The 65,450-nt window shown below is 35.2% G+C and overlaps 4 protein-coding genes and 1 long non-coding RNA gene across 10 annotated transcripts; 2 read left to right on the forward strand and 3 right to left on the reverse strand.

Annotated features, from left to right (window-relative positions):
- Positions 1-3,677: 3,677 nt before the first annotated feature.
- On the reverse strand, positions 3,678-15,245 carry LOC133873129 (putative elongation factor TypA-like SVR3, chloroplastic). Its single transcript, XM_062310854.1, has 14 exons — positions 14,884-15,245; positions 12,078-12,187; positions 10,879-11,082; positions 9,804-9,980; positions 9,259-9,411; positions 8,217-8,306; positions 7,639-7,773; positions 7,396-7,512; positions 6,923-7,074; positions 6,767-6,851; positions 6,148-6,242; positions 5,133-5,298; positions 4,598-4,793; positions 3,678-4,086 (listed from the first exon to the last, which is right to left on the reverse strand). The coding sequence occupies exons 1-14, from the start codon at positions 15,122-15,124 to the stop codon at positions 3,953-3,955; spliced, it is 2,055 nt and encodes a 684-aa protein (XP_062166838.1). The 5' UTR covers positions 15,125-15,245; the 3' UTR covers positions 3,678-3,952.
- Positions 15,246-22,140: 6,895 nt separating this feature from the next.
- On the reverse strand, positions 22,141-24,079 carry LOC133874081 (remorin 4.1-like). Its single transcript, XM_062311912.1, has 2 exons — positions 23,268-24,079; positions 22,141-22,692 (listed from the first exon to the last, which is right to left on the reverse strand). The coding sequence occupies exons 1-2, from the start codon at positions 23,886-23,888 to the stop codon at positions 22,498-22,500; spliced, it is 816 nt and encodes a 271-aa protein (XP_062167896.1). The 5' UTR covers positions 23,889-24,079; the 3' UTR covers positions 22,141-22,497.
- Positions 24,080-29,269: 5,190 nt separating this feature from the next.
- LOC133872715 (uncharacterized) lies at positions 29,270-30,705 on the forward strand. Its single transcript, XR_009901068.1, has 3 exons — positions 29,270-29,337; positions 30,440-30,577; positions 30,653-30,705. It is a non-coding gene; the product is annotated as an uncharacterized LOC133872715 (long non-coding RNA).
- Positions 30,706-31,909: 1,204 nt separating this feature from the next.
- LOC133873836 (uncharacterized) lies at positions 31,910-41,229 on the reverse strand. 6 transcript variants are annotated; one of them, XM_062311612.1, is made up of 10 exons: positions 40,991-41,229; positions 39,748-40,022; positions 39,506-39,648; positions 39,313-39,408; positions 37,268-37,355; positions 34,288-34,372; positions 34,072-34,135; positions 33,884-33,973; positions 32,491-32,566; positions 31,910-32,232 (listed from the first exon to the last, which is right to left on the reverse strand). In XM_062311612.1, exons 3-9 carry the CDS (start codon positions 39,614-39,616, stop codon positions 32,495-32,497), a joined length of 606 nt encoding a protein of 201 aa, XP_062167596.1. In that variant the 5' UTR covers positions 39,617-39,648; positions 39,748-40,022; positions 40,991-41,229; the 3' UTR covers positions 31,910-32,232; positions 32,491-32,494. The 6 variants fall into 6 exon arrangements, with proteins under 6 accessions (XP_062167596.1, XP_062167598.1, XP_062167597.1 ...); XM_062311614.1 differs by lacking the exon at positions 31,910-32,232 and having other exon boundaries at positions 32,240-32,566; positions 39,748-39,838; positions 41,056-41,229; XM_062311613.1 differs by lacking the exon at positions 31,910-32,232 and having other exon boundaries at positions 32,240-32,566; positions 41,056-41,229.
- A 6,732-nt stretch (positions 41,230-47,961) lies between these two features.
- On the forward strand, positions 47,962-52,584 carry LOC133874050 (uncharacterized). Its single transcript, XM_062311883.1, has 3 exons — positions 47,962-48,802; positions 51,142-51,784; positions 52,140-52,584. Exons 1-3 carry the CDS (start codon positions 48,220-48,222, stop codon positions 52,357-52,359), a joined length of 1,446 nt encoding a protein of 481 aa, XP_062167867.1. The 5' UTR covers positions 47,962-48,219; the 3' UTR covers positions 52,360-52,584.
- The last annotated feature ends 12,866 nt before the right edge of the window (positions 52,585-65,450 follow it).

Consider the following 65,450-nt stretch of genomic DNA (forward strand, 5'->3'; position numbering starts at 1 on the left):
TCAAAATGCTCATGAACCTTCCACACTGCGGGTTGGATTCTTTATTTATTTCTTTTTTTTCTTTTCCTGATCAATTACAAAAGGAGGGAGAGGAATGAAAGAATTTTCCTGATCAATTACAAAAGGAGGGAGAGGAATGAAAGAATTACAACAAACAACACAACACTAAAGAAAGTGCAACTTAGATCTAAAGCTAATTACAAATGAGCCAATACATTTGCTTGACCCTTTTGAAGCTTGGCATCTCGGTCAATAACCAAGCAGTAAATCAAATGAAGATGTGCCTATTAAAACACCGATTAGAGCATTCCCATCGGCTTGTGTAAAATTTTATCTAAAATAGCTAATAAAAACTCACTTTTAATAATCAATTTTAAAAATAAATCTTCACAAAAAATACCAAACAAAACACATCATCACTGAAAACTTCTACACACCACTCTGACCCACGGACACTTCTACACACAACCATCACGGCATCACCATCGCACCTGACAACCGGCAACCATCACGGGATCACCACTGCACCAGACCACCAGAAAACTCTGGAAGATCGGCAACCCAAACCCATACGCCCAAACTCAGAAGCTTCCGGAAAATCGGCAACCCATACCCATCCTCCAAAATCCCAATCGGCAACCCTTACCCATCCTCCCAAATCCCAATTGGCCATAGGTTTCTTTGCTTGCTGGGCTTGTATCGTCGTTGCTGGTGGGGCTGGGTTGGGGAAGCGAGGCTTCGTTGAAGCCGAGTGATTCGACAGTGGTGGTCCTTTTGGCAAGCCGGCCTTTTCAACCGGAGACTTGATCGCCGCCGCCGCAAGTTTTGATTCTAGGACGAAAGGCACGTTGAGAGGGGTGGCCGGAGAAGACGCACTTTGAGAGAGAGAGAGGGGGAAGAAATTGTGAGAGAGTGAGAGAGAGAAAAAAACAATAAAATAACAATACATTTGTGCACAGTGTAACGCCCCATCTGGTGTTACATTGTGCACAAATGAAAGAGAAACCTAAACTAGCGTAAGAGTGGCGAAGCTGATGAAGGTGTGTTTTTGGTGTTTTCTTATCTATTATAGATTACAGTGGGTTTTACATAACCCACTGCGAATGCTCTTACAGCAGCGTTTGAGCGTTGAACCCACAGCGAAAGGGAGAGCATTGTAACCGATTGAATCTGGTTGCTTGAGCGGAGCACCACTACAGTACCTAGAAAAGGTGGTAATTGAATTTTCAAAATGCAAAATTACTGATTAAATTTTGCATTTAAGATTTGATTAGGGATGATGAAAAAAAATTAAAAAAAAAAAGTGAAAAAGAAATACAAAAAGAAAGGGGTACATGTGCTTTTGCTTGAAATCTTTTTTAAGGTTTTAAATATCGCTTGTTTACGTTGAACTGGTTAGTAATTAATTTATATAAATTAGTCTAATAAACTGTCAACTGTCCATTAACATGTGAAAAACATGTTAAATAGCCTCATATATATAAATGAGCTTTTACAACACAGGAGGCATATATATATATATAAAAGACAGTTGCCTAAATTACGTTTATTATTGGACAAATGATATTTGTATACATTTTGTACACACACTCACATTTGGTATGTGACCTATGCATATGAAACTTATCTCACAAGCATGTGAGTGTGTGTATGTATAAAATGTGTACAAATAACACATCTCATGCTATTGAACCGGCTCCAGCCATAAAAGTAAACAAGAGTATACAGAAAATTTAGAAAGAGAGCATAAAAAAGTCACAAATTTCCTATTTACTGTTTTAAAGAATATAAATTTTCTATCAACACTTATGTAATATTTACAAAAAGGTCATTTTCCATATTTTTTTAATAACATTCATGAATGCAAATATTTGGTCTATGGTAACTGTTGTTGACATAGCGGTGGCATTTTGTGACAACTGATTACAAATTTATGATTGATTACTTGCAAAAATGTCAAATTCAATAGGACAGCAACACAAATTCAATCAAACTGTATTTCAAAACGATCCATTCAATAATTAAGCACCAGTTTTTTTTTTTTTTTAAAAAAAAAAAATGCATTTTTTATATTTCTTTTTCAACATATAATAAAAGAGATGCATAAAGTCATAATCGAGATGAACAGGTAAAAATTTCTACAAACTTACTTTCTCAAAGAATCTTGGTGGGCATGAAGTCATGCACCATCCCCCCCTCCCTCTGCCAGTCCACAGCAAGTGTCATAAGTAGATACCAATAGATAATTCAATAGGGTTTGCTAAACTCATGCCATTTTATTTCATATTAATAATAAAAATTAATTAATTATTATTTTTTAATAATAAAAAAAAAGTAAAGAAAAAAAAACGAGTTCCTTGTTGAGCGCATGATTGCCAAGTCAAGAATGGCATGTGGAGAATTCGTCCTCCAAATTGTACACAGAATGCGTGGCGCAACTATTGACATGTTTCTCAAAGAGATATTGTGAAGAAATGCTCAAAAGTCAACGATATCCATTTCAATTTCCCCTCGAGGGTCAAAAGAAAAATAGAGGAGGAGAAGTCTATAAAAGAAGTTGGAATCTTTCATTCACCACCACATCCATTTGACTCGTTCTACCCCACCTGGCATCTAGATGTACACCCCCTCTCTTCCTATTTAGCCCTAACAATTTACACCATAATTGCGAGGAAAGTTATATGAAATTCATTTGTCCAACAAAATTTATTTCGACATATGGGTCTTATAATTGCTGTCTAAATTATTAGACCTCAATCATTTCTTAATTGCTTTCAAAACAAAGATCTCTTTTTTAGAGTTCATTTGGCCTAGCAACTTTGGCAGCCAAACATGCGTTTTTAAATAAAATTTCAAAAATGCATTAAAAAAATGACGGTATGAAAACGTGAAAAAAATAAAATTTATATTTTCAAATCACAAGGGTGTACCTTTTTATTTTTTTTTTTATTTTTTTTTTATTTTTTTTTTTAAAAAAAAAAGAAAAAACATATAATCTTCTATTAAACGCTTAACTGTATTTTTAAAAATTACGTTTTCATTAAATGTGTTCTAAAATCGATATGTACAAACAAAGCCGGACGTTACTTAGGCAATGCGACTGCACTTTTTCAACCAATGAAATAGCAGGTAATTCTTTAAAGTACGTGTCCAACACTTGATCCATGTTTTGGTCCAAATCGAGAGGCAATCTTCGACTCAAAAGAAAAAAGAAAAAAGAAAAATCGAGGGGCAATCCAACTTGCTTATGTTGGATCTTAATGAGCTTGGGGCTCTAAACGAGGTACATCTAGTGCTGGTTGAGAACTAGCGTACACGTTGGAACTGATGTCATTGTCTTGCCAATTGCCACCTTCAATTTTGGTAATCTAATCCTCAGACTTGGATTGATTTCCCACTATGAATTTGAGCTGCTTCTACAACTCAAAAGACTTGATGCTTGACCTTGGAATTCCTTCCACCCCCCCTCAAATTCATTAAAATGCCAAACACCCTCAAAGCATTACTTAATGCTTGGTCTTTTAATTCTTGCAAGCATTACTTAATGCTTGGTCTTTTAATTCTTGCAGCTAGCAACAAGAATGAATTAAGAAATGTAACCTCCATGTTCACAGCCAAAAAATATTTTTCTTGGTCCCATTTCCTAGCAGTATAATTCACTATTGAACATCCTCATCTGTCAAACAATTTTTAACGTATCACATCGTTCTATACAGCCATCATACTAGTAAGCAAAACTTCATGTACCTTTTTATCTCGACGATTCGAGTCAGTAACATTAATGTAAGACCGGATGAATTTGGGATGTGGAGAGAGAGAGAGAGAGAGAGAACTAAAAGTGGCACCAGATGGTGTGAAAGGAGATATCTAATTGCAAAAGTATGCGGCTTCGATGAAAAATTGTGATGAGTTTTCCAAGGATGCTGTTATGTATACGTCAACACTTTAATGCCTATCTTGTCTTCTTTGTGATCTTCGGGTTTTTGCACATTCGGATGCTCGATGGGGTGACCTCCACCAATTCATCCTCTTGAATGTACTCAATGCAGTCGTCCAGGCTATAATCCAATGGAGTATCAAGAACCACTGCATACGGAGAAAAACATGGAGTATTAAAATGCAATAAACCAAGCCTTGGTGCTGCAGATGTATGAACTTATTCATCTTAAGGTTTAATGAAAAGAACATTAAAGGAAAAGAAAAAACCACCACATTGTAAAACAATACCGACTTCAGTTGATTATTGAACTCAAGGCCATATACTGTAAGAGCAACTAGTCTTAAAACTAATCATTACACATCCTCTATAAACCCTTATTCATGGACTCTATGACAAAATGGTACTATTTTACTGGGAAATCAAATGATACAGTTTCTTAAAGCCAGGTTAAATATTTTGATTCATATGACATAGGCTCAATATGGCAATTAAAACAGCTATAGCGTGATCTCACATTTCGTTATCTGAAAACATAAATGACTTAAACTTCCCAGTAAAGATTAAATGTAAAACTTGATGGTGAAATAAAAGCAACCAAATTTCATTCTTTAGTGCAATAGAAGGGAGAAAATATAATGAACTACGTATGCTTCTGACCTGTTTGCTCCTTGTTGGAGCGTATATTTGTTGCAGCCTTTTTCTTGCACACATTAAGGGACAAGTCCCCAGGCCGCTGATGAATGCCGACTATTTGACCTTTGTAAACCTCTGACCCAGGACCAACAAACATCTGCCCCCTCTCCTGTGAACTAAAAAGGGCATAAGAAGTAGTTGTTCCACCCTCAAAGGCAACCTGAAAATCAATTTCATGTGATTCAGTTTCGTATTATTGACATCAAACTTCCTAAAATTCATGGGAAGTCCATTGCATCACTACAAATATAAACAGAAAAATACAAGGCATGATTACGGTTGTAATGGTCTTTATCTTTGGAGATTAATAATATCTCAACACAACTGTTTCTATCATTTCTCCTCAATGAAGTGGTAAGATATGACAAGCTAGTGCAATAAAGTAATGACTGATATCACTGCTGTAACTATAGCAACAGAAAGATAGCTGGAGGCTTTCACCTTTAAGACCCTTTCCATAGATGCAATATAGGAAACAATCTCAAAATTTTGAAATTACCAGCGAACCCTGATCCCTGGTACTAATGTCACCAGCCCAAGGTCCATAGCTGTCAAATATTGTGTTGAGAATTGCTGTCCCACGAGATGCTGTTAAAATTGCATTTCGAACTCCAAGAAGGCCACGTGTTGGAATTTTATATTTAAGTAGTGTTGTTCCTTCCGACCTAGTACACAATTTTGCAGATAATTAGATCATCGTCACAAATAATCAGTTGCAAATTCAAGGAAGAACTGCCATTATTCACCACTCTGGTGATACGAGTGAAATGGGCAGTAAACTAGTACACTGCAGACTGTTAAAGGGGAAAAACTCTGCACCATCAAATTTATGCTTGTATTAATGAACCATCAAAAGTTACAATCTAACATAGCAGTAACGAGTAATTGAATGCCATTAATTGTGTCCACAAATGAAGTGAGGATGCATGCCTTGTTTAATATAAATCTTGATAAGTGGATAAAAGTCCAAACTACTTCTATCAATACTCTCTCTATGGCACATTAGGAAAATATTGAAGCTGTTCCAAATAAAAGCTGCTAAGCAACAAAAAGATATCGATAGCAGGATCTTTTAGAGGAAGGACATAGATATTAATATCAGTAGGGTATGGTGCTAAAGGGATCTCGCTTAAGATTTACTTATTATGGGCTATTCTATCCCTTACCGGCAGAGGAAAAATATGAATTCATGCATACATACACCATGACTGTGACTGAGCATAGACGTGTACAATGTATATATGCCCAAGCATGCATATACGCAGTTATATATCAACAATCTATTCTGACTCTACAAATTATAAGCGTTCTTTCTTGCTTGGTTTCTTTCACCTCAACCCCCTTGCATAGGTACACTGGTAGTGTCTTAAAAGACAATCATGAATGCACCTTATTATTATCTTTGTTCCCTTACTACCATTTTATGCCATCGCATATAAAACTTATCCAAAAATTGCCAAAAGACAAAAAAGAAGAAAAAAAAAAAGAAAGAGGAAAAAGAGAATTTCACATACCCAACCCCTTCCATATCAAACATCTGCCCACGCCTTTTGCCGAGAAGTTCAACCACAGCCCCCATGTGTTCTTCTGGCACCTCCGCAGTGGCAATCTGCAAGCAATCCGCATGTTAGGAACGAACACTTTCAGAAGAGTGGACATGATCTTTTACTAATATAGATTGCAAAAGTGAAACACATTGCCTCATAAGTTACCAATTATCTATAACTGCTAGTACTGCATGCCTTTTTTCTGATTGCTGTTCTCTTAACCAGTGCGCAAAATGCACAAGAAGTAGCCACTGGTATCGAGGCCAATTTGACTCAAATTTTAATCTTGAGGAAAAAGAAAAAGAACAAAAAAGCCACTTCACTGTTTTCTAGCCAAGCCTTTGCATGTACCCAGTACCAAATTGTAGAATTTCCAGACCATTACATGAGTATCAATATTTTTAAATAATCTATGCACATCTCAATTATTTAAAGTGGATTACAAGAAAAAAAGCACAAGCATGTTGATAAAAGAAACATTGAAGTATGTTACACCTATGTCAACTATAAAGTATACACATCAATGTCCTTTTTTCCTTTTATCCCCTTAAACAGCAATAAAGGAAAACCTCTATTAGAAATTCACCTCATATGGTTCCAGCAGCTTGTCATCCACCTTTTTGTTAATAACTTTTGGGGGTCCCACCATGAATTCAAATCCTTCTCTTCGCCTGAAATGCATGAGCATTCATAAATATGCACACGGAAGAAATGCATGAACAACAAAATTGCCTATACTTACATGTTTTCTATCAGTATGGTGATATGTAAAGTACCACGACCACTAACAATGAATGTATCCGCCGTTTCTCCATCATCAACTCTCATAGCCAAATTACGCTCAAGTTCACGGGAGAGCCGATCGCGCAAGTTTCTACTAGTAACATACTTTCCCTGAAAAGGAACAAAGAAACTTTGAGTTATAAGGCCATCCCAACATAAAACTTTTCTAACATATGCTAAGCCAATCCACAAAACTAACTAGAAACAGATAAAATGCAAGATCTTTGCAAAGAGATATTTGATGCCTATCAAAGATCAAAATAGGATTACTTAAACCACTTATAAAGGCATGCATACTTAATACAGACAAGAGCTACTAAAAGCATGCATACTTAGCCTTGTCTTGCCTACAAGGATGCCTACATGCAAGGCTCATAAAAATGACGAGGCACTAGGAAAGAAAGCCATGTACAGTGTTTCATAGAGAAATACCTCACGCCCAACAAAAGGAGAAGTATTTATAGAGAAAGCCATTTTGACAGTCGGTTCTTCCACCTTAATTGCAGGTAAAGGCTTTCCAGATATTTTATCAGCAATCGTCTCGCCAATCTGAGTAAAGAAATGAGATCAGTCAATTCTTACCTAGAATACAACTCAGGTATCTGATATTCTTAATGAAAAAAGAAGTAAGATCAAACTTAGGATGTCAGTTGATCCAAGCAAAACAATATCCACCTGTATATCGCTAATCCCACAGACAGCACAAATGTCACCAGCTTCCACAATCTCTGCAGGAACCCTACTGAATTTTTCGTACACAAAAAGCTCACTAATTTTTGCATATCTACAGGAATCTTCTGAGGTGCATACCTAATAAAATAAAAATTAAACCGTTAAGTGGCAAAAAATGTCTTGATAAATTTCCTGTAAAAGTATCCAATGAATACGTGCAAAAGCAATTCACTTCATAGTTGTAAATATTTTTTCAGAAAATTGGAGTCACGTCTGCTGACATGGAATTAGCTATAAAATATATATGCAATTTAGCAATCTTTGGAGAAAAATTAAAGACATTTCCCCCACCCTTCCCCCCAACCCACCCCCACCCCAATAGGTGGAGTCAATATAAATCTAGTTCAGCAATCTTTAGAGAAAAATACTGGAGTCCAAATATTTTTACACTTTCAAATCAAAACATGTGGCCAACGTTGATTAAATGAGCATTCATATCAATGACGATGTTTCAATCACTACTCCAAGTGATTAGAATGGACAACAGCATGGACCATGTTCCTGTTTCAAAGCAAACTCACCTTCACATCCATTCCTCTGCGCAGAACTCCAGCATGCAAGCGTCCAATGGCTATTCGTCCTTTATGTTCATCATACTCGATATTTGTAGCCTAAATATTTGCTTGACAGTGTAAATAAGTTGTTGATGTTGAAAATAAGAAAACATAAAAGAAAACAAATTGAGCAAATATAAAACAAATAGAAAGCTGAACTTCTTGAATTTCTTTATTGCTCATATTAGAGAGCTAACATATCAAGCAATAATATAAGAATCTAATCATCTGTAATCTCTCCCTGGTTTAGCAGGGTTGTTTAAGACATATCAACATTATTCAATTATTTTAATCATCTGCACAAGGAATTCAATTACTTCAATTATCTGTACTTGGGTCAAGAGATTAATTTTGTTTGCTTGAACATAGTTTTTCATGGATGCAGAGATGATGAGGCAAGCTTGGAAGTAAGTTTTGCTATCCATCAGCAAGAATTATGATTGACGGAGAGGCTGAAATGGCCAGAGTATATTTGAAAGAGTTTATAAAAGGATTCCAAACTTTCTATGCCATTATCAGATAATGTTTTGAACTTAAGGGCTTTATTATTTCCCTATGATAGATAGTTCTGTTCTTTCGTTCTTTTTTCCTTTGTCATTTGACCCAAGTATACAGAGGCGGGTAAACACCTTGTACATATGCTCATTCTTCCTTTTGTTAATTAAATTCATTCCACAAGCCACTACTCCAATGACTTAAGTAAGATAGACAGTGCAGATAAAATGTATGGAACAACAGAGGTAGAAATTGCTTAGCTCACTCTCAACTTGATCCCTGTTAAAAATAATAAAGACTGCAATCTCTTTGACTAGTCTTTTTCCATACTGAAATAGAGGTCTAGTATACAGCATGAAGCAAAAATAAGCCTGTAGTCTCATAATAATGTTCAGAGTTAATCCAACAATTAGCTGTTATGTAGTTTTGAAGCATTATAAGGTGCCATGTCAAATCCAAACAGACAACATCAGAGAAAACTAAATAAAAAGCAATAGAAAGGACAACCACTAACAAGCATTTGCAGTGCACCATCTTTCTCAATACGTGGTCCAGGTATGCATCTGATTATAGTCTCAAAAAGTGGGCCAAGATCTTCTGCCAAATTTTCAGGTGACAATCCTGCCTTTCCCTTAATACCACTTGCATATATTGCTTGGAAATCACACTGCAACCAAATGAAAGTTGAAATTTCATTAAACCTTAGATGCTGTTCAATGAGAACATGGGAGCAACTATGAGCTTTACTGACAAAAGATATAACTTATGAAGAGACATTGTCTAGAACCACAGTTTTTCGGATTTCCTATTCACCTCCAGATTCCAACTGGGCAAGAAAAGACTTTCTACATCCCTCATCATCCACAATAACTACCCAATAATTCCTACTACAAAGATGGACCATGTGGCTGAAAGACCATTTTGATGCCCCAAATTTATCCATGCAGGCATAGATGGCACCAAAGTATGGCTTCAGGTTTGAATAACAAAAAAATTTGAACTCAATAGCAAATACAAATCGCATATTTCACACTCTTCACAATATAATAAAAGATTTACCTGTTCATCCGTCGCATTTAATTCAATAAAGAGTTCAAAAGTTGAATTGATGACATAATCAGGACGAGCAGAAGGTCTGTCAATCTTATTGACCACAACAATGACAGCATGGCCAAATTCTAGGGCCTTCTTTAGAACAAATCTTGTTTGAGGCATTGGACCCTCAACAGAATCTACCTACAAAAAGGGACAAGAGAAGATAACCCGGTAAGATTATCTAAAAAAAAAAAGTAACAAGGCAAGCCGATAAAAAAAGTAACAGGCATGGAGAAAATCTATTTTGGTGTGATCATCAGTATCCGTCAGTTTGAGAATCGAGCACTTTTATTCTTGTAAAGGGAAGAAAAGCATGCTTCTCAAAAGAGATGTTCAATTTCCTATGACGAAAAACCGTAATCCAAACAAAAATAACTCTTATGATGTATATTCCACAAAACTATCCCTTACAAACCCCATCTTGAAGCATTGACTAATTCCTAGATTCCAGCACTTCAATGCAATGGGTAGAAAGGAACTATTTAAAAAATATAACATGGTATAAGCACTAATCTCAGAGTCCTATTTTACGAGACTGAAGTAATTTCTGTGAGGATTTATATGCCCTTGTCTATCACCATAATTTACACAATGACTTCAGGACTGAAAACCGAAAAAATTAAAAATGAAGAATACCTTTTAAACCAGTAAATCTTTCTAGAGTATTGGGATATTTATAAAAAAAACAAACTGAAGGAAGAAATAAAAGGCCCCCTGAAGTGGACATCCAGCATAGCACATAAGTTTTTTTTTTTTTTTTTTTTTTCAACTCCTTGTTATGAATTACTTCTCATCAAATTGTTGGTGAGAAATGGCCAAAGGTGCAGATGAGTGGAAGAAAAAATTGCAAATTCCAAAACATAAACAGCACAACAAGATCCATCCGGAAAGCATTAAGTTTCTCCTAACAAAATTGATATTTGCTTTTGGACTGCTTTTACGATAGAAATTGAGAACAACATTGGCAGCTGAAGTCCTAAGGAGAGAGGGTATGGGCACTGTAGTATTACTCCAAAAAATACAACGTCCAAAGAAGTACCACTAGAAGAACCCCTTCCACCATATTGAGGATGCGTTCCACTTCCCCTCCAAAGTCAGAGTGCCCTGGAGTATCTATTATATTGATCTTTGTATCTTTATAAGTGATAGACGTATTTTTGCTTAGTATTGTAATTCCTCTTTCACGCTCTAGATCATTTGAGTCCATTATCCTTTCCTGTACAAATTGGTTGTCACGGAAAACCTGCACAGAAGAATTAGAAATGTATTTTAGTGAGATTCATCATTTTCTCCTTAGTATCTGGGAAGGGGGGAGGGGGAAGTTTGATGCTCCACTTCACAATTATAAGTTACAAGTGGCTAATAACTACAACAGTCTTTACGCAACACCATCCTATTTAGGCTAATGATAAATCCATATGATTCTACTTATGTCATTCTCTATGGTAATACCAAAATAATTTCAAGTGATGGATTCATGCATCTTTCTGCTCTCTATGCAGACTTCATTATTTCTCATTTATATGCCAGCAAAATCAGCACCTCAGAAGCTAACTAGTTGGTTCCAAGCATGATATCAGAAACCGAAGTCAATGGGTACATTTATTAACAATTTTTTTGAAACATATATCACATGCATGATCTTACCCTGGACCATTATATATGGTTATTCAATATGTCACAAGGATTGGTGACCGAATCTTGCTTCGCACATTAAGATTAAAATTTAAAGCCAGTCTATTGATGTAAAATGAAAGTCTGAATCTGCAATGCTGGCCCCATATGTCATAACCAACCATTTGGGGCTTGCAAGATGAATCGTGTGCCAACATTCTAACATGTCAAAAATCACGCTATCATGTAAACTACTCCTATTAAATCCAACACAACCCTCCTCTCTACATACATAAGTTTTAACTCGCATCTACTTCCAAAAAGGTTATACAATTCAGTACTCGCATCAACTTGAGTTGCTTAAATAATGTATATACTGGATACTAGGACTTGAGCACCAAGAAGCATACGTGTTTACAAAAAGGGGCATGGAAAAAAAAAAAAAAAAAAAAAAAAAAAAAAAAAAAAAAAAAACGAGATTACAACTACAATCAGCCAGGTTTTGTTTGACATGTCAACTTTAATTGACTCAGAGGCTAGAAACTTAATTTGAGAAGGCAGCTTGTGGCATTCTTCATTTACACAGGAAAATTATTAAGGCATAGATTCTTTGCTAGGGATTACCTTTGCTTGCCTCAACATAGAATCAACCAAAGTTGTCTTTCCATGATCTACATGAGCAACAATTGCTATATTCCTTACGTCACCTCTCCTCATCAATTGGCTCTTCTTCTCTAAGGAAGCACAAGAGAATGAGATATAAGATATAAGATATTTTCAAAATACACAAAGCTACAACATATGCATGAACACGTGACATGACACATAATTCAAAATTGTTTCATATACTTGCATGCTTGGAACATACAAACATACTAAATGAAAAACTACAACCTAAGCAAGGCCACCCAGTATCCTCTGAAGGTATACTTAATGAACACTCATGACAAAATTAAACGGGACTTCCTGGTGTACCTGATATTGTGGTCAGGTGGATTACTGAGTGCATTTCCTCCACTAGGTTCCGTATTAGTATCAACCAGGCTGAATGGATTTTTTTCAGAAGGTAGTGGTTTGAGTAACGGGGACCCAATGTCTCCTTATCTATCTGTACTAGTGATGGAAGCTTTCCCGGGGTTATTGAACAACATGGTGGCTGAGGAGAAGTTCAAGTTCCGTTGAAGATGTAGGAACGAGGAATATCCTACCTGTGCTTTGCTAATGACCTTTTTATCTTCTCTAAATGTGAAGCTAACTTCGTTTCCTAAGTTGCACAGTGTCTTAATGTGTTTGGAGACCTCTTAGACCTCTCTCATTATCTGGAAAAGAGCAATGTTTTCATGTGTGGCCTAGCTGGAGCGGAGCAAATTTTGAACATCCTCGGTTACAGTGAGTGTTCTATCCTAGATAGATACCTAGGAGATCCAATAATCTCTTCCCAACTTTGAGGCTCAGATTGTAGAGTTTTGGGGGAGAGAATTATCGCTAGAAGTAAGAGTTGGACATGTAGACTCCTCTCCTATGCTGGTAGATTACAGCTAGCAAGAGAGTATCCTCTTCGCCATATAGGCTTATTGGTCTTCTCTATTTATGCTTCCTAATGATGTAATAAAGCAAGTTGAGCAAACTCTCAGAGTATTCCTTTAGAAGGACAGTGATTCAAGTGCAAACGGACTGAAGTGGCATGAGCATAGGTTTGTCTTCCTAAGAACAAGGGGGGCCTGAGTATTAGAAGCCTATAGCAATGGCATAATATGGCTATGATGAAACATCTCTAGCACATCTACTCAGATAGGAACCAATCAATGTGGTCGGGTTGGGTTCGTACCCACCTGATCAGATCCAATAACTTCTGGGAGATCAAAGCCCCAAGTGAATTCTCTAGGGTTAGAACGAAGATTCGAAATTTGAGAACCATTGCCCACGATAATTTCAGATACAAGATAGGTAATGGTACATCCATCTCTGTGTTTGATAATTAACACCCTCCTAGCCCTCTAGTTGACGGATGTGGTGAATGGATCATTTTTTACTCGGGGTTAGGAAGGTACACAAGGTTGGAGCAATCAATGATGGTGTTGAGTGGTGTTGGCCTTCTAATAGGCTAGTTGCTTATTCCATAGAGTGGATGGATATCAAAAGTATTATTCCTGAGGATTTTAAGCAAAATCCTATGAGAAATAATCAAGTGCAGTAGGTGGAGAATCCAATGGGTAGCACAAAAAAAAAACGATCCCTTGCCAAACAATGATTATAAGGCTAGCAATCCGTGACATATTGAATACCCAAGTCAAGCTGCATGCTTAGGATATCATCCATAATGTTAGATGTAACATTTGTGGCCAATGGTAGACGACCTGGACCATTTTTTCTTCTCTTGCTCATTTTCCAAGTACATTTGGTGTATGCTTTGTGAAAAGTGTAACCTCCTATGAATCCGTAGAAGCTGAGAGGAAACAATCACTTAGATGGTCCAAAACCGCAAAGGCAAGACCCTTATGTGCACAATATATAAGCTCATGCAGTATGCAATTTGGAAAACAAAGAAGAAAAAGGAAAACAAAAACCTTTTAGGAAAGGACTCGAAAGGTATTCAATGTTCATCATGATAATTTATTTTGGTTCGGGCCTAAATGTAATACATTTCATAGTCTCACACCATCTCAAGAAAATCAATGGGTGCAATTATGCAAAGATCATAGGGTCTTTCAGATGATAACTTTAGGCCTGTTAGTCTTTCTCGTACTTTTTCATTTCAATTTGAAAAACACAACTCAAAAGTTACCTACTGATATGATCGCAAGTGTTCCACACCGCTTAATTGCAATCTTGCATGTGTATATAAACTCGTGCACACGCTTCCCTTGAAATCCGGTTTTCAAATGTGGATTCTATCTGAAGTTGGTATCATTTGGTATTAGAGTCAGGTTCCACATTGAGTATGAGATAGGATGTAGCTCATTGAGTATGAGATCGAATGAGTTGTACCTTTGTGGTCGAGTTACGGAGGGGGCGACTTATAGGCTAAATTAAAATGTCTTGGTATTATGTATGGGTATAGTGTTAAGTAATTGAATATAGATAAGGTGGATTCGCAAAAAGAGAAAAGACTACCATTCGGTAGAGTGGGCCGCAAGTGGACGTTAGCTTCGGAGTGAGGTAGAATGTTACAATCTTAAGTATCCTATATGATTTAACTATGATCTTAACTTAACCCAGTGTATATAGACTTTTAGACGCCCTCCCCTTCAAACAAATTTTCAAGGGTGAGTTTCTACTTTGTATCACTAACAAATTAATGAATTATGATTACGTAACAAACAATATCACCATTGCAAGACCAAAAACAAACTTCAAAAACATTCCAAATATCGAGATAAGAAATAGCCAATACAACAATTAAGCGAAAATGGAAGGGCAAGTGAAGTACCGGAGGAGGTGGTTTCAGGAGCTTGAGAAACGGAGCATTTGATAGGTCCTTGACAGGGAATTTTGGAACGGAAATTGAGGGCTGGTTTGGAGGTTGGAGAAGAAGATAGGCCGTGGCCGAGGCCGAAGAATTGGTTAGAGAGTGAAGAAGCAAAAGCGGTTCTTCTAGGACTAGGACTAGGAAGGTTAGGGCTCATCGTTGAGAAGGTCGAGCCGTGGAAGAAGCTGAGCGTCATCTCCATCACACTCTCTCTCTCTCTCTCTCGGAGGTCGAAGCTGCTGAAAGAGAGGGAGAGAGAGGGAAGGGATTTGGGAAGTGAGGCTGGTATTGTAGTTGGAATTGTAACTTCCGAAGAAACGATTATTGTGGCTGCTCTTTTATTAATTCCTCAAATATTTTCATTTACCGGAACTGGAAGGCCCGCTTTACTCCACGTCGTCTACAGAGGGCCTACAATTACAATTTGATGGGTCCATGGAACTTGACACATGTTTAAAAGTACGTTTCGTTTGCTTTCAAAAAAGAAAAATACGTTTCGTTTTACACAAAAAAAGGGAAGAAGAAAAAAAACATTCAATTTCTCATTTTGGTTTTGGGAAGGAATTCATGCATAACTCATATTATACAACTACTTCACAATAAAGACATATAAGGTGAGATTCATGCATATAGGTGTTACCTAATATGTCTTGAGATTGTGGGATAGTTGTGTAAGAATTTTAATTTTAATTTTATCATTTCTCTTTGGTTTAAGCATTGTGATATTTGGAGAACTTGAATTTCACAAAGATCAATATGTGAGAACAATTTTGTACAGAACATAGGTGATATTAGGGCTGATCATTAGGTCGGCCCAAACCGACCGAGTTTTGTGGTAATGGAACCAACCAGCTAAAAGCATTAAAGCTGCAAAAACTAATGATATAATAGAGTTATAATTCACTAGTCATTCCAGTTGCTCGTCAAATCTAGGGAAAAAAATAACAACAACAACAAATCACCATTCAATATTTTTTGGCTCACTACTGGTCAAACTATTTGGGCACTAGGTTCAATGTAAGTGAGTTCCCTTAACCATGCTTCAGCATCGTAACGTTTGTTACTCGAAGTATTTTCTTTATCTCTTCTTACCCTGAAAAAGTAGGGTACCTGGCATCCTTGAATCGATAACCATCTTTTGACTAACTTAACCCTTGTCGTTCATTCCAATGATTTTGACCTGAAAACTATAACCCTAACAGATCTTTATTTTCTTCCTACTATCTATATTCTATGCCACCTCCACAGTTCGGTTTCTCTCCCAACTCTCTCAACTCTCGGCTCTCACTTGTCTCCTCTCTCTTTGTCCAACCACTATTTACTTGAAGAGATATCAAAGAAAGTGGGTTTGTGCTTTGATTTGTGTCTACTCTCAGTTCACATATGTTCTCGATTTGCTATGTCAATGAACCGATCAAAGGGGGTCGATTTGATTCGATGACCAACCCTGCTTGGTCGGTGCTCAGCCCTAGGTGAAAGTGAAACAATTACGCTAATATTTGGCACTCTTTTATTTTATAATTTTCAAAGGTTTATTTTATTTTAGTGTATAACATTTTTATGGTTAAAAAAATATGCCAAAGATCTTTAGGGTGTGTTTACAAATTGCAGACAATTGAGTGTTTTTTTGAAAATGCACAATTTTAAAAACTAAACTACGATTTTAAAAGCCAAATTACGATTTTGCTAAACATTTAACTGTTTTTAAAAATCACATTTTAAGATCACAAATCCAAACTTACCTTAATCTACTAAAGGAACCGATAAAAGGGCTCATTACCCGCTAAACTGGATCCCAATTAGGGGTGTAAAGCTGGCTAACTGGCAATCGATTAACCGGCCAACTGGTTTGGTACCCGATTGAAAATAACTGGTAACCGGCTTTGTTGGAGCGGTTACTAGTTTTAGAAAATATTGAAATCGGTTATAACTGTAACCGGGTATAGATAAAAAATATATATATTTAAATGTATTTATTTATTTAAAAATTTAAAATAATAAAATTTAGAATTTTACATTAGGCTAATATATTGAGTCAAAAAATGTTAAAATGTTTTTTTTAAGGGCTAAAATGTTTAAATTAAGCCCAAAAGACCAAATTTTTTTAAATTTTTGTTACCGGCCCGGATAAGCGGGTACCAACCTGTAATCGTCAGCCCACTTATTAAATAACCGGTTAACCAACTACTCGATTACTGAAACTGATTTTGACGGTTTTGGCCAACCGAATTTTCTCCCCTAATCTCAATACGTAAAAATGGTTGTTGCCAGTGTTATTTTCTCTTGCTACGCCTTCTGGTGAAACAAGCAGTGGGCCACCCCACTGTGAATCGAATACCTGGGCTTTCTTATGGCGTTCTACAACTATGGGCCCTGAGTTTGGCTGGACTCTCAATGGTGTGGGTGTCAACTGTCAACGGTGAATTAGTTGAGTGCATACAGTTTACAACGTGCTGTTTGAAAAGAGAAAGAGATTTCAAAACATAGTTAATCAAAATATGATTTTTAAAAATATAGTTAAATATCTAAGAAAATTTCAATTCCGCTTTTAAAATAATATGTTTCTAAAAATGCATTTCATTGCCTACTATTTGATTTAAACCGGCCATGATTTTGTTTAAAATATACTTAAATCAATCATATATATATATTAGAAAAACAAAATCAATGAGGATATGACAACTATTGTAATAATTTTTTTTTTTTTTTTTACCATTAAAAAGAAGTCAGAAAACAATGAGTGAAAAGAAGCTAGTGTACCTAAATCATTGTTATAGTTGCTGATGAAATTTATGGCACTCATAAATATAGCTCTTCATGTCCGATTTGCCGTCAAAGGAATATGATATTCTCCGTTTCATATGATATGAATAATATTTATTTTATGTTCATTATTTAAAGTTGTTTGTTTTTAATAGTATATATAAATTTAATATTGTCACGTCTTTTAAAAAAATTTAAATTATGTAAAATTATGTACATTAAATACACAAATTTTAAATTCTGATCATAAAATAAATATTATTCATTTAACTTGAAATGGAGAAGATCTTTGTCCCCGTCCAAGAGCATTTGAGAACCATAAGTTTTGTGCCAAACTCTGGTTTTTCACACTGAAATTAATATGAACAATTGATTTAATTTTCTCGTCAAAAGAAATGTAGAAAACTATTTTCTTTTTTTAATGAGTAGACAGTTCTGCTTCCTTAATACGTGCATGACAAAATTTTGATATGGAGAAGAAATTTTAAGCGGACCTTTTTCTTTTTCTTTTTTCTTTTTTTTTTTTATTTTTTATTTGTGTGATAAAACAATTAATTTTGGATGTCTACCATATAAAAAATGTAGATACTAAGGAAATTTTTAAAATTTTGGGGCGTAAACTTCTCAAGCCAATATTTGGGTCCGCTCTTAATGACATGTAACAAACGTTTTGAAGTTTAGTTTGGGTCTAGTTTCAGTTAAAACTATTAGAATTTGATAAAGTCTATTAAATCTTACTTTTCCATAAAAGACACCTTAAGGGAAGAGGTTTGCTTAAAGCTTATAAAGCCAATAACCCAAATATACCTTGGCAATGGAAAACTCTTAACACACATCCTCACATGTGGCACTATTGTCCCAACACGTGTACAACGGGAGGGAAGGCTCAATATTGTCAAAGTTCTAATATCATGATAAAGTCTATTGAACCTTACTTTTCCATAAAATGCACCTTATGCTCCGTTTATTTCGGCGTAAAATAATTTTGGCATTTTTCGGTGTTTGATAGGGACGAAAAAAATAGACAACCGAAAAATTATTTCTGTTTGACCAAAAATGCTTAGTAAATTAAAAGCGTAAATCATTTTCCGAAGACGCCAGACGCATTCGACCCCTATTAAACGACACAGTCAACCTTCACTTCAAGCAGTCAACCATCGTCGAAATCTTGCTAGTACCGAAATCTGACAACATTCGGTCAATATCGCCGGAATCCGGCAACGGAATCCGGCCATCGTTGCCGGAATCCAGTAATCCTAGATTCTAGCAACCGTATTCCGGCCATCTGGCCAAAAAATTCTGGCCTACTAGCTGGATTCTAGCGGTTCTGGCATATTCCGGCCAGTATGCCGGAATCCGGCCAACGCAGATTCCAACGAAACTGTTCGGATTCCGACCTTTATCTTGAATTATGGTTATAGTAGCTGGAATGGCGGAATCCGATCCAGGCTTATAAAGTCCATGATTCAGGCATACCTTGACAATACAGAACTCTTAACAGGATTGAGACATGTGTTCCATATTAGAACATAAAGGACATGTGACCCACTTTTAATGCATCTAATTTCAATTAGAACTACACCCAAATTGAATCCAAAAGTTTTGATCTTCCATGTAAAAGTGATAAACTCATCAAGCAAATTAAATGACCGATTAAAGTAAAGTTCGGTGGGAGTTAAAAAGAAAAAAAAAATGGAAAAGAAAAAGAAAAACAAAGACAGAGACAAAAACAAGAGAGAGAGAGAGAGAAAAGAAAAAAAAAAATCGATGATTTGCTATGTTAAAAGAATTGCAGGCCTAGAAGCAAGAGATCTTTGAATATCTTGTTTTTCGGCCTTACCTTTCACTACTAGACAACGGTATGTGCCCCATTTCAGGCTCCACTCCTTTATCTTAATTAATTATTAATCATGGGAGATTGCCAACACTACTAGTGAATCACGGTCCAACTTCTTTGTAAAAAAGTGAAAAATTAATAAACATGCATTTTACTATTTGTTTCCTCTTTTTTTTTTTTTTTTTTTTTTTACCCTTTACTTTCTTCTTCTTCTTCTTATTTTTTTTTTTGGTCAAATGTAACATAAAATGCTTATAATCTAGTAATATCATTTACATCCCGTTAGTCAAATATTGTTTTTGGCTAGTCAAAATGTCAAAATGAGAGTAAAAGGAATTGGATACGGCTCAGCACTTTGGAAGAAAAAAATTGATCAGCTATATATATATATATATACTAATCTCAAACATTCTCTTTCCTCTCACTAAAAATAAAAAAATAAAAAAATAAAAAGAAAAGAGAGATAATATTTAAATAGAATAGTAAAAGTAGATAGTTAAAATATAACAAAAATATTGATTTTTTAGTTAAAATAGAAAGAAAATTTGATTAGCCACATGTAAATGCTCTAATCTGCTAGCTGAACTATTAATTCCCGATGCTGATTTCATTTGATTTCTGTTTGGATTTTTTGTTTGTTTTTCTGTTCACAGTCTGCCTTTGTAATGCTCAATTGTTACTGGACTATTTGTTGGCATAGTAGCTACATTAACCATCTTTTTTATTTGTTTAGATTGTGCTTAAATGTAGAGAGTAGCTCAAACGTTGTTCATGTAATGTTTGTGTGTTGTTTATATAGCTGTTTTAAGTCAGATTTTTTTGGCTTAGGGTGTATGAGGTCTTGTACCTTTATTTTTTGTAATAACCTTCGAGAGTTCTTCAGTAATATATGGTGACTCATGTTGTTTGTTAAAAAAAAAAAAATGATGGTGGGCTATGTAAGCCACTTTTTATGGCTTTCGGTGACTCAATTTGTCTGTAATGAAGCTTTATGGATCTCTTTCTTTGCCATTAACATAATGAATTCAAGAACACAATCCCTAGAATTATATATTAAATTAAGGATAAAGTTCTGAAAATCTAAATTATTTGGGTTCATTAAAAGCAAGATTTTGATGCCGCCGTTATTTACGGATGCAATTAAGCAATATTAATCCGGATTAATCTCCACTAAAATGATAGATTCGTACTAGGTGAACAAGTTCCCACCTTTATCACTAAGCATGCATGGCATGCTTTGATCAGTTTCAGATAAGTTGAATATTAAGATAAAATGGTCCCCGGGTCGGAGATCATTCTCACCGGATAAATGTTAAAGAGAAATGCTAGAATATTTTCTGATGTTCTCCTAGTATTCTCCTGCAATGGCATAGATGTAATTAAAAAATTACATCTATATCCTTTTGGATGGCATAGATGTAATTTTTTAATAAAAAAAATTACATCTATGCCATTTCAGAAGAACACAAAAAAATGCTCTAGCATTCCTCAATGTTAAATACTACACTCCAATTTTACTTGGTTGATAGTTGATAGTTGATAGTGTCCACCTGACCTAACCATTTTTTTTTTTTTAACAATTAATGGCTAATCCAATGGCGCTGTCATATCAGCCCAATAAGACATGAGTGATATAAATGTATAGTATGTAGCATTGCAAGCTAAATTCCAAAGACGGATTGACACTACGTCATCAACAGAGTGAGATAAAAGTATGGTTTATGATCATTACTTCTTCCGAGCTCACTCATATTTATTATGGAATTTTTTCTGCAGTACTAAATTAATTACTGCTCCGTTTATTTGAGCGTAAAATATTTTCTGAAAAATATTTTTTTTATATTTTTCGGTGTTTGGTGCAACCGAAAATAATGGTCAACGGAAATCATTTTCAGTTTGACCGTAAAAGTCTATTTCATTTTTGGAAAACAATTTACGATTTTGAAAACTATATATTGTTTTCTGAATTTAAACTATTCATTCTTGCACGCACGTTTGTGGGAATCCGTTATCGTCAGGCATTGAAGTTTGTTGGTAACCCGAATCAACCGCCAAAGGTCCTCGAATTTTGGTATCCAATTGTTGGAATCCGACGACACTAGCTGGATTCCGACAACCATCGCTAGAATCTAGCAATCGCCGTCGAAATCTTACCGGCTAGTGATAGAATCTTGTGGCCGATGGTTTTTTGCTGTTGATGATTTTTTTGTAAGAGCTAAACGCTGAAAAATATTTTCAAGAAAATTATTTTTGTTGAAAATATTTTATGGCAAAAAACATTTTATGTCAAAATAAACGGAACATATATGTCAAATCTGATTCATTTATTTCTCCAAACAAGTTTGAGCCTGTTAAAAAGTTACATAGTTAATTTTTTCTTTCTTCTTATAAAGTAAATATCATCATTGAAACTTAATTCTTTCTTCCTATAAAGTAAATATCATCATTGGAACTTTATTCCTTTTCGTAAATCTTTGTCAATCAGATAAACTAATTTCTATTTATGAACTTATAAAAATTAAATTCACAAATCATAAATTTGTAACAAATCATTCCGGAGGGCGTAATTGAAGCAATGTATAGGGTCCATGTTTCAGGAAAAATATAGGCACAAAATATATAGCAAAATATCATTCAATCTATAGCAGATAGATGTAAAACAGAGTTTAGACAAGCAAATGGCGTGCAATTAATTAAGCTAAGCACCAACTACCTATAGCTGCCAAGAAAAAGAAGCAAAATTACTGTACAAGACCCTCCACCATCATTAACAAGTCCCTCTCAAAATTCTAAGCACACTTCAAACACTCAAAAAGGAAAACACCCAATGGGGCCACAATAACTGCCCCCTTCTCATACAGGGTACCATGTGAAAGAGCCCTAATAAATTTGGGCCATTTATTGTGCATATAAATTTCTTTTTTTTTTTTGGGTAAAAGGAATTAAGGGAAATGTAGCTAATAGAGTAATAAGGCTCAGCTGAAGAAGGAGCGTTTGACAGGAGCTCTTCCAACAGCTCTCATCAAGTTGGCTACTTCGAGAACCCCGGCCACTTTTGTTCCTCTCCTACCCTCAGCCGATGCCCTCCTCTCTTCTGCTTTTCTGCGCGCTTTCGCCACATCATTCTGCATCTTTTCCAGAGCTCTTGCCCTTTTCTCCTCTAGTTTCCTCTACACAATGTCATAGTTATCAGTTACGGTGAAGAATATATCTTTTATATATATATATATATATAAGTGCTTAAAGAAAGAAAAGTTGAACTATCAATTCATGGTTCCAGCAGTTCAAAACTTTCCCAAAAATTTGGGGATGCAAGTGTTAAATATTTACCCCTTTTTTAAAAAGTTTAATCAAATAAAAAAAAATTAATTATTTAATCAATATTTTAACAGCCTTTCACGTGTGAGTTAAAACTTATTTTTAATCAATAAGACTCTACATATAAAATATTTAATTAAAATAATAGGTAAATGAAGGAGAGAGATTAATTCGAGTTCAGATACTATGTTAAATTACTATTTATTCTAACATCTTAATCTAGTAAAAAGAGATAAATCATTTAATGGCAAGAAGAGGAGACAACCTTTTCATGTGGTCTTAGGATGCATCATGATCGGAAAAGTAATTGTGTGAAAACAAACCAGTTTGATCGACGAACAAAACTTTCCCTTTTTCTTTTTCTATATATAGAAAATGTTTGGCTGATCAGATTATTAGTGACAAGATCGAGTGGAAATTTACGTACCTCAACTTTCTTCATCCACGATGTTGCCTTTTGAACCTGCTCACTCTCCCATCCGTTAATAATCGCGTCCTCCCTCTTAAACCGATTGTTGATCTTCGCAACCTTCGCGTTCTGCCATGCCGATATCTTCGATTCCACTTCCTCTTTCTTCACTAAGTGCACTGAAATCTCACTTTGAGAACCACTTCTTGTTGGAGCCCCGGGTCGAGGAGACGGAACCGGGTCAAACGGGTAATGATTATCCGGCACAATAGCCAACGGGTTCATCTCCTCCTCCGGCATCTCGTGATCTTCTCCAATCCTTGCCAAGTTGTTGTTTCCATTGCTTGCGCCTTCATTACCGTTAGAATTATTACTACTGTCTATAACCGACCCTGCAACCACCAAGGCGCTGAACTCCCTACTCATGCTTGTGAAGTTTTGATCACTTAAAGCACCTTCGCTAGCCATGGACACGGACGATGATCTATGGCTGCTCGTTTCCCAAACTTCCCTTCGACGGCCACGATTCACCGGTGGTGGGTGAGGTGGGGTCAGAGCGTGGATGTCCCGGATTTCTTCGTCTTCCTGATTGTCTTCTCCGTGGCTAGTGCTAGCGTATACTCTCTGATCATTCAACATGGCAAGATATGGCGAGGATCAAGCAGAAGCTGATGATCGACTGATGGAAGAGAAGTAAAAGTAAAGAGTGTAAGCATAGTCTACGGCTTTTGGTGTCAAGAATGTGAGAGAGAAATATGAGCCACACACATGCACATATAGAATTAAGGAGAATTCAAGAAGGGTTGAAGTGAAGTCCTAAAACGTAAGGCAAATGGGTAATGTTATAAATGCAATCATTGCAATGAGATCAAAATAAACTTTAGATTTTGAATATATTTCTAGCACTATTTTTTTAAAGCCCCTGTCTCTTTTGCTTTTTTCTTCTAGTACCCCACTTTATGTAGAACCTCTTTATCTACACCCTTGGCAATATAGTTGGCATTGGCATAATCAGCATTTAGCTTGCTTTTTTTTTTTTTTCTTTCTTTTTTTCAAATGGTTTATCTATAACCAAAGTGTAATAAATAAATCACATTTTTATTTTATAATTATCTCACAATGTTGACATTAATTTTTTTTTTTTTTTTAAAAAGAAAAAAGCAGTGATTGATCTATATGGTTGGTTAGTACTGCTATGTCAATATTGTAGGATATTTATGAAATAAAAATATGATTTCTAACAACTCTTACTCATAGAGTATAATGCTAGGTACCACATTTTTATTTTACAACTATTTTACAACCATGACATGATAGGCCCAACCAACTTTCAATTTTTTTTTTTTAACAAAGACCGGTCAAAGAATTGATTGATTCTGCTACATTAACATTATAAAATAATTATAGAATAAAAGTGTGATTTGCTATGTTACTCTTACCCATAACATAATCAATAACAACTAATATTAGGCCTCGTTTAGTTCATGTAATAGACTACTTGAATAGAATGACTATGGAATAGTCATTACTTTGTTTGGTAAGGATCTATTCTTTGGAATAGTTATTCTCATTTGAATAACTATTCCCTTACGAAGATGAATACTTATTCCTAAACCCCAAGGGGATGGCCTAGTGGTTAAGGCTTGAGGCTTCTAGAGATATTATCCCTTGAGATCTCGAGTTCGAGACTCACTGGATGCTACCTCCTCTTTAGGGTCAGCCACCCAGGCATAGCCCGCGTTTCAAGGCTCCATTCCTAAAGTGGCGTTGGGGATAGGGCCAAGGATTAGTCTGCGGATCTTGGCTGGGCCTTTACGCTCGGTTATTGCCTAGTCGTCGGGTAGCCCAATGTACTGTTCGACTATAAGTGAACCAGGATACACTGGTAAAATAAATAAATAAATAAAAAAGAAGAATACCTATTTCTCTAAAAAAAAAAAAATGAGAAGAATAGCTATTTCTAAAGGAATAGACTACATTTTCTTTTTAAAAAAAAACACTTATTATTTTCTATTTTCTCTCAATTTTTTTTTTTTTAAAAATAAAAAAAGGAAAAAAAAAACTTTTACAGTGGTTCGTGGTCGGCCAGGCACATACGGATTTGGAAGTAGTCACACCACTCGTGGAGCATTTAGGAGTGGTACAGGCCACCCTCAATGAGTATTTGGGGTGGCTAGGCCACCCACCAAAGAGCTAGGGGCCGGTGGCCGTGGCCAACCCCGGCTTTTTGGTGTTTCAAAAAAAACAATTTTTTTTTTAATTTTTTTTTTTAAAAATAATGTGGGTTTTCTTTTTAGTAATTTTTTAATTGGATTTCAATTAAAATATATGAGTTATTACCAAATTAAAGAGTAGAAATAACCATTCTATTTTATTAATAATAATAACTATTTCATTTCTTAATAAAATACTTATTTTGCGAACTAAACGAAACCTCAGTATTGAAGCATAGGATGGTGTTGACACAAGAACCTAGGTTCAAGAAGTAAGATACGTAAGAATAGGATGCCAACCACTTATGGATCCATGGGTGGTCACACCATTTTTGGAGCATTTATTGGTGGTACAGGCCACCCTCAATGAGCACCCTCAGCTTTTTTGTTGTTTCAAAAAAAAAAAAAAAAAAAAAAATTAATTTGAGTTTCTTTTTAATTTTTTTTTAAAAATAATGTGAAATTTCTTTTAGTAATTTTAATTGAATTTCAATTAAAATATATGAGTTATTACCAAACTAAATAGTAAAAATATTCATATATATATATATTTTTTTAATAATAACTATTTATTTTTCAATAAATTACTGATTTCGAGTACCAAACCAAACTTTAGTATCGAAGATGGGATGCTGTTCACACGAGATCCAAGGATAAAGAATTAAGATGCGTAAGAATCGGATAAATAAATAAAAACAAAACATGCTCTTAAATTTCCCACCAATAAACAAAAGGACGTTTTAACCATCCAACGTACCATCCTATTTATTGTGCTAGCGGAGGTTTCAATTAACTCTTATCAAAGGGTACCGTGAACGAAGAGGGTGTTTAATAAACAAAAAAAATAAATAAAAAAATATACATTTCACACTAGTCCTTTGAGGTCACCTCAACTGAGTATACTCTACTCCCTGTATTGTTGGTCGGGATTTGTAACTCCTATTTAAGTTTCAGAACAATTATGACCTCATCAATTGCTAAGTCTACATTTTTTTACGTAAGCATATGCTCTATATTCTCATTTCTCGAGTGGAGATGGATCGGGAGTGGCCTCGGTTTGCAACTTGTTGGATTGCAATTGTGGGAAATGAAACTCGTATGTCTAAATGAGTAATTTTATAAGTCTGTTGTGTGTTAATTTTGTGTCCCTTTAAAAATGATGTGGTTTTTAAAATTATTATTTGATCAAAATTCAATAGTGATCAATTACAAACTCAATAGTAATTTTAAAAGGCACATCGAGTGACACAAGAGAGACCTCTAGCATTACTCATGTATAAATAATAAATAGGCACTCCAGACAAGTTTGGACATCGGGGCTTCAATTGTACTGTAATAGGCCGAAGAGACGACTAATGCTAGAAGTCACTCTTGTATCCATCAAAAAATAAGATGACTTTTAAAATCACCATTGAGTTTGTAATTGATTGCTATTGAATTTTGATCAAATAATGATTTTAAAAGCCATATCATTTTTAGAGGGACACAAGAGTGACATATGAGAGACTCTTGGAATTACTCAGGAAGAGACAACTACAAAAAAAAAATCCCAACATTTGAGTACTTTCCAAATTGATGTGAACTTTAAGATTAATGCTGAATCAAAATTCAAAGTAAGAACAACTTTACTTATACCCCTCGAAGTATAAGTGATTTTCAATCGTAACCTTAAAATTTAAAAATTTATGATGATGAAATTTCAGGTTTCAGTCTATTTAAAGTTCACTTTTTTTTTCTTTGGTTAAAATGCCCAAAATGCCCCCTTAAGAAATGTTAGAATTCAAAAAGAAAATTAAAAAATGCCTTGTTTGTAGTGGCTGTGGGTCTCGTGAGTGACTAGACTTTTGAATTTTCTTTTTTTTAAAAAAAAAAGAAAAGAAAAGAAAACAACAGTGAAATTATTAAATTAAAAGGAATTGATGCATGAAATATTGACATTATAAATTTTTAAACTACAAAGTTATAATTGCAAAATTACTTATATTTCATAAGGGTGTAAATGAAGTTATTCCAAAAGTAAATATAAAAAAGGAATGTTACAAATACAAACTCTATCCAGCATAAAGAGCATAAGGATTGAAAAAGTAAATAGTTTATACCAGAAAAAAAAAAAAAAAAAAAAAAAAAAAAAACTAATTAAATAGAAAAAAGGTATTTAGTAAACTTGTTATATAATTGGTATGACGCGACAGTGAAAATTAGTCATTAATTTCTTTTTTTTTTTATTATACAAGTCATTATTGATTCAAATGTTAATTTTAACTGTCCCGCCATTTCAATTATATAACAATCATAGAGCAATTAATTAAATAACATTAGTGATCAAATAAGATGGGTGTGAGGGAATCTGAAAGTATTGGGCATGTGTTTAAATAAAGAACGTTTTGGGCTGAAAAGTTGAAATAGTTAAGATTGAGAAGCAGCAATGCAAAAAATGTTCGATTTTATTTTATTTTAATTCCTAAAATAATTTATCAGGTGTCGGCCAAGGGATTTCCGCTGGAGCCCACCAACATTTAGGTAGTGCGGGTGGACCAGTCACTTCACTGCACACGCGTCGCAACATAGCATGCCAGTTCCTGTCGATGGACAACACGTGGCAAGAGCACCACTGTGATGGCCCGCCATCGGGGAAGCTACGTATGTTCCCTCCATGCAAGTGCTGACGAAATACCATTAGCTTGAGGCCACGTGTACGGTGCCACCAGGACTTTTCAATTAGGTTTTCAAGATGCCCACGCCTCAAGGGAAAAAAAAAAAGGATGTCCACGTCTCACGTGATGAATTCATATAATTTGCCCCTAATAATTTACAATTATCTTTCTTAATATGCTTTACTTTAGTGTTTTATGGTATTTAATATTCGGATATTTTATCTTATTTTTTTGATAGGATTTTGCAGTCCAATCAAACATTGGCATTTGGACTATTATTATTGCCTATTTGGAGGTATGTTGTGATGTAATGGAAGTATAGTATAAGAAAGTGGAATGTGTAAGTGGCACCAAACATTAAGTGACACTTAATTGTAACTTGGGTTTGTGAGAATGACCTATTGATGGAGATGATCATAGATAAAAACATAGCACCGACTATGACTAGGTCATAGTAAACAACAAGAAAGATTAAAGAATTAGTCTGCCCAAATCTCAATTTTAAGTTGAGCCCTTAACTTTTACGGGAGAGAAATTAATAGTGCAGAACGAAAAAAGAATATTAGTTTTAGTTTCATTTATACGGCAAACGTTGTAAACATTTGACACCCCCTTCCCTCTCCTCCCCCTTAATATGTCTTCACCTGTAAAACTTGAGCAGATCAAAGTTCAACGTTTTGCCAAAAGCATAAATGTCAAGGACAAGCTTATCTTTGAGTCTTTTATTTATAAAGCCTTATTAATTAGGGGTCATTCTCTTCTATAAATTGATGTTATTTATAGAAGAGAAACAAAACAAATATCCTAGGTAACATAAACTTATACAAAAACTAGATAAGATAAGAGTACTCAAGTCACATGTATACGCTAGATAAGATAATTATATAGCAGTAACTAGAAGAGATTAGTTGGAAATCTACTTTTTTCTGGAGAATGACTCCAATGAAGAAATGAAAACAGAAATAATTGTGTTATTTAAGTTGACTATTCTTTTTATTTTGTTCTTCTAGCACCAAGTCAATTTAAGTTTCTGCTCTTTGGTAGGAAACAGGTAATATATGATTATCGCTTGGGACAAATTAGTTTGTTTAATTTTATTCAGAGATAGAATCATAGAAGCCAATGATGGTTTTGACAGCAATCATCCAGCCAACAATGGGTGTACGTGAAGACAAGCAGCCAATCAATGATGGGTGCGATCGCAAGCAGCCAATGAAACCAGTATGCCTCTAATCTGTTTTCAGGATAGTACTTATTTATTTTAAGTTTTTTTTTTGGATGAATAAGTAGAACCATAATATAGACACAAAGAATCAAATTGTACATACAAAGACCTCCAAATTAAACCACTAGAACAAGCTAGAAAACAGAACACTGAAGCACAAAGAACTAAACCCAACTAAACATCAAACTAGAATAGCAGTATCAATATTCCATCTAGCTATGACATGGGCTAATATTCTCTTTGGTCTTCTTGAACTTTCCTTTTCCTGCAACCCGGGATCTAACCTCCCAGAAAATGAGCTTCAAGATTTGCTCTTCTGTACACTAATATTATTTATTTAAGTTTAATGGACACTAATTAAGTAATTATAATCCCCTTCTATCAACTTGCATGTATTGAATAAACAAAGATTCTAACATATGTTTTGCATTTGCTTTAGAGGTACAACATAGAGTATGACTATAGTAGTATCTCCATAGCCCACAACACGGTGTTTATAATGGTGTTTATATCACCTCCACCATCAATAAGTTTGATCTTACTTCTTTTATTTTTCATTAAGAATATCAGATACCTGATTTCTAATCTTGGTAAGAATTTTATGACTCATCTCAATTCTTTACTCGGATTGGCGAGACGATTGCTGATAAAATATCTGGGAAGCCTTTACCTACAATTAAGGTGCAGGGAAGAACCGACTGTCAAATGGCTTTCTCTATAAATACTTCTCCTTTTGTTGGGCGTGAGGTATTTCCCTATGAAACACTGTACATGGCTTTCTTTCCTTCCTCCTAGTGCCTCACCATTTTTATGAGCCTTGCATGAAGGCATCCTTGTAGGCAAGACAAGGCTAAGTATGCATGCTTTTAGTAACTCGATCTTGTCTGCATCAAGTATGCATGCCTTTATAATTAAGTGGTTTAAGTAATCCTGTTTTGATCTTTGATAAGCATCAATTATCTCTTTGCAAAGATCGATCTTGCATTTTATCTGTTTCTAGTCAGTGTTGTGGATTGGCTTAGCATATGTAACTAGAAAAGTTTTATGCTGGCCGGGATGGCCTTATAACTCAAACTTAATTTCTTTGTTCCTTTTCAGGAAAACTTGCGCGATCGGCTCTCCCGTGAGCTTGAGCGTAATTTGGCTATGAGAGTTGATGATGGAGAAACAGCGTATACATTCGTTGTTAGTGGTCGTGGTACTTTACATATCACCATGCATACTGATAGAAAACATGTAAGCATAGGCAATTTTGTTGCTCATGCATTTCTTCTGTGTACGTGCATATTTATGAATGATCATGCATTTCAGGCGAGTTATTAACAAAAAGGTGGATGACAAGCTGCTGGAACCGTATGATCGAGGTGAATTTCTAATAGAGGTTTTCCTTTATTGCTTGTTTAAGGGGTTAAAAGGAAAAGAGGACAATATTGATGTGTATATATACTTTGTAGTTGACATATATAGGTGTAACATACTTCAATGTTTCTTAATTTTATCGACATGCTTGTGCTTTCTTTCTTGTAATCCAGTTTAAATAATTGAGATGTGCATAGATAGATTATTTAAAAATATTGATACTCATGTAATGGTCTGAAAATTCTACCATTTGGTATTAAGTACATGCAAAGGCTTGGCTAGAAAACAGTGAAGTGGCTTTTTTGTTCTTTTTCTTTTTCCTCAAGATTAAAAATTGAGTGAAATTGGCCTCGATACCAGTGGCTACTTGTGCATTTTGCACACGGGTTAAGAGAACAGCAATCAGAAAAAAAAGGCATGTAGTCCTAGCAGTTACAGATAATCGGTAACTTTAGTGGAGCAGCAATCTACATCCAGGAAGACCTCAAAATCAGCGACGTACAAGTCAAAATCCTCGCCAGAATCCTCAACCTCTACTGCCTCATCGGCTCCTGCACCGCCGGAAGAACCTCTGATTGGATAGGCCGCCGCTACACCATCGTGGTATCCCAAGCCATCTTCTTTGCTGGAGCTATCCTCATGGGCTTCGCCACCAACTACGCCTTCTCAGTTAGGATGGGTCCCGTCACATGGGTCTACACCTCAGAGATCTTCCCATTGAAGCTACATGCCCAGGGTGTGAGTATCGGAGTAGCAGTGCAAAGGGTCATGAGTGAAGTCATTTCCATGACTTTTATTTCACTCTACAAGGCCGTCACCATCGGTGGGGCTTTTTCTTTCTTTTTGCTGGGATTGCCGCGCCGTCATTTTTGTTCATTTACTTTTTGCTATCGGAAACACAAGGTCGATCCCTTGAGGATATGGAGGGATTGTTCGGTAATTTAAGGTGGAACTTTGCTAGTTACAAGAACCCGAAGAATACAAGACTGAATGGTGATGATGATATGATGATGATGATAGGGTTCGGATTCGATGAAAGGAACGTTATCACAAATCCCATACAAAAAGTTTGTCCTATTATATTAATGTTAGATATTCTCCAGATTCTACCTCTCATCAACCTCATTGTACAGTATCTACTTCCGCCCAATCCAAATATATCTCTTCCAAGCTTTTGAGTTTTTATTTCTAGAACAATGACGTGAAATGTTAGGGTTGAATGCGTATTTTAATATCACTAAAGTGACGTATTTTAAGTGGTCAACATAAAAAACCAATTAAAACACATCATGTTGGCTTATGTAAAAAACATGGAATAACTGAGTGTAAAGAGTAGCATTACTAACATTACTCTAGTGATAACTTGAGAGGTTCTAATAATTGCATCCGATTGAGAGAAAACTTCAATAAGGTCCACCTGCCCTAATAAGTGGACTCCGCACCTTAGATTGTTTGAAATCTGCCCCGATAGAACTCTCTCTCACTGGAAGCTTGGACAGGCTAAAATTTAGTCAACCATCCATGATCCATACCTGAGGATAAAGAGAAAACTTCAACGAAGAATAAGATGAATAAGCCTACCATATACACCACACCAGGTTTTACCAAGAGACTTCTCTGCTCTTCTACTGTTTCCCTTTCAGTTAGTTTTCCCATACACAAACCCTCATGGAATAGTTTCTATTTTCTATTTTACAAGTAATTACTCTACAAGCTTGAAGAAATTATTTCAACTATTTGCCGAAAAAAAAAACAGCAGAAACATGTGCTTTTCAAGACAATTAGCCCACCAGCTTAAGGTTCGTCGGTCTGTTCTGCACCAGCCCACCATGAAACTGGACCCAAACCATCGTCATCAATTGATCCCTGAGAAATTGAGAACATAATTAGAGATTGAGACACCAAAAAAAAAAAGGGCCATTCAAAGAGTTTCACCTCAATGTAACATTGTTGGATCAATAGACACATATAGAGAGACATTGGGTGTGTGAGGAATAAACTAGGGGACCACTCATTTTCATTTTCACTGATAATAATCGGTTTTGATCACATTTAAGTTAACCAATAAATTAAGATATATGGTTCTATATAACACAGAAATACCAAAATATGAAATTTAGTTCAATCATGTTTCGGCTCTATTAATTTATACAGAATGCAAAAAATTCTCATATTTATGTTTGCCAATCTACTTGAATGTATTAAATCAATAATATGATGCACACGATTGATAGGGTATCATCCATGTTCACATATAATGATCAACTTTTTGTTGTTACGAAATAACAATGCTAAAATTTTTAAAAATTAGTGTTTTGTTTGCACATAAAGGGCATATTTTTTTTACTTTGTACATGAGATATTATTTGCCATTCAATAATACTCAAAAGACATCAGTTATTTGAGTAATTATAGAATGACAAATAATATCTCCTGTACAAGTCGAAAAATAGAATTATTTGACTCTATCAATTCATATAGAATGTAAAACATTTGATGCAAGGGGCGGAAATTTTATTTAGGTTTTATTAATTAATGGAGTTATTTGTATTCAATTTTAAATTTTATTTAATTTTAAGAGTCAATGGTGATTTGTAATTCAATAAATAGGTGTTGTCTTAAGTTATGTTAGGTAAATCAATAAATGAACGCTGCCCTAGATTATATTAGTTAAGTCAATAAATGGGCATTGTCCTAGGGTTTAATTGTGAGTCTAAGTGTGATTTGTGCTCCAATGGAGAAAGACTTTGATGGAATAAATTTATGAAAAATTGATTCTCTTTTCTTTCTTTCTCTCTTTACCCTAGCTTCTTTCCTCTTTCTCTCTTCTTCCCCTGGCTTCTCTAGCTCCTTCTAGCTTCTTCTTTCTCTTCTTTATCTCTCCCCTTAGCTTCTTTCTCCTCACTTCGCCATAATTTTACAGCGTATTTCTGTGATTATTGTTTGCCCCGAATCAACATTTTTTAACTTTATGGTTTGTAGATCTATTTGAAAATTGGATCAATAAATAACATTACTAGTATATAGAAATGGATGATGCTTTATCAAATTTGATAGGGCGACAGACATATAAACACACACACATCTCATGGTTGTTACAGCATTTTGAGAAAAGTATGAGATCAAGGAAGTTAGAACAAAGTGGGAACCCAGTCAAATTATGAAATCAGGTGACGAACTTACAGTAATCACCATCGGAGCAAATGGCTTAGCTTCTTCTGGCTGCTCAAGTGGGATAGGTGGATAACTTACGCTGTGAACTCGGAACATGATCTGCCATATTTAAAACCAAAAGTTAGCAAAAGCTTGTACATCAGATGTTTGAGCACTCCTATAACATATCAAAAGACCAAAAGCATAACTATATGTACCTCATCAATCCCATCAATAATAAATGGTTCTTCACCATACTCCCATTCCCATGTGCCTTTGTCCCTGCAGTCCCCAAAAATGCATAAAAGGTTATCATTAAGCATATTGATTTAAAAATGCGTCATAAAATTAACAGAAAAGAAATTGTGCAGGATTTGGCGATATGCATTGAATGGGGAAAAAAAGTAAAATATGAAACCAAGCAAGGAGCTTACTTTTTATTTGGGTCAGGTTTGAAGCGGGATGGAGATGGGAAAAGTTGGCCCGGTATATAAATGTCATCGAAAAATCCAAGTGATACTGTCATTTATGGAGTCAATATCAGTATGCCGGCACTACGTAAAATTTTATTACCTAAAAAGAAGATAGATCATTTTGACACACTAGAATTCAGAGAGAGTGAATATCCTTGCCGTGAAATGCTAGTTGTTTCACAAATGAGAAAAAAATTCATTGGTAGCACTAGACGATGTAAAAGACCAATGTAAACGAGAACCCCAAGCCAAACAAAATAGAGTATCCAGCTTTTATCACAATCTAGCAAGGGTGTAGATAATGAGGAGAACAATTACATTATTCTTGTGGAAGCTGAGAAGTGTGCTCAGTCTGGTGAAAGTGAAGGAGATAAGGACCAAGATGAAGGAAACATAGAAGTGCGCATATTGGGTTAGTTAAGGTGAGGCAAAGCAAAATGAACACAGAGAATGAGATTGAGAAAGACAACCAACCCAGAAATGCAACTGGTTTCAGGTTTGAAATTAATCACTGATCAAGGAAATCAATGGTTGATAGCGGCTTTTATCACAATCTAGCAAGGGTGTAGATAATGAGGAGACCAATTACATAATTCTTGTGGAAGCTGAGAGGTGTGCAGTCTATGGTGAAAGTGAAGGAGAAAAGGATCAAAATGAAGGAAACATAGAAGTGAGCAAATTGGGTTAGTTAAGGTGAGGCAAAGCAAAATGAATGCAGAGAATGAGATTGAGGAAGGAGTAATGCTACACACACTCCCACTTCCCCACACCCATTACCACACTCCCTTAAGTGGATTTTAAAACCACCATTGGCTTTGATATGGATCTCTATTGGATTTTAATCTAGTGGTGGTTTTAAAAGCCACCTAAGGGAGTGTGAAAATGGGTGTGGGGAAGTGGGAGTGTGTAACATTACTCATTTTCAAATGAAACCTGACATCTGGTTCTTTTTAGAAGGTTGGTCCCATTAATTTGCATAGGAAAGATCTGAGGAAAATCTAAACTAATTTCATTGTTGAAGGAAGTGATTTTCCACCTTTAGGGGCAGCACCGGAACTGAAAATGGCCTCTTATTCAACGCCCCAAGTCTGTAGAGCACCAGTGAGTAGAAACACAGGCTGCAGCAATGGATGTATTACATGGCCCAAAATCACATGGATGTGGCAAGTTTCTTAACAACTTCGAACTTTCCATCACGAAAGACTTCATGGGCTCATATAGTTTGAAAACCTGAGACTAGTTAATATTTTTTTTATCAGAACTACAACAGGAAGTAGGAACCACAAGAGAAGCTGTTAATGATATTCCTCCGGGAATATCTTCCTTAGGACATATTGCTTGGGGAATTCTCTAGTTGGTGTAGGGGAAGGGTACGATTTGAAAATGAAACAATGAGAAAAAACCTAGGATTTGGGTGGCTGTTCCTGAGCTGTGAATAATAACCTGGGAATGGTATTTGATCCTTCTTGGTTACTTGGAAGCTTGATGGTTGAGTGACTTAGAGTTTGCACAGTATCGATTTGAAAGAAAGGAACCAAAGCAAAAACAGGTCTGATATATTTATAAAATTTATAGGATGTTAAAATAAAAAGAAAGAAGAAAAAGAAAATATTCTCCAAGCCTCACTCATAGAAATCCTAAGCACCACAATTAGGGTTTCTTCAGCATCATACCTCGCATCATACAAACCTTAAGAGCAATCATTGCTAGAAATTCTCATAAGCAAGTCCCTCTACTGAATTGATAGTGCTACATCAATATTTATGGAAAACTAAACCTAACCCTAACATTCAGGTTTCTAGTTCATTTTTTTTGTGGTTAGGTTGATGTGAAGTGTTGAATCTCAGAAAATTGAGATTTGGTGATTGTATAGTTTTTTTGTTTGTTTGGTGGCTGTTTGTTGTTTGTAAGCAAGATGCTTGTTAGCATCAGTAGTTCTAGCAGATTTCTGCTGGAGGGTGTTGTATTCTTTGCGTTGTTAATAGAAAATTCATTCATCCAAAAAAAAAAAAAAAAAAACTAACCCTAAAAAGATTTGGACTTTATAGGCTTTGACCACTAGGCTCAAATTAAATAACTAATAAAAACCTAAAAACATAATAAAAGCCAAAGTAGGTCCTAATGCACTAAAACTTCCGTCCATACCCACAAACAAATATGGAAATTAAAAAAAAAAATCCAACTCCTAAATTGAATAAAATTAGACAATCAAACAAAATTAGCTTCTCGCTCCATTAATCAGTAGTTCCACAAATGGCTAAAAAATTTTAGTACAAAGACCAGCCAACCAAATCAAGCAGCTTAAAGATCTCCTGCTTAATTGAGCAACCTGTCTCTAATTACTTTAATTTGGGCTCATATGGTTGAGCTGACTACTTGTTACATAATGAACTTCTGAATGTCAATTAAATTACTCATCGATGTCTTCATCTTCTGTGAAAAAAGCTGGAGAGAGATGGGGATGGCCTATATATAGTTTCACCCACGTAACTAAGAAATGAAGAAGAGGATTTATGCAGCTGAACCAAAATAGCTAGAAAAAAAAAATACTGCAAATGATTGGGATCATCTTATCCAACAGGACTACTCTTAAAAGTCATAGATGTAGCTGAGTATATATCCTCCTCATTACCACTTATCATCTTTTAATCGAGATCTAGGGGGTGGGAAAATTTTCCTTCAAAAATCGGATTCTCTTATGAACTAGAGTGCACACCTTAATAAGTGGAAAAGTATTCTTGATAGGCCAAAAAATCTTGAGCCTGCTGGGTAGGCACTCAGAAACAAGTCCAAAAGAGGAGCACATGCATACAAGTGGCACATTTGTGATGAATAAAGTAATACTTGTAAACGGAAAAAGAAGGGGTAAAAAGAATAATAAATTAGATGCAGAAGCACTAGTCGCATTACAGTCAAATAAGTAAAGATGTGCAATACATACAGCGTAAACCCGTAGCATTAGATTCTTTAAGTTTTGCACCAATGATCTCTCCCACAAATGGACGAAACATAATCATTCTGAACACCACCTGCAAAAAAAAAAAAAAAAGAACTATAAAACTGTTTTCTGATTAATAACTTGAAATGTAGGGATTCACATTCCAAGAGTGCATTTGGTACTGCAATTTCGCAAACAAAAGTGTAATTTTAAACCAAATCGCAGATAATGTATTGTTTGGGAGTGCGTTTTAAAAAATTGCAATTTGAAAACGTAAAAAAATTTGCGTTTTCAAATCGCATGCAAGGAGGTGCGTTTTATAAAACACACGATTTTAAAAGTGAGTGCGATTTTAAATGCCAAACTGCGATTTTACCAAACACTTCACTGTATTTTTAAAATTCACGTTTTTCAAATCTCACGTTTTAAAAATCGTTATTTTTAAATCGCACTTATTGAAATCGCAAACTTAAACAGACCATAAGTAAATAGATAAATTATGGCTTATAGAATAAATGGACACCAAATCCACTTGTACATGGCAAGAAAACAACCATAGCCACCGATACGCTGGAGAGGGAGGAAAAAAGGCGCTAAGGAAAACAAACAAGCTAATTCAAATTCTATCGGAAACACAAGCGACTCATTCAACTATAAAGTGAAATCTAAACGTCCATTTAGCAAAAGCTTTGCATGAATCAAGAAAACCATATTTTATCCTATCTAACAAAAGTGAAACCAAAATTACAATTCCAAAAGTATATATATACAAATCGGAACTACAATAAAATATTACTAGACCACTATTGTTCCTCTTAAGACCTTGAGAATCGATACAAGATATAGTCAAATCTTAAGTTTCATTCCATAAAGGACTATATTAATAATCTTTTGCCTCAATCAGCAACCTACTAGAGATACTACCTTCCGCATGTTTTTTATAAGTAAATGCAATTTATTAAAAAGCACAAAAGGCGCAACCTAAGTACATAGGAAGTATAAAAGAGAAATACCTAGGTAGAAGATATTGAAGACACTACTACCTTCCACATTTTACCTCCTTCAAACTGATAAACTGATTTTCCATAACGATATTGAATATGTAGCTACAAACCAAATATATGGGTCTTGCATATACGAAGTCATAAAAGAGAATGCCAAACAATAAATGAGAAGATGGTAGAAAAATGCTAATTGACCTTGCAGGGTGACTTTTTTTCTTTGATAAGTAACACAATTTATTGAAAAAGAAAAGGTACCCTTAAGCATATGGGTAGCACACACAAGGATCCCTGAAAAAAATACAACCTATAATTGTAATTAAGTACAAAGGGAGACCTTGCAAGTGAAAATGAATCCAAGTAAATTAAAACAAATACAAAAGTACAAGTGCCAAAGTTGTAACCCCAGTTTAGGCACATCACTCTACCACTCTAAATTAAGTCTAGCGGGCATAAAAGTTATAGAAACATAATGATAATACAGAAGAAGACAAAAAAAAAAAAAAAACCACAAGCACTATATATATATATTGAAAGCTAATTGCAAATTTTTTTTTTTTTTTTTGATAAGTAACTGCAATTTATAAAAAAAAAAAGCAGAAAGGCGCAAACCTTATACACGAGAAGTATACAAGAGAACCACTAAAAGGGACGAACAGAGAATAATTTTAAAAAATCTACATAAGTAAAAACATTCAAGCTATGATGGGACGCTATCTAAATATATAACGTATTTAGCAACCGCTTCCGTAGCTTCACCATAGAGCAACTAAATATAAACAAAAGTAAGTTTCAAACTGAGTTCAGACTTTTGTCTAAACTATCCCAAACTAGTTTTGCTTTAAGTATAGACAAACTGGATATAAAACAAAACCAATTGAAAATCAATTTTTTTTTTTTCAGGTTTAGTTTAGACCAGAACTAAAACAATGATTTCTCAAGACCCTCCCTAAGAGTCCCATTTAAAGAATCGAGCCTAAGATTCATGGGAGTCCAATAAAGATTTAAGCTTTAAGTAGAAGAAGGTAAAGTATTCATCAAGCATACCGTATAGGTCGCAGCGCCATCACCGGGACAGATAAAGCCACCTTTAATGGCGCGGATATCATAGATGGAGACACAAAGACCCAATGTTGCAATAACCTTCAACACAACAAGAATAGAGCCTTTCAGATGATGTCAACAATGGTTGATTGATCCCAGTAAAAAAACAGTGACTTGAGAAAACCATAGAGGAAACCTTGTCTAGGAAAAGTCTTTCAAGCTCTCCTTTGACAGCTTCCTCGCGGGGAAGGCTAAGGAGACTTGGCGGCAAGCGAAAGGTGTGCTCCAATCGGCTAAGGTAGAACATCTGGGCCTCCTTCAAAAAGTTTATAATCCAAACTGAAACCAATGAAGATTTCTCATGTTATATTCAAAGACTAAAACTTTAAGCAAAATCCATTTTGTTGCTATGTTACATCTGAAGGGTGAGAGGTTTACTTGAGATTTGGTGGCTGGAAAATGGTGATCACGCGCAGCGGACAGGACAGGCAAAGAGGAGGGCCTGTCTTTAAGGATTCGGCAAGATCTCCTGTTATTCCAAAAGTACAGTGCAGATTAAAAATCCAGAAGCCACGTCACCATTTTAAATGGATTGGGGGCTGATCACGGGCTACATCAGTCCATTCTTTTGTATCCTCCTTCCCACACATCAAACACACTCACTTGCAATTCTAAATTTCCAAAGCAAACACCGCTGCCCACACTAAGTAACACTACAAAGATGACCAAACATGCAACTCCCTCTCAATTATACTTGTATTTCTCTTCCATTGCATCACAACTTTAAACAATAACTCAAACAATTATCAAAACATAAACATAATAACATTTAAACAAAATAGCTTAAGCACTAATTTAAAAAATGAAAAAGAACATATTCTTTATTCAACAAGACGAAACACCAATAACATCTAAAGTGTGTAAAATATTTCATCACCAACATCTCACACACCACGTGGAAACACACACGGCCATGTGTAAAGCATTATGAGCAAATATTCCTCCCAAAAAAGACGTGCAGTTAGAGTAGTAGGACAGGTGGGAATTTTGGGTGTAATTTCTGCAAGGCTAAGTGAACTAAGTTTCAGGCGCAAATCTCAGCACGGGAAGATGTATGTTATTGCCTAAAACATTGAACGGCTGATTTTCTGAAAGAATTGAGTGGGAGAGAGAAGAAGAGTGCATAACACGGACTTTCATTTTCAGAGGAAAAGTGAACAGGAAATGGTTCAGAAAATCGTTTTATTAGCGTTTAGTAGACTGTAAAGTACAGTACTACGGTTCTAGAATTCAATTTAACCAAAATTGGACAAAAACAAACGGTTAGGAAGATTTTTAAAAAATTAATAAAACTCAAGCCACTTATGCATGGATTTTTCAAAATTTTAACATAAAACAACTACGCTAGGAGAGGATATACAAGAAAATTATGGAAGTCAAAATTTCCAAAAAAATACAACTCATTTTCCCAAAATCTACCAATCTTGAAATGGAAATTAATCCATTTTCCCGAATTTCATGAGGAGGTAGCAACAGCAACAGAGAAGGGGTTGAATAATGTATAAACAACAAAAACCAAATAGAAGTTGGAGCTTGATCGAGTCGCAATACGATTACTCCCTAAGAAAACCAAACACCGAAACATCAGAAACCCCACAACAATCCTCAATCAACCACATACCCAAAAGCCCAAATAAAATGAAGAAAGCAATCAACGTTCATAAAAAGCTCCAGACTTTAACACACCAAAAACGAAAAGACCGGGTAAGAGAGATGCGCGTACAGCCCTATTTAGAGTCGTCTTCTTCGTCTGCTTCTTTGGAGAGAGATGGAAGCAGAGAAAATTGAGCTCTCTCTAATCAGGACTTGTTTAGTTGTTTTGAAGAAGGGGGCAATCGAAAATTTAAGTCATCTGTCCGGAGGGATTGAATGTGATTTGTATTTTTATAGTAAGTGAGAAATTAATATTATTTTATTAATTATATTAAAAAAAATTATGTAAAAAGCTCGTATTATTAAAATTTAAATAGGGATATATTTTATTTCATGGTTAAATATAAAATTGTTTCATGTGGTTTAAAAACTTTATTTTATTTATTTTTTATTTTTTTATTTTATTTTTTTATCATTGTGGTGAATGTCTGTTGACATAGTTTATAGTGAGAGAAGCTCCCGTTTTTAGTGAGAGAGAGAACCGTTAGTTTGCTTGTGTTTTTTGAGGAGGGAGGCCACGCCTCCCTCTTCCCTGGTTTTTTTGGTTAGTTGGTTTTTGTTGAAGTTTTGAGTCTCCCAACCGTTTGGGTTGTGGATGTTTAGTCTCCCTGGTGTGGATCCGGTGGGAGGTTAGTTTTTTTGTTGTTAGTTTATAAAGGCAGGAGAGTTCTCTGGTGAAGGTGCCGGCAGGAACTTGTCGTCCATGGCGTGTCGATGGCGGGGATCGTGGTCGAGTTTTGTTCATTGTCAGATTTTGGAGGCCAGATCTACGAGTTTCCGTCATCTTCTGTTGGACATGCACCCTTCAACCTTGTTCGCCGTCAGTCTTTGGTGCTCCAGCTGCTCCCCACGGTTGTGCGGTCTCTCGGCGGTCGGCACGTGGTCTTCACGGGCCTGTGTGGATTTCGGATTGGGGCTGCGCGTGATGGCTACAACCCAGGTTTTTCGCCGTGGTTGGTGGTTCTGGTGGTGATTGGAGGCTTTTGGCGTTTGAGGGTTGAAGGGTTTTTTTTTGGCGACGGTGCGTGCAGCACACAGGCGGTGACTTTTTCGGTAGACAGCTTCTCTGTTGAGCTTTTTCCTGTGTTGTTGTTGTTGTGTTTCCTTTGACAGTTTGCTTTGTGCGCATATTAACTTAGTCTTTGGCAGTCGCCTAAAATGTGTGACCGACTCCTTGTTCAAGTAAATGTGTATGTCAACGTAGAGACATCATTCTGTTGGCTCGATTTTTTTAGTAGCAACTGTCAGTATTGATTTAAGATGTATGTACACCTTTAGGGTGTCTGATTATGTTCACCTTCGTGGTGTCTGATGTTGTAATGTTGGTTGTTTTTAATGAAAGTTTATCTTTCCATCAAAAAAAAAAAAAAAAAAAAACTTTATTTTTTGCTTTTTGAGTTTTCATTTTCATTATAGGTGGTACCTGTAGTATGGAAAAAGATGAAAATGATACATTCTTCAATTTTTCCATAAAAAACTAACGAAAATCCACATCAGCGTCACGTGGCACAATTCAAAATGTGACATGTGGCTACACATTTTTTTTTTTAAAAAAAATTTAAGGCTTTTTTAAAAAAGAAATTGTAAGTCACCCCTTTTGGGCACATGGGGTGCCCAGCCATCCCCAGACTAGCCGGTCTAGGGTGGCCGAACCACTCCCGTTGGTCAGGGTGAGTTTCATGTGAGTATGACCCATCATATATGTCACATCCTATGTAAGTGTGTTGTATAAAAGTTATGTAAATCTTATTATGTAATAATCACTCCCTAAAATTTAATTGTTGTACAACAGTATACGTTAATGGAAAAAATATATAAAAATAGAGAAATGCTTAGTATCTCACTTTCATCCCACTTCTATCACACCCTTATTTACGTGAACCGATAATATGAGATATATTAGAGAGAGTGTAGTGAGACCCTGATTCTTTTAACAATATTATTGATCCACGTAAATAACTAAATAAGGGTGGAATATGAATGAAATGGGAGTGGGAGTGGGACACCAAGCATATCTCATAAAAATAAGGATAAAGTACAAATAATCTTCTCAAACTACCAATCATGTCAATCTCTTATCTGTAAACTACTGAAAAATATCAATGTCTCCCTCTAATGACAAAAATACAATTCATAAAATCATTAATTTTTTTTTAAAAAAAAAACTAAAAAAAGTATTAAAAAATCTAAAATAACAAAAAGTTATGCAAAAAAAAAAAAAAAAACAATTAAAAATTAAATAAAAGAATAAAAACTGGTTTTTCTTTTCTTTTCTTTTTTTCGTTTGTTTTTTTATTTTTCTAATTTTCAGCTTTTTAATTTTCGTTTGTTTTTTTCTTCTTATATTTTGTTCTTTTTTTTTAAAAAAAAATGGTTTTTTCTTTAATTTGTTTTTAAAAAGTTGTTATTTTAGTTTTTTTTTTTTTTTTTGAATTTATAAAGACATGTTTGTCTTATTGAAAAAAAAAAAAAAATTAGGATTATTTTTATCTTTTTGTTAGTCTTAGAGGAGACATTGACTTGTTTTGATAATTTGAGAAGGGACATTAACACAATTGATAGTTTTAGAAGAATATTAATAATTAAATAATAGTTTGAAGAGGATATATGTACATTTTCCTAAAAATTATAGAGGGTCATAATAAAGCTATGGGCAAGGCCGCAAGGGTATAGTTTGTTGAGACATGCGTAAATTATGTGCAATAGTAATCTGTGACCCATCTGTTTTCATGGCATGAAAAATGTACGTATGTGTGTTTTCGCATCAAGAAAAAAAAGTATTGCGTAGATGTTTCCTTTCTTTGAATAGTATGAAAAATAGAAAATAAAATTCGGAAAACTTGTCTGGGTAAGTTGATTTTATTCTAAAAAAATAAATTTTATTTTGGAATTTGAAGTATTATTAGCATGATTAGAGATTGCTTGGATTTGCGTTTTAAAAGAGTAATGCTACATATTATTTCTGTCCTTTTAAAATTGGTGTGACCCTTAAAATCACTATTAGATTTATGATAGATCATTATAGGATTTTGATCCAATGGTGATTTTAAGAGCCACATTAATTTTAAAGGGATAAAAAGAAGATAAATGAATGATATATAGCATTATTCGTTTTAAAAAGTAATATATAAAAATATGAATTTGAAAATCAAGCTCCGCAACCACACTTTGCTAAGCTACTCTAGTCCGTTGGACCTCCAGCAATACCCAGCCTATTCGGATAAACAAATTGCAGCCCATTGCCTCCCTTCATGTATTCATGTGAAAGCAAGTCCACGTGGACAAACAAAAACACAGCCCACTTGAAAAAAAAAAAAATATATATATATATATATATATATAGCAATATTCTTTGAAACTTCTTGCCACCTTACCCATACTCTTTCCTCCACTAGCCTCTGAACTTCACACTTCCCATCACACAACGTTCTTATTCACACAGGCGGATCAGATGCCTTAAATTTCAAAAATAAAGGATAAAAAAAATTAAGCTTTTTTAATATGACATGTTAATAATGAAACAAAAAAAAAATAAAATTTCAAAAGGTTTTTTTCTCGCACTTCATGTCATATAAAGCTTTGAGCAAAAAACTATCTTTCGATTTATGGTGCGTTTGGAATTGGGATTTCATAGACAATAAGTGCGATTTTAAACCAAATCGCAGAACATAAATCGTTTGGGAACTGCGTTTTTAAAAATTGCGATTTAAAAACGCAGAAAATCTGCGTTTTCAAATCGCAGGTAAGATGGTGCTTTTTTGAAAACGCAGAATTTTAAAGGCTAATTTGCGATATTAAATGCTAAACTGCGATTTTGCCAAACGCTTAACTGCATTTTTAAAAATCACTCTTTCCAAATCGCACATTTTAAAATCGTGATTTTAAATCGCACTTTTTGAAATCGCAAACCCAAACGGACCCTTAGTAAAAAATAAACGTCTTTTCAAAAGTGAAGAAAAAATATTTTAGAATAATTTTTTTTTTTTGGTTTCAGTATTTGTTACTTTATTTTGATGTAAAAAACGGCTTGATTTAAAAAAAATTTGAAAATCTTAATTTATATATATATATATATTAATTTATGCCATTAGATGCATCTAACAGCCTAGAACATGCCACTTTAGTGATCAGTGTCATCTTCTCCATTCTCCTGTTTCTTTTTATTTTTCTTACCTATTCTCATTTTTCCTTACACATACTCCACTCTCTTGAGTTACCCAGCCTCACCCTCATAAAAGCGATGATTGTGATGGGGTCTACGCTATCGAAAAAGTCGCTTGATGCCATGGAAATAAGGTTTTAGGCAAAAATATTTAGGATGAGATCCTCCCTGGCCTGTCATCACCTGTACTTGCGTTTGATGGGTACATGGGGTTCGAAAGTTTTGAAATTTTGGTTAAAATTTTTGGCTAAATACCTTAATAGCATATGAGTCTTTAAAAATTTTATTTTTTTAGTATTTGAGTTTTAAAATGTATCACAAATGATACCGGAGTTTTGCAAAAGATGAATTTGGTATCTCCGTACAAAATTTAACACCCTGCCAGGTGTTAACCACCTAGGGTTAACATGTGTTTTAGTATAAAACAAATAAAAAATTAAAAATTAAAAATCTTAAAAAAAATTAAAAAAAAGAAAAGAAAAGAAAAAGAAGTGGAGCCACTTTCTTGACCCTGACCAAATCACCCCATGGCAAAAAAAAAAAAAAAAAAAAATTGAGAAAGAAAAAGAAAAAATATTCAAGGGTTTTGGTCCTCGGAGTGGCCGGCCACATGGGTGATTTAGCCACCCCCAAGGGCCAAAACCCTTGAACACATTTTTTTTTGTTTGTTTGGCATTGGGGTGGCTCAACCATCCATCTTCTTCTCTTTTTTTTTTTTTTTTTTTTTTTTTTTTTTTTGAAGTTTTTAATATTTTAATTAATTTTTAAACAATTTTTATTTTATATTTTTGTAGTTTTTTTATATTGTGACATGTGTCAACCCTCATGATTGACACTTGGCAATGCGTTAAATTTTGGATAGAAAAACGAATGGAGGTACCAAGTCCGTCTTGTAGCAAAACACAAATACCATCTGCGATACGTTTTGAAACTCAAGTACTAAAAAAATAAAGTTTCTAAAACTCAGATACTAATAAAGTATTTAACTTTTCTCTTTTTCTCCCTTCTTCATCTTCTTCTTCTTTCTCTGTCCCCCATTTTCTTGACCTTTCTACTTCTCACCGAATATGAGGACCAGCCATCTAAGAAAATCAAAAAATTAAACATGGACACAGGGGTTTTTAACCCAATCTGGTGTTTGTGAAACTTACAATATTTTGAGAAAAATTTCGGTAGCATGGAACTGTGTGTGTTTTGGAACTCTGTTTTTTATCAAGTCATTTTTTAAAAAATAAAAATCAAACACCTCACAAATAAAAGCCTCAGAATCTCTTAATTTTATTAACAAAAACTGCAAATTTCTTTCTAAAAAAGAGATGATCAGACGAGGAGAGATGTGAAAATGGAAATTATTTTAGAGAGATGCGAAAATGTCTTTGGACTCTGGAGAGAAGCGAAAATGAGCCCAAATCTTCTCTTCTCTTGCTTTTCTTTTTTTTTTTTTTTTTTTTTCTTCCAAATGAAGCTCTTTGGGCGTCTGAAAATGGAGCAGTTGCTAGTTGTTTTGCAAAACAGTACACTAAATTTAGAAGAGGAGGAGGTTTTTTTGAGAGTATTCACACTAGCTTATTTAAAGAGGGTTTGTTCTTTAAATTTTAAGAAATTTTTTTAAAAAATTACAAAAACTTCTCCACAACAGTTTTCTTAAATTTTTCGTTTCCTTATAAAGTGAATAGTTCATTTCAATGCATTTGGAAGCACTATTCACTATTCACTTTCCATTGAATTGTTTATTCATAAAATATATTATCTTTCTCATACTTTACTTTTCTTTTTTACTTTTAATTAAAGTAAAGATAAAAAATATATTATCTTTCTACTACTTTATATTCTTTTTCCTACTTTTAATTAAAATAAAAGTAAAAAAAATAATATTTTAATAATATAGAGAAAAATGAAAAAAAGCTGTTGTGATGTGTTTTTTTGATAAGAAAATAAAAAATAGTTTTATTCTTTATATTTAAAGAAAACGGTTAAAAATCTACTGTGAATGCTATGAAAGGGAGAAGGGAAAGACGATTCAAACGAGCAAAACATTCGGAAGTTTTTCAAGATCTTGAAAAAACAGCCTCACGCGGATGGTTGAGTTGGCATTGGTGCATCTAACGGTCAGTGCAGTCACTTCACGCTTACTAGGGTTTTTTTTTTTTTTTTTGACATGTTCACATTAGAGAGAAGAAAAGAATTTGAACTAGTGACTTCCGCTTCATAAAGTGTGATCTCCTTCCAATTAAACTACATCGAGGAGACTTCACGCTTACTAGTTACTACCAAGAGAAATGCAAACCCAATCTCACCCGTCGTACGTGACATTATTATTTTCTTTCTTTGGAGTATTGAATCCTAAAAGGCAAAACACGTTGGAAGGGATAATTTTTTTCATTTTCCCTCCCAACGCGTCTCTCTCTCTCTTTTCTGCAGCAGGTCGGCCGTTCATCCTTCACCGACGCCGTCTCCATCGGCCCTCATCTCTCTCGCCCGTCCTTCTTCTCCGGCTCCTGCTGCCACCTATACATCGGGATTGTAACAAATGTCTGAAGGTGAATTTTCTTTTAGAGTATACTATAAGGGAAATACTAGTGTTCCCACCATCATCCCACCAATCTTAAGTGATTTTATTTTTTTTATTTAATATATTCATTTTCAGATTTTTGCACTTAGGGTTGGTGGGATGGTTGGTGGGATGTTGGTAGGAATACTAGCATTTCTCTTTTTCCAAAACGCAATCAGCTCTTGCCACGTCTGCTTTCATGCAGGTACTCTAGAATAGCTGCAACGTAGTATACTCTAGACTTGATCGGACTGCATCTCAGGTGAGTCGGTGACCTTGTAAACTTAATTGCCAGATATCGGGTTTATTTGATAAATCTTTGGGTTAAATGCTCGTATATGTTGTTTAGAACGGAATCAAATAGCTGTCACGATTTAAAAAAGTGCCATAAACGGTAGCTGTCTTCACGTGATCTCACTCTCTTTCCCTGATTTCTGAACGATTTTCTGATGAATATTTGGTGAGTTTGGATCATATTACAAAAATGGGTTTAGGGTCTGCTCCTGTGTATGCATTGGACAGCGACGACGATGAAAACTCTACGAACCGGAGCGTTTCGGAGCTGATTTCGACGTTGAGAACCGCGTACCGGGCGAAGGACTTCGACCGAGTCGAGGCGATACTGGTAGTCAGAGAAACGAAACTGAAGAGAGAGATCGAGAATGCGAAGAAAGAGAACGCTCTGGTGAAGGGCGCTCGGGACGTTGCGCAAGAGAAGGAGAGGAGGGCCGAGGAGAGGTACGAGAAGCTGTTGGAGGAGGCAAAGAAGGGTCAGCAAGAGGAAAAGAGCGTGCTTTTTGAGCTCAGGAGGAAGAACTGCGAGCTTGAGTGTGCGAAAGCGAGGGCTGAGAGCGAGGCTGAGCTTTGGAAGAGGAGGTTTGTGGAGTTGAAGATTAAGAAATTGGAGGAAGATGCCGCAATGTTGGTGAATGCTGAGGCTAATGACTTTGAAAGATTTGAGAACGTTAATGATGTTAACGCTGTTGATGTGAAAATGGAGGATGATGCGTTTGATTGTGATGGAAATACAAGTGCGATCAAAGGAAACACGGATTCGCAAAGTGCAGGTATAAATATTACATATATTTGGTGGATTAGAGTTAAAACTTATTAGATTGGTGCTATGTTCAAATGTTCCATAGTATGTACGAATGTGATGATAGCATGCTGCCTATTCCATAACAAAGGCCAAATGACAAAGATATTTAAAGAGGAACAATCATGAAAGCTGATTTCTAATGATAATCATATAGTGGACCTCCCTGGTTAAGAATCTCTTGAAGATTGGCTTCACTTGACCGGTATATGTACTGGCGCTACCTTTTTAGCCTAAACGAATGTAGAGTACTTTTGGCAGCTTAGTGCACAGATTTGCAAAAAGCTTTAGCTTTCTGTTAGGTGCTCGATAAAATGCCTAACCGAACCTGTTGTCCAAATTTTGCATGGTTTTCTATTCAATTTGCTTCATAATCATATAAGTGTGGCCTGGGTGCATGTTTCCTCTCATGTCCATTGGTTATCTAAGCTGTTCATTCATCGTATCTCATGTTCACTCAACAGGTACTTGAAGTGTTTTCAAGACATGTGCAATAGGACAATGATTAAACCTCATAGTCATGCATTGCATTGCATTTCTTTTTAGGTTTGGCATCTCTAGGTCTTGGTTGGTCACTTAGTTTTTCTAAGTGTGTCATAGAGGACTGTCTTAAGTGCATTGCCCATTGAGTCATGGTTTCCTATTGGTGTGCATGGGTAAAAACCTATTCACCTCCTCCTAGGTGTTGTTTGGGGTTTAAACTAGAAATTTCACTTTCTAATGAGGGGAGACAGATCGCAACTATGATTAATTGAAATCAACCCTGGAGTCATGGCCATGAAGTGTGTAAAAGTAGTAGAAATTAGCTTTTTGATAGGTGGAGGGTTTTTTTTGTTTTTTTTTATAAGTAAGAAAATTTCATTAAAAAAGCGTAAGGCGCCTCTAAGTACACAGGAAGTATACATAGGAACAATCCAGCTAGCCCACATGAAAAACCCATAAGAAACTAAATACCCACAACACTCAAAACCCACATGAAACCCAAGATACAATAGAAACCCTCCAACAAACACCCAAGATACAAAGTAACCCCCATAATAAAATAAAACCCAATAGAACCCCCCATCCAACACCGAAGATACAAAGTAATCCCCCATAAAACAATAAAACCCAAGATACAAAGTAATTTTGTGGAGCACAATTTTGGGATGTGGGGATGTTTGGCTCGATCTTAAGTTGGTTTCTTTTCATCTACAGTAGCACTATAGAAGATTTCAACTATCAATCACATTTGTAGTAGGTAAAGGACCATAATTTATATCATCAAGGGACAAGGGGTTAGTGAGAGAGAAGCATGATTGGCATATCCTTTTCCCCAGTCATTCTAAGCATTGCTTCCATCATCTTATTTTCTCCCTTTCACTTGGTTGTTCTTCAACCCTTGAGCATTATCTTTAATTGTTTTAGGGGAATATTCTTCTGCTCTCATTTGGCATAATCATATATTTCCTGTGATTGGAAGGTTCCTGGGACCTGCTTGAAATGTATAATTCTGCTTTAGGCTATATATTATTTGTTGTTTTAGTTTAAAGCTGTGGACTGTGAGTAATGAGATGATTCATTACATAAACAAATAAGGTTGCATATGAACCAAACATCTCCTCTGTTGTTCACTAAGATGACTGATAATATGTGACAGGGTTGGGGCATTGCATTCTTTTCTCATGAAGTATTACAATTCCCATACTCTCCTCCCATGCTGAGTTTAAAAGACACAATTTGGGGAAAAAAATGAAAATAAGCTACATATCATCATTTGCTAGGGAAAGTGGGATTTGGCGCTTTTAATGTTAGAGCAATTTGGTACATGTATATAATACAATTGTCAGTTCCCTAAAAGGTTTTTAAATTTCAATTCATGGGCTTTATTAATGAAACATGCTTTTGATGTGAAAGACGTGGTGCTTGTTTGGCAAAGTTTTTTAGGGTAGCTTTTTTCTTTTATATAACAAAAAGGCAAAAGCATTAACAAACAACTCAAAACACAAAACACTCACCAAGAACTTTTCACTTTTATGTCATATCACAATCAAAAAGCAAAAAGCACCATCTAAAAAGCGTCATCAAATGAGCCCGTAGTCTTTGCCTGTAACTAATGAAATTATAAGGATTTGGATGACTTGAAATCATCTTTTTCTCCGTCTTTTCCTATTAAGAAAATTTAAAAGTCTGGATTTATATTAAAGACATTGGGTATTCAAATATTTTAAGAGCCAGCTCCAATATTTCACATGGATTTTCTTTTTTGTAGGCTTAAGAAAATTGTTAATTTTACAGTTAGTAATGCTTTACCTACTTTTTACATGGCAGCTAGTGAAGGATTTGCATCAAGAGCCACTTTTATCATTGATGATGATGAGGATTGTGCTCTGGGAAGAGTTTTACGTGGAAAAGAAATGAATTGTCAAAACTTTACAGACAATGTGCACTCAGGTCCAACAGTTGTGAAAAATGGGACCACAATGCTGAAAAGAAAAAGTGCTTCTTCTGTAAATGTGAGTGAGACAGATGATGTATCTATAATTGATCCTGATCGTTCTCCTGTCAATAATTGCTTAGCTACAGCAGTTTCCTCTGGTAGAAACAATGTTGATAAACTTACTGTCCCACTAAGTCAGGATCAAGTTATTTTGAGACGAATTCAAGATAAAACGGGATCAAGAAACTTAATGCATGATTTTGTTTTGCAAAGGAATAGTGACGACAGTTCCAGTGCATCAGATGAGGATGATGTGGATTTGCTTCTTGATCAACTTCCACTAAAAGTCCAAAGGAACAAAGATAATCGAAAGTGGGAGTCCGAAGCTGACATGCTTGCAGAATTTGAGAAGGATCCAGAACTTTGTATGAAGGCTGTTTGTGCTCTTTACAGACAGCAAACCTGTGTGCGGAATTCACCTTTGGGTTTGTCATTTTCCAGTAATCAAGGATTTAACAAGGCTGATGCCCTCAGGTATGAGTAAGCAAGCAGTCTACTATAATTATTTTTTTTGTCACTAATATTAGTAATGGACATGGTTTTGGACTCACATTTCAGATGTAGTTAATAAACTAGTTGTGTCTTGTAATTTTGACCACTAGATTTAAGTAGTTAAGCTGTTCCTTGCTAACTCTAGTATGTTTTCTTTATGCTGTGTTTATATATTACAAGTTCACAACAGCTAGCTGTACTCATTCCTAGCATGTGACAAGTATATCACTTTTTACCTTTTCTTTTTAGTAACTTATCTTTAATTCCTGATTTTTATATAACTTATCTTGCTGTCATTCAATTTGTAATAAAGTTTTTCATACATAAATGGCTCCAGGGGAACTTCTTTGGCGAAGTTTCTTATAGATGATGATCCAGAAGGGAAACTGAGGAAATCCGTTACAGAGTTGGAGAAGTATGACAAGAAAGGTCTTTCTGATTGCAAAAGACTAGCTATTTGTCACCCTAAGCAATTATTTGAGATATACCAGAAGAAAAAGTATCCCCTATTTTTATCTTCTTCATTTAAATGTGCAAGTTCTGGTTATAAGAAGTAACTGCTGATGCTAGTACCTCTTAGCGTCCAAGATGTTCTTGATTGTTAATAGCTCCATGTTCTGATCAGTGATTTCTTTTGTTTCTGGACTACGGTATATATAAGGCGACGAAACTGCTCCAATTCTGCTCGCTCAAAGATACAGGGAATCCATGTTGTTTCTTGATATGTACTTACCAACATTAAGATCACTTATCAAATTTAAGAACCTGCTTTGCATTGGCTATTATCTTTTGTCATCTAACTATTTCAATATAATCAATCTTTCTTGCTTGTAGTTTGAACCAGCTGTACACGGCCATCATGAAAATGAGAAATTTTTGTTAGTTTTTGGAGTAATGATATATATCACCTTTGTGTTTTTTTTTTGTCTCTCCAAAATTGATATGGCTCTTAAAATTACTATTGATATATAGCATTACTCTAGTTTTTGTGGTGATTGTACTTGAGCATTGTAATAGCTAAGTCTACCCCCACCTTCTGTGACATATCGGATTTCAGCAAGTTAGAATATGGTGATAAGTATGTGTGTATTGCCTCCATTTCAATCTTCATCAGAAACGTTTACCGTTACTATGCTGATGATAAAGAAAAGAAGGTATTGTTTTTAATTTTTATCGGGATAATGAAAAAACTTAGATTAATGCAATTTCTCCTCTCTTGACACTATGACTCTTTTATTCTGAAATCTACAGTCCAGCGCATTTGTTTGGCAGTTAATTCCTCTGTAATATTTCTTATTTTTCTTCATTTTTTCGGTCTCTTGCGACACTAGAGGATTCGAGACGTGGATTTTCGAAATCTACAGTCCAAGCGCTTTTGTTTGGCAATAGTGCGTCTTCAGTGGGATACTGCTGGCTGATTTTTCCTTCCACTTTTGTGTCATTTTTCATGCATATAGGTTGCTTGAATACGTACTTCCTTTTCAGTACATGCGGAACCTATCCAGTAATTGAGATTTGACCCGAGTTAATTACATTGTTTCTTGGACAGAACATCTATGCCTTTTGGCATGTACAAGCTACTGTTTAATTATTGTGACTTCTTATTAATACATAATCAGGTGGAAGTTTGTTTGCCTTTTTATGTCCACTAGGAGATTACATACTAACTTGTGTACTGTCGTTCAAGAGATTGGCTAATTGCATATATCACACACATTTTAGGGGAATACCAAGAAATTGTCATCATGCTAAAAAAACATCTTCATTGGAATATATAATGAAATTCATAATCTACTTTAAAACTATATATAATTTTGTTATTTAATTTTTTTCACTCATATAATACACATGTAGACTGACACATAAATTTATAAGGAGCTTGTAGTAAAACTATAGTACCCAAGGATTTTCCATTAGGTAAACAAGTAACCCTCAAGGAATAGAGCTCTTACCTATATAGCATATGCGAAAGTCATGGACCAATTGCAAAAACACAAAGATATAGTGAAGTAATATCCCATCAAAGACTCAGAGTATTTGTAGTAAAGTCTGGCAAAAAATTTCAGCAAATTTTGATGAAAAATATCACTTTTGTTATTTTAGAGTTTTCAAAAGTTCTAAATACCAAACTCCCTAAATATTCCCTACCTTAAAATAATTACTATTTTTTTATTAACCTTTCAACCAACCAACCAACAAACTAAAAAAAGACCCAATCTAGGCTTTCACTGGACCCCAACCCCACTTCCACTGGACCCCACATTCTGGGAGCCCAAAAGGCGTCATTAATGGCTTCCAAGGACACGAAATGCTGGGTTGGAGCAAGGAGTGATGGGTTTTACAGAGGAGACGATAGCATTTTCACTATTTTAAGTCTCAGAAGAAACAAATGGTCTCTTACAAAGGGTTTTACATGGGTTTTGCTCACTTCGAACCCAACCCCTCCCTCAAATCAAACCCACAAATTAAGCAAATTAAACTAAACCCGTAACCAAATCAAACCTAGGTTGAGGCGGCGGCACTGTCTTGGCTTCAGACTAGATGATGTTTCTTGGCTTGAAGTTTTCTTGAGAACGCAGAAAGGGAATAAAGAAATGAAAAATATGAAGAGACGAGAGTAACTTCGCTCCTCAGACCAGACGAGCGATTTTGACAAACATCAAATTTACTGTAGCACTGAGGAGCTTGATACAGAGACAATTTTGACGGAACTCGGCTGATTTTGGTGATTTCTCTACTTTGATGACTTCACTACAAATACTCTCAGTGGGGGAAAAAACACATAAAATAGAAGTACTTTATCAATAATGTCGTGCTAATTAATCCAAGTATATTAAGTTAAAAGTTGGGACGTAAACAACCTTCTCGTCTCTCTCTCTCTCTCTTTTTTAATAGATACTTGAGAAAAACATAATAATAATAATAATAATAATAATAATAATAATAAAAAAAAAAAGAAAAAGAAAATAAACAACTTAAGTGCTAGGGGGGAGAAACATCCTTACCACTAATAATAGGATCGGAATTGAAGATATTGGAGAAAGATAGGTAGGAATGCTGCAAAAAAAGATCTAGATGCAGCTTAATAGGCCATATGGTAGGTACATAAAAGAGTTTAAATTATGAAATAACATAAGCTTATTAGCTAGACGAAACATTCAACTTTAAACTTTAACAGGAAAATGACAAATTTATTTCCCTGAATAAAATGAGGTAAAAAATTAATAAAGAAAAAAACAAGTTACGAAGTTATTTAACAGCACCCTATTTGAAATGATGTCCAACAAAATTAAAAAAAACGTATCTCACGGACTCTATTGGCAATTCCTTCCCGGCTATTTTGATTCAGGCCGAAAGATTTTCTTCAGGAGAGAGCAAGAAACTTTACATTAAAAAGCCTTCCCCGAGAGTACTACAGGGGTCCGTCGTCTTATACTTGATGGTGGAAACAATGGATGTACGCAACTTCTTCTTCTCGGGCACATGAGAAACATCAAATAGGATGCACTGAAGATAACGATCAGGTGGATCACGATCATTTCTACATTGTACAGTGCAGAATCTTTCATCCACCAAATGGAACAAACGCGGAAAAGGGTTGGGAGAATATGCACGAAACACCCTATACAGACCTTTAAGCTTGCCTGTTAGCCACAAATCATGCTCGAAATCGTACGCCAGCAACTGAAGGTCATTGGTGATCCAATATAAACAATTTCCTACCGCAACTGCCTTTCCTTTAATTGCCAATGGACAAGCCGGGTGAAGCTTGCGAAGGGCAGGGTCAAGCATTTTCCAAGAACGATTCTGCACTTCGTAGATAAAGAAATTTGCAAAAGAACGTTCATCTTCATCTTCGGGAAGTGAAGCAACGAGAATCCTGTTTGGATTCTCAAGAGCTGCACAGAGAATATGATATCCCATAAAACATGGAGGATCAGGCAACGCTTGCCATGAATCAGTCATGGGTCGTAAACCTCACCGCCCCGGGCGGTAGGAGGAACACCAGAAGGAGAATGATGGTATCCAGCTAAGACATATAATTTACCGCGGAACTAAGGTGCTAGGGAAAATTCTTGGAGAAATCATGGCTCCAACAGGGATCCAACCACTTGTGGGATCCCTAACGTTTACCTTATAGACATCGGGAATTAGAATATCTAATGGACCCCGATCAGAATCGTATCTCTCACCACCAATAGCGTATAGATCGGAGCCTAGCAATGCATAGGTAGCATTATACTGTGGAGTAACTTCTCTCCAAAATTCAGAGATCCACCCTTCAGCACCGTCGACCGCGTCCGCATGAATCTTCATGGTATACCACCTTTCTATGCTTCGATCCCAATCCACCTTAGAGTAAGGCATAGAGATGAGGACGTCGTAAGGAAGAAGAGGAGGAGATGGTGATGAACCATTAGTACGTTGATTGAACGACGGGGGAGAGCTTTACGTCTGGTGTGTGATGGAACATTGGATTTGGAGGCGACCTGAGATTTTAGAGTTTTCTTCAGAGAATATAAATTGGTATTATATTTCATGACTAACATAAATCCACAGCAGTGTGCGGAATCTACCAAATATAGATAACTTTTTGAGGAAGATACTGGAATAAGGAGGGAGGGAGGGAGAGAGAGAGAGAGAGAGAGAGCAAGAAATTACACTTACATTAAGAAGCAATTCGCGAGGGAAGTGGGGTCCGTAATCTTATACTTGATGATGGAAACAAGGGATATACACAGCTTCTTCTTCTCGGGCACAGGAGAAACATCAAATAGGATGACTGAATATTGCCATGAGATGATGGATGACGATCAGTTCTACCTTGTATAGTGCAGAATCTTTCATTCTCCAAATGGAACAAATGAGGAATAGGGGGATAATCATATCCAACAAGCAAAATATCCAGACCTTTGAGCATCCCTGCTAGCCAGGAATCCGACTCGAAATCGTACGCCAGCAAGTCAAGGTCACGTGTAATCCAATATAAATATTTTCCTACCACAACTGCCTTTCCATCAAATCCCAAAGGGCATGCTGGATGAAAGTTGCGACCGGCAGTGACAAGCCTTTTCCAAGAACAATTATGCACTTCGTAGATAAAGAAATTTGCAAAACAACCAAAAAAATCTCCATCGCGATCTTCCGGAACTGAAGCAACGAGAATCCTGTTCGGATTCTCAAGAGCTGCAGAGAGAATGCTGAAAAGGATTAAAGGAACTCTGGCTTGGTTGCATTCCAAAGTCAGAGATTTTGTTCTTATTTATAATCCTCAAGAGTTACACTGTTAAGCTCAATGAGCTGAATACAAACAAAAGTCTAAAACTAAGTGTCAAGAATAAATAAAATCAGACCATGATCCTATGCATATTACATAACAGAAAACTATGTTGATTAAATGTAAGAGGCAGAGAGATCTATGCAGAAAACAAGGATCCTTGAATCTTGGAAATGTAGGTGGCAGTAGCCTCTAGTTGTAGCTGTTGTTTGCCTTGGAAAATGATTGTGATTTGGCATGTTACAAGGTTGTCTCACAACTAGTAGTAGCAGACCACACAATGACTAGCCGTTACTCAACTTTTCTCTCTTGCAGTAATCTTCCTCCCTTGTATTGCAGTAATCTTCTTCTTCTGCATGACCTTCATTAACACCCCCCCGCAAACTGAGGGAAGGTACAACCCTTAGTTTGTCCCGAAGGTAACAAAACCGATTAGCAGTATGTCCTTTAGTAAAAATGTCTGCAACTTGTTCAATGGTAGACAAATAGCGCAGTTGAATGTCTCGGTTAGTTACCTTTTCTCGGATGAAGTGAATATCAACCTCAATGTGTTTCGTTCGAGCATGAAATACTGGATTGGACGCCAAGGCCAGTGCTCCTGAGTTGTCACACCAGATAGTAGGAGGGCATGGCAAGGCAATGTGGAGTTCTTTCATTAGCATTCGAAGCCAGAACAGTTCGGAAGCTGTGAGTGAGAGGGACCTATATTCAACTTCTGTACTGGATCTTGAGACTATGTGTTGTTTCTTGGCAGACCACGAGATTAAATTAGGACCTAGAAAGACTCCATACCCTGTGGTTGATCTTCTATCATCTGGATTTCCTGCCCAGTCAGCATCACAATAGGCATTGAGATGAATTGGCCTTTTGCAATAGTGTAGACCAGATGTGAGAGTTCCCTTGGAGAATCGAAGAAGAGAGAAATTCAAATTTGAATAAGACTTGAATAGGGAAATTGAGATAAAAATTGGAACTTATAAAGACTATGATTTGTAATTGAATAAAATATTTAGAGACTTTCCATCTTCTTAACATTTAATTCTTTATTATATTCTATTTTGAATGTTGGACTCAATAAAAAATGCACTATTTTTTTAACGCTGTGTGTGTATTGAAGCAACACATGTAAAGAGAAAAAAAGAAACACATATCTCATGCAATGATATTAATGTATTTCTTAAATATTTTTTTACCATAATTTGGAGCCTTAATTAAAAAATATTGATGGTAATTAAATAAAATATTTAGAGACTTTCTATCTTCTTAGCATTTTATTTTTACATTATATTTTGAACGTTGGACTTAATTATAAATACACTATTTTTGAACGTTGTGCGTATTGCAGCAACACATGTAAGAGAGAGAGAGAGAGAAAGAAAGAAAAGAAAAGAAAACTATATATATCTCATGCATTAATATTAATGCCTTTCTTAATTATTATTTTATCATAATTTGAGGCCTTAATTAAAAAATATTGATGGTAATTAAATAAGTTATTTAGAGACTTTTTATCAAATTAGCATTTTTTTTTTCCCATTATATTTTGAACTTTGGACTCAATCATAAATGCACTATTTTTGAACGTTGCTGAAGCAACACATGTAAGAGAGAAAAAAAAAAACCTATATCTCATAATCTCATGCAATAATATTAATGCATTTCTTAATATATTTTTACCATAATTCGGGGCCTTAATTAAATAATATTTATGGTAGTTAAGGCATTCCTTTTTCTTTTTCTTTTTTTTTTTGGAAATAACTTTTCATTAATATTTTGTAATTGGAGGCCTTTATTAAATTGGAGCTGCTTGCATGATATTAATGCATTTCTTAATTATATCTTTACCATAATTCAGGGAATTAATTAAAGAATATTGATGGTAATTAAGGCTTTATTTTTTATTTTTTTGAAATAAATCTTTATTAATATTTTTTAATTGAGGGCCTTAGGCAGTCGCCTAATTCATGTAAGGCTCTAACCGGCACTAAGTACGCTTTTGTATAAATCATCACATTGGATAAGGCTCTTTGTTACTAGGTTGCCTAAATTTCACATAAATTCAAATAACCTAATAGAAAAAGTTGCATGTCTCACTTGTTTCCAACGGCCTAAATGTAAAACCCATTTGCCCAAAGTCGATGGGCTTTGCAATCCCTTTTCTTAGGCCGTATACATTAAACCAGAAAAATCCAATCTCAAATCGTTATTTGATGAAATTTGATTAGATTTGCTGGGTGGGGATGGGGGAGATCAAAATTGATTACTTTGAGAAGCAATTACATTTATTAAATGCCTCTCTTCCATGGAAGCAAATTGAGTTGGGACAGTTCTTTTAATTTAGTTTATAAAACTGTCATGTACTATTTTAACATGTTTAATAATAAACAGAAGAGTTTTATAAACATAATTGAAATAAATTACTCCAACCTAATTGGAATACAATTTATATATGTCCAATTGAATAATTACATCAGTAGGTGTGACAAGCAATTACATATTGGACCAGGTTGGGTCCAGTGCCGTAGGTTATTGAATAGATATCCAGCAAGGTCAGAGAGTATGAGAGGACCCAATGGAGCTTCTCAAAACGAAAAAATGGTTATACTCAAAGGGCCCACTTGCAGTCGTTTACCCAGAATCCAATGGGCCTCTTCAATCTGACATGGGGAGCCATTTAATTCTACTCCTGGGAAGAAACGACAATGGGTCCAGTCCATCATTTTGGGCTCTCAACTGAAACTTTTAGACGTTGATTTTTCTTAAGACTTCATAGTAACAAAAAAATAAATAAATAAATAAATAACGGTAAGGCATAGAACCCAAAAAAAAAAAAAAAAACTCGACAAGAACAAAGATCCACAAACAATCATTCAAAAATAAGACAGGCCTAAAGTTGGAGGGGTCCTATAGAACCAAAACTAAAAGATTATGTTAAAAACATAAAAATAAAGACCCAACTAGAAAGCAACTAAGACAAGAATTATGAACACCCTTGAACAAAAAAAAGAAAGAAAGAAAAAAGTTTAAAGTAATCCATTCATTTTAATAATATAAGCTTGTGTTCTGTTGTTCAAGTGATTAGCTGATTGCATATATCGCATACATTTTAGGAGAATACCAGGAATTGTCATCCTGCTAAACAAACATCTTCATTGGAAATTCATAATATATCTACTTTAAAGCCATTAATTGGGTGCCTTTCTCCTTAACAAACTTGTTGGAAAATCAATATTTCATCACAAGACTAAAATCAATCTCACAACCTAATTGAAGCTAGATGTGTGGCAAATCCTGCACCCTGAATTTGACCATAAAATCAGTTTTCACAACAATCTACAAACATTAAATCCCATTTTTCATGAGTGGGTAAAAGAGCAAACTATATTGCAGATCTTGTTCAACCATTGAGAAATAATATAATATATAGTTGGAATTAAAAAAAAAAATTTCTGTCTTTAAAAATCAAATAAACAAGGGTGGCCCGAAGAACTAACGTCAACTATTCCCATGGTTGTCGAAAAACCAAACACAACTATTCCCATGGTTTTCTATTTCTTTGAATGCTTGGAGGGAATATTCAGCAAAGTAAGATAATGAAGGCAGAGACTAAACTTAAGTGATGTAAAATAAACCCCTAGGAAATCTTCTATAATTTTTTCAACGATTTAGATTATTTCTAAGCTTTTTATGAGAAAGTATAATTTTGAGAAAATTGCTTTATTGGTTCTTGTGGTTAACCTAAATTATAAATCACTCCCTCTGCTATCAAAATTAATTCAGAGATTTATGTACTTAGCTTAATTTACAAATCGCTTACTAGAGTCAAATTCAGTTACAAATTGTGACAGATTCCGTTAGGCGCCACGTCAGCACCAAAAAGTTGATGACACATATCACTCTTACTAAAAAAAATTATTTAAATATATTAAATACATAAATATAAAAACTAAAAAAAAAAATGGGAAAGGGGTGGTTACAAACTAGGGGTGGTGCGCGGCCACCCTCAACCCATGGGGGTGCCCGTGAGCCACCCCCTAGTGTGGGGGTGGTTCGCGGCCACTCCCTTTTGTGACATAATATACAATATTATATAACTAATTCGAGTCGAGTTTATACGAATTTGTATCGTTTAATAATCAAGTTTAGTTTCGTGTTCACGAACGACTTCTTTAATAATCGATTCGAGTACGAGTCGAGTTTAGTCGAGCTGATCCCGAGTAAGCTCGTAGGTAGCTCAGCTAGTTTACACCCTTAAGTCTATGTGGATTTTGGAGGCTTATTCGATTGTGAGCTCTAGGTGACCGCGTATCTCGCCTAAGTCCAAAGCCGGTCCCTGTAACTAGGGGGTGTTTGAAAACCCTTTTTTACTCTCCTTTTTGCTTTTTACTTGAGAAGGAGAATGAAGATCCATTTGCTAAGCCACTTACAAATGAGTGCAACTTTTGAAATTGGATATCATACCAAATTGGTTAAAGTAACATTTTTTTTTTTTGTAATGCGAATGGCTAGTACACATTAATTCTTATATTCATATTATGCTGCCTGCTCTTTGTGAAACACATGCTAATTAACAAAAATATGGGTATAAACTAGTAAAAGGAAAACAATGATATTTCATCTTCATGTACTTGTAAGTCTTTTTTCCAGTAATCTTGAAAGCTACTAAAGGTCTAGAATTGTGGTTTTTGTTTTTTATTTTCGGTACTTTTAGAATAACCTGTAAGAACTTGAGAATGGATGCAGAGAATGCTAGTTATTATTTACAGTGAGTATTACAATATTTATATAAAGAAATATGAACGTTGGAGACAAGCTGTCTATAGCAGGAATAATGACGTTGGAATGAGATTGACTTTCCTTGTAGACTTGGAGTTGCCATCTTGGTTTGCATGGTATTAGGTAGCAGCATGAGTTTCCTTGTAGAGTGCAAGATATACGGTGATTGAGGTAGTTTCCTTGCTTAGGTGATTTGGTTCCTATCGTGAGTGATTAGTGGGATTTGTCTTTCCTGATTTGATGATCTGATTTGGTCTTGATGGTTCGATGGAGAGGTTGAGGGGATACTGTCTAACAACCCCCTGCAAGCTGAAGGTGGTGCAGAGAGAACCTTGAGCTTGGTACGGAGAAGGCAAAACCGAGCGGATGTCAAGCCTTTGGTGAAGATGTCGGCTAGCTGATCGTGAGTGGAGATGAATTTGACGAGAACGTCTTTGTTGACCACCTTTTCGCGGATAAAGTGGTAGTCGACTTCGACATGCTTGGTACGAGCGTGATAAACAGGGTTTGAGGCGAGAGCAAGGGCACCAATGTTGTCACACCAAATGGTCGGCGGGACGGGGAGAGAGAGACAAAGATTTTAATATATTTGTAATTCATGTCTTGGTGGTTGGCCCCTGACCAGAAATTTTTGTGGCTTCGTCCCTGGACACAAGGTAATGTTAGTCTTGGTCTTCTTAAATTTTCCTTTTCCTACAACTCGAGACCTAACTTCCCCAAATATGCACTTCAAGATTTGTTCCTCTATACGAGGATGGCCAGCATGCTTCACTTCATTATGAGCTCCCCACAGACAATACACTGTAGAGCTTAACATCAACGAACAGACCACTCCAAACATTAATTTAGTACTCCAATTTTTACAGGCTTCCTCCATAACATCCTGCCAAGCAAAACAAGGCTGCGAAATATAACAACGAAGCATACACTCCCTCCAAATTGGAGTACCAAAACTACATTGAAAAAACAAGAGATCACGACTTTCCGTACCTATTTCTGGAAATGACATTTGCCTGAATGAATGAATTTTTTAGAGTTAGTGTCAAGTATGGTAGTTATATGACAACTGTTTGAGATGATTTTATGTTAATGCTTAGATTATGACATCAACTGAACTTGTTTCAATTATTTTTTTTCTAATTTGTTTCAATTATTCTCTAGTATCTATAGTCGAGTGTTTGAGTAATTCTTCTTGAAAATAAGGCATTGTTTCTAATTTTGTGAGATAATGAAACAACTGACATTAATGCATTTTTTTTTCTTGACAGTATGATTCTCGTGAATTGGCGGAAAAAGATCTCAATATTTTTTTTCCCTGGAGATTTGTTCGAAAATCTTGGATGCCATTATGAGAGCTTTTGATAGTTCATTTAAAGATTTCAGCAGTAAGTTTTTTTTTTTCTATGACTCTAGAGGATGTGACACGAGGCTTTCATTCCCAAAGATACAGTCCAAGCGCCTTTGTTTGGCAATGAATTCCTCTATAATTTTGCTTTGTGTTTTTTCTTCATTATTATTGTTTATATGTTTTTTACTAAACAATAATTTGGTCGAGACGTTGTTGAGATGTTGTTAAAGTTGTGTGCTTAACATGTTATGTGCTTGAGATGTTCGATATAAGGACTAGAGTATTATGCATTAGTCATGTGCTACAAATACAAGATATAACCAAGCATTAGTCACTGCGCAATGCTGTGGCAGATTTTTCCAACCACTTTTGCTGTTGTCATTTTCTCAAATACATGGACATCTTTTATTGCCATTTTTACAACTACATGCATGTTGTCTGAACACATACATCTCTTTTGATACATGCATGTAAATGACCCGCCAATGATTCACGTCGTCCATATGTTGGTTTACAGCCATTTTTATTGCTTTAAAATCAGTACGCTACTCTCTCACTTACATGACTTGTTATGATTTTTTTTTTCTTGTCTTTGTTTTACATTTGTTCAACTCTCTATTGTCTCCATTTTTTCTAAATTAATTACAATGTTTCTTGGCAGAACATTTATGCTTTTGGGCCCACTACTATACGTGTCATTCTTGGATACCGGAACTTGCCCTTATTTTGCTCTGGTACTGACATTTTCCTGAAGAAATGAATTTTTTAGAGTTAGTGTCAAGTATGATATTTATATGACAACTGTTTGAGATGATTTTATGTCAATGCTTAGATTATGACATCAATTGATCTTGTTTCAATTATTTATTTTTCTAATTTGTTTCAATTATTCTCTAGTATCTATAGTCGAGTGCTTGAGTAAATCTTCTTGAAAATAAGGTATTGTTTCTAATTTTGTGAGATAATGAAACAACTAAGATTTGTTCCATTATCTTGGATGCCATTATGAGAGCTTTATATAATTCATTTAAAGATTTCAACGGTAAGTTTTTTTTTTATGACCCTAGAGGATGCGACACAAGGCTTTCATTACCAAAGATACAATCCAAGCGCTTTTGTTTGGTAATGAATTCCTCTATAATTTTTCTTTGTATTTTTTCTTCATTATTATTGTTTATATGTTTTTTACTAAACAATAATTTGGTTGAGATGTTGTTCAAGTTGTGTGTTTCAAATGTTCTCTGCTTGAGATGTTGTTCGATATAAGGATTAGAGTATTATGCAATAGTCATATGCTACAAACACAGGATATAACCTAGGATTACTCAATGCGCAATGCTATGGCAGATTTTTCCAACCACTTTTGCTGTTGTCATTTTTCCAAATACATAGACATATGTTACTGCCATTTTTACAACTACATGTAGGCTTTCTGAACACATACATTTCTTTTGATTACATGCATGTAAATGAACTGCCAATGATTCACGTCGTCCATATGTTGGTTTACAGCCATTTTTATTGCTTTAAAATCAGCACGCTACTCTCTCACTTACATGACTTGTTATGATTTTTTTTTTTTTTGTCTTTGTTTTATATTTGTTCGATTCTCTATTGTCTTCATTTTTCCTAAATTAATTACAATATTTTTTGGCAGAACATTTATGCTTTTGGAAAAAGCATAAATGGAGACTACAAAGAATTAAACAAATATAAAACAAAGACAAGAAAGAAAATCATTACAAGTCATGTAAGTGAGAGAGTAGCGTGTTGATTTTAAAGCAATAAAAATGGATGTAAACCAACATATGGACAAAGTGAATCATTGGTGGTTCATTTACACGCATGTATCAAAAGAGATATATGTATTCAGACAACCTGCATGTAATTGTAAAAATGGCAGTAAAAGATGTCCATGTATTTGGAAAAATGACAATTGCAAAAGTGTTTGGAAAAATCTACCACAACATTGTGCAATGACTAATGCTAGGTTAGATCTTGTATTTGTAGCATAGGACTAATGCATAATACTCTAATCCGTATATCGAACAACATCTCAAGCACACAACTTTAACAACATCTCAAGCACACAACTTTAACAACATCTCGACCAAATTATTGTTTAGTCTAAAACATATAAACAATAATAATGAAGAAAAAACACAAAGAAAAATTATAGAGGAATTCATTACCAAACAAAAGCGCTTGGACACTAGTTGAAAGCCTAGTGTCGCATCCTCTAGGGT

The sequence above is a fragment of the Alnus glutinosa genome, chromosome 7 (genome assembly GCF_958979055.1).
Source record: "Alnus glutinosa chromosome 7, dhAlnGlut1.1, whole genome shotgun sequence".
Lineage (NCBI taxonomy): Eukaryota > Viridiplantae > Streptophyta > Magnoliopsida > Fagales > Betulaceae > Alnus > Alnus glutinosa.

Bases quoted from the DNA above. Each gene is read 5' to 3' on its own strand.
- LOC133874081 (XM_062311912.1), bottom strand. From the start codon at position 23,888: ATGTTGAATGATCAGAGAGTATACGCTAGCACTAGCCACGGAGAAGAC. The intron at 22,693-23,267 runs GTACGTAAATTT...GACATTGTGTAG, and splicing joins CGTGGATGAAGAAAGTTGAG to AGGAAACTAGAGGAGAAAAG.
- LOC133874050 (XM_062311883.1), top strand. From the start codon at position 48,220: ATGGGTTTAGGGTCTGCTCCTGTGTATGCATTGGACAGCGACGACGAT. The intron at 48,803-51,141 runs GTATAAATATTA...TTTACATGGCAG, and splicing joins CACGGATTCGCAAAGTGCAG to CTAGTGAAGGATTTGCATCA. The intron at 51,785-52,139 runs GTATGAGTAAGC...AAATGGCTCCAG, and splicing joins AACAAGGCTGATGCCCTCAG to GGGAACTTCTTTGGCGAAGT.
- LOC133873129 (XM_062310854.1), bottom strand. From the start codon at position 15,124: ATGGAGATGACGCTCAGCTTCTTCCACGGCTCGACCTTCTCAACGATG. The intron at 11,083-12,077 runs GTAATCCCTAGC...TCTTCTGTGCAG, and splicing joins CTATGTTGAGGCAAGCAAAG to GTTTTCCGTGACAACCAATT. The intron at 7,075-7,395 runs GTATTTCTCTAT...GTTCCTTTTCAG, and splicing joins CTCCTTTTGTTGGGCGTGAG to GGAAAGTATGTTACTAGTAG.
- LOC133873836 (XM_062311612.1), bottom strand. From the start codon at position 39,616: ATGTTCTACCTTAGCCGATTGGAGCACACCTTTCGCTTGCCGCCAAGT. The intron at 39,409-39,505 runs GTTTCCTCTATG...GTTGTGTTGAAG, and splicing joins AAAGACTTTTCCTAGACAAG to GTTATTGCAACATTGGGTCT. The intron at 32,567-33,883 runs GTAAGTTCGTCA...TCAATTTCTCAG, and splicing joins TTGCTCCGATGGTGATTACT to GGATCAATTGATGACGATGG.